Source organism: Oryza brachyantha, chromosome 5, assembly GCF_000231095.2.
Source record: "Oryza brachyantha chromosome 5, ObraRS2, whole genome shotgun sequence".
Taxonomy (NCBI): domain Eukaryota; kingdom Viridiplantae; phylum Streptophyta; class Magnoliopsida; order Poales; family Poaceae; genus Oryza; species Oryza brachyantha.
Window position 1 is genome coordinate 14,984,566 of NC_023167.2, and position 66,054 is coordinate 15,050,619.

General features: G+C 42.5%; 8 protein-coding genes across 11 annotated transcripts in view; 3 read left to right on the plus strand and 5 right to left on the minus strand.

Annotated features, from left to right (window-relative positions):
- Positions 1–2,892, minus strand: part of LOC102713549 (protein IQ-DOMAIN 1) — a 3,177-nt gene extending 285 nt beyond the window's left edge. The window contains exons 1-6 of the mRNA XM_040524530.1: positions 2,771–2,892; positions 2,568–2,673; positions 2,141–2,473; positions 1,800–2,012; positions 1,232–1,351; positions 1–745 (exon numbers count right to left, since the gene is read on the minus strand). The exon at positions 1–745 is cut by the window's left edge and continues 285 nt beyond it. Of these exons, the coding sequence (XP_040380464.1) occupies positions 1–745; positions 1,232–1,351; positions 1,800–2,012; positions 2,141–2,473; positions 2,568–2,651 (1,495 nt within the window). The 5' untranslated portion in view covers positions 2,652–2,673; positions 2,771–2,892. The remainder of the gene's footprint in view (positions 746–1,231; positions 1,352–1,799; positions 2,013–2,140; positions 2,474–2,567; positions 2,674–2,770) is intronic.
- Positions 2,893–3,424: 532 nt separating this feature from the next.
- LOC102713825 lies at positions 3,425–6,115 on the plus strand. The gene is made up of 3 exons (XM_015837137.1): positions 3,425–3,917; positions 4,010–5,461; positions 5,568–6,115. Exons 1-3 carry the CDS (start codon positions 3,425–3,427, stop codon positions 5,570–5,572), a joined length of 1,950 nt encoding a protein of 649 aa, XP_015692623.1. The 3' UTR covers positions 5,573–6,115.
- A 2,473-nt stretch (positions 6,116–8,588) lies between these two features.
- LOC102714099 lies at positions 8,589–14,076 on the plus strand. Its single transcript, XM_006655322.2, has 3 exons — positions 8,589–9,488; positions 9,563–11,650; positions 12,031–14,076. Exons 1-3 carry the CDS (start codon positions 8,954–8,956, stop codon positions 13,683–13,685), a joined length of 4,278 nt encoding a protein of 1,425 aa, XP_006655385.1. The 5' UTR covers positions 8,589–8,953; the 3' UTR covers positions 13,686–14,076.
- A 971-nt stretch (positions 14,077–15,047) lies between these two features.
- Positions 15,048–19,367, minus strand: LOC102714378 (nuclear transcription factor Y subunit B-3). 2 transcript variants are annotated; one of them, XM_015837138.2, is made up of 7 exons: positions 19,111–19,367; positions 18,828–18,957; positions 17,803–17,808; positions 17,106–17,198; positions 16,988–17,038; positions 15,497–15,554; positions 15,048–15,388 (listed from the first exon to the last, which is right to left on the minus strand). In XM_015837138.2, exons 1-6 carry the CDS (start codon positions 19,350–19,352, stop codon positions 15,528–15,530), a joined length of 549 nt encoding a protein of 182 aa, XP_015692624.2. In that variant the 5' UTR covers positions 19,353–19,367; the 3' UTR covers positions 15,048–15,388; positions 15,497–15,527. The 2 variants fall into 2 exon arrangements, with proteins under 2 accessions (XP_015692624.2, XP_040380004.1); XM_040524070.1 differs by having other exon boundaries at positions 15,139–15,366.
- A 3,093-nt stretch (positions 19,368–22,460) lies between these two features.
- Positions 22,461–30,181, minus strand: LOC102714648 (E3 ubiquitin-protein ligase UPL4). 2 transcript variants are annotated; one of them, XM_006655324.3, is made up of 17 exons: positions 29,377–30,181; positions 29,182–29,292; positions 28,980–29,096; positions 28,736–28,894; positions 28,499–28,657; positions 27,820–27,975; positions 27,614–27,735; positions 26,401–27,502; positions 25,804–25,870; positions 24,540–25,711; positions 24,225–24,455; positions 24,033–24,137; positions 23,669–23,749; positions 23,520–23,588; positions 23,303–23,431; positions 23,142–23,225; positions 22,461–22,863 (listed from the first exon to the last, which is right to left on the minus strand). In XM_006655324.3, the coding sequence occupies exons 1-17, from the start codon at positions 30,061–30,063 to the stop codon at positions 22,798–22,800; spliced, it is 4,617 nt and encodes a 1,538-aa protein (XP_006655387.2). In that variant the 5' UTR covers positions 30,064–30,181; the 3' UTR covers positions 22,461–22,797. The 2 variants fall into 2 exon arrangements, with proteins under 2 accessions (XP_006655387.2, XP_015693205.2); XM_015837719.2 differs by lacking the exons at positions 22,461–22,863; positions 23,142–23,225; positions 23,303–23,431; positions 23,520–23,588; positions 23,669–23,749 and having other exon boundaries at positions 24,047–24,137; positions 24,211–24,455; positions 29,377–29,799.
- Positions 30,182–32,408: 2,227 nt separating this feature from the next.
- Positions 32,409–40,973, plus strand: LOC102714923 (probable DNA helicase MCM8). Of its 2 annotated transcripts, none has more exons than XM_040524246.1 (18): positions 32,409–32,758; positions 33,802–33,933; positions 34,044–34,155; positions 34,240–34,462; positions 34,544–34,707; positions 35,394–35,657; positions 36,363–36,458; positions 36,550–36,702; positions 36,935–37,005; positions 37,092–37,210; positions 37,864–37,993; positions 38,159–38,213; positions 38,312–38,474; positions 38,579–38,753; positions 39,491–39,661; positions 39,974–40,087; positions 40,237–40,283; positions 40,756–40,973. In XM_040524246.1, the coding sequence occupies exons 1-18, from the start codon at positions 32,558–32,560 to the stop codon at positions 40,757–40,759; spliced, it is 2,394 nt and encodes a 797-aa protein (XP_040380180.1). In that variant the 5' UTR covers positions 32,409–32,557; the 3' UTR covers positions 40,760–40,973. The 2 variants fall into 2 exon arrangements, with proteins under 2 accessions (XP_040380180.1, XP_040380181.1); XM_040524247.1 differs by having other exon boundaries at positions 38,162–38,213.
- Positions 40,974–43,017: 2,044 nt separating this feature from the next.
- Positions 43,018–45,348, minus strand: LOC102716871 (40S ribosomal protein S23). Its single transcript, XM_006654459.3, has 4 exons — positions 45,314–45,348; positions 43,670–43,825; positions 43,459–43,585; positions 43,018–43,379 (listed from the first exon to the last, which is right to left on the minus strand). The coding sequence occupies exons 1-4, from the start codon at positions 45,316–45,318 to the stop codon at positions 43,239–43,241; spliced, it is 429 nt and encodes a 142-aa protein (XP_006654522.1). The 5' UTR covers positions 45,319–45,348; the 3' UTR covers positions 43,018–43,238.
- Positions 45,349–46,800: 1,452 nt separating this feature from the next.
- Positions 46,801–50,839, minus strand: LOC102717154 (probable apyrase 7). Its single transcript, XM_006654460.3, has 3 exons — positions 50,746–50,839; positions 47,896–49,871; positions 46,801–47,201 (listed from the first exon to the last, which is right to left on the minus strand). The coding sequence occupies exons 2-3, from the start codon at positions 49,715–49,717 to the stop codon at positions 46,921–46,923; spliced, it is 2,103 nt and encodes a 700-aa protein (XP_006654523.1). The 5' UTR covers positions 49,718–49,871; positions 50,746–50,839; the 3' UTR covers positions 46,801–46,920.
- Between the last annotated feature and the right edge of the window lie 15,215 nt (positions 50,840–66,054).

A 66,054-nucleotide genomic window follows, 5' to 3' on the forward strand; every position in this document is an offset into this window, starting at 1 on the left:
GCGATGAGACGCTCGCCTTGTCCACGGAAGACAGGGAGAGGCGCCTGTTGATCACCGACGGCGAGGGCGCATCAGGCGTTCTCTCGGCGGGGAGCTCGAGCGCCGGCGGCCGGGCCGCCTTGGCCCTCACCGACTTGGTCGTCTGCATGTAGCTGGGCGTCAGCGGCGCGTCGTCTCTCGCCGTCGCTGGGGCGGGGGCTGCTCCTCCTCCTAGGCTCAGCCTCGTCGGCAGCTCCCCCGACCGGAGGCTCGTCGAGCGCCGGAGCGAGAAGACGCCGCCGCCGCCGCCTTTATCGCCATGGACGGGGCTGTTGCTCCCCACAGGACGACGCTCCTGGCTGCTCCGTGGCCGCTCCGACTGCAGGCTCGCCGTGCGGCGCAGGCCGGTCGCCGTCGCCGACCTGCGTAACGGGCTGGCGGCCGGACTCGTCGGCACTGCCGGCGACGTCCTCCACGGCACCGAGGGCGACCGCGGCGTGGGTGTCGACGGCGACGGGCAGCTCGGCGGCCGCGCGAACCTGCCCCCCGGTGTCGTGGGTATCTGCACCGATATGGGCATCCGTCTCCCGCCGCCGCCTTTGATCGGCGGTGCACGCCCGCCGTTGTCCGGCGTGGTCTGGCTCTCCCACGGCCTCGCCGCCGCTATCCAGCGCTCCGCCCAGCTCCATCCCCAGCTGGGGTTGCCGGTGTCCATGAACATTGGAGGCGGTGCAGCTCGCGCAGACGAAGGTTTCCTGTTGCTCCACTGCTCGCAGAAACCATAGAGTTCAATCAGAAGCCCTGCAAGAAACAGACTACGCGCACGAGCGAGAGCGATTTCGACGGGGAAAGTATTCTGATCCGTTTATGTATGGCCACTCATCTTTTGTATGCTATTTAAATAGTTATAAAAAAATTTAAAAAAACTTATGAAGATAGATTAATATAAGATATATCGCTACACAAACATACAAATTCAAATATAATTTCTACAATACATACAAAAAATAATAAATTGAACTCTGAATAGTATACGTATAATCACAATCATATTTGTTATTTTCGCTATGGATTGTAGAAGTCATATTTGAACTTGCATGTTTGTATAGTGATATATTTTATATTAATCTATCTTCATAATTTTTTTAAAATTTTTTAACAACTATTTAGATAGCATACAATAAACGAGGGTTTAAAATCCACTCCCATTTCAAGGTAGCATAATATTATCATGGATCGATCACCACACCACCTGATGAGAAAATGCGTACGCCAACGCCCTCTGCCGCCTTGAAGCGGCCTCTTGCTTCATCGTCAGCACGGCGTCCACCTGCTCCCTGGACTGATGGCCATGGTCCCAACCCTCACCGATCTGCCAGGACAATCAGCAGCAGAGCATTGTCAGATATCTTTCCCGATTGACGAGTTACAACTGCTGCAAAACAATGTGTTTCCAGGAGAAAATCTATAACGTGTCGTTAACAAACGTTTAAGTCCAAGAAAAAAATATCATAGACGAATGCGAATTCTAACAAATATTATCGTATAAACATTAGGGTTCCGTCAATTTCTGCCGTTAAATACATTTTTTATACTATAGCACTTAACGTAAAATACTGACAGAACCTAACGTTGATGATATTTTTTAGACAAATTCACTTGTACGATGATATTTTGTAGAACTCACATGGTATTTTTTAAAATTAAGTATTTGCCAATGGTATCGGTTAGATTTTCTTTTTGGGAAAGCCGTAGGAATTTCTGACGATGCAGATGACGAGGACTGGAGTGACAGGAGCAAGCGATCGATGCATCAGCACCTTTGCTTTGTCAAGGCCCTGTTTGACGTGGGCCTGGATCTTCGCGGCCTTCTTGTCCTCCTCCGTCTTCACCCGCCTGGAGTGAATCTGAGTCTGAACCCTCGTCATCGTCTGCATGCAGTACAACGCTTCGTCGGTCTGGCGCCTGACGGCGACTCCCTCCATCAGAGACATCAACCGGTCCAGCCCTCTCGCCTGGTGTGATCTCCTTGCCTGCGATCGAGTAAGTGTTCCCAAATCTTTACGACCCATGAAACCGTTTAGATCGGCAGAAATGTTGATATGAGAAGCATCAAAGATTGATTTTTTTTTTTCGATTTAATTCTTCGAGGGTAGGTTACCAGGTAGACCCTGCAGGCCGCCTGAATCCTGACGGCGGCGAGCTCTTCGACGGAGAGCGCGGGAGTAGTTCTTGGAGGAGCGGCGGCGGCGGCAGCGTCCTCCGGGACGGCGACGGCCGAGGATTGATCGCTGCCAGGTTCCGTGAATTTCGCCTCCTTGATACCCTCATCCTGCTGCTGATCAGGGCGTGCTGGTGCTGGTGCTGGTGCAGGATGATGATGGTGTGGTCGCTGAGCCGCCGGAGAGGTCCCCGCCGCCGCCGCCGCCGCCGATGTGGACGGGTTCGACTTGCTGAGGTGCAGTATCCTCTTCAGGGCCGACGACCTCTTGCCCTTCTCACGGTTGAAACATCGCCGGCGATCAGCTCATGCACGATCGGCGATCGAAGATTCGATGGGCGACGCGAGCAGTTTGATTTCTCGTTACCTTCCCTTCGCTCTCGTCGCGGCCGTTCTCCGACGTGCTCAGGACTCTCTGCACGGCGTCGAGCCACTTCCCCTTCCTTCCCATCTCTCGCGCGACTCCGACCCACCTGTCGACGGCCAAAAAAAAAAAGAACGAACGGATCACCAAAACATCGCGACGAACAGTGTGTTCATGCAGTCATGTCATGTGGCTCGCCGTCTTACCGTCGCGCCGCCGCCGGCGGGATGGGAGGAACAGTTCCGGCGATACCCCCCCTCAGCGACGGCGACCTGCCACGTCCGCTATCTCGCCATGCTGCGGGCCCCACACGCCAGCCACCCCGAAATGGTGCTTGTGTCCCTACATTCCAGTATGTCCCCACCACGCAAAATCGCTACAACCTCACTCGCCGCGATAAGCGCATGGCGCACGTTTTTTAATTTCTCCGACATGCGTGGCCCACGTGTCAGTTGGCCCATCAATCCAATGCGGCCCAACCGGCCCGGCCTACTCGGCCATTTTTCTCCTCTCCTCCTCGACCGCGACGACTCGCAATCGTCGCCGATCACCCACGCGCGCGCGCACGGAAACCGAGGCCGCCAAAAACCCTAGCCTGCTAGCCATCGTCCACCGCCGGCTCGCCGCGCGGCGGATGATGGTCTCCTGCTCGCTCCTCCTCCTCCTCGATCCGCTGCCTGCTCCGGCGCCGGCTCGGGACTAGGGTTCTCACTCCACACCCTTGCTGCGACCAGATTGGGAGTGGTCCTGGTGTTTTCGCGCCGAACTTTGCCGCCTCATTTGGTGTTGCAGGTTACTCGCCACTTCGCCAGGGAGGGAGGTGGGGGTAGGCGTCATCGGGGGAGGGGGACCGGGCCGCGATGATGTCGACGCCGTTGGCCGTTGCGGCCGTGGGTTGTTGCGGGGTGAAGCGGGAAGGGGACCCTAAGCTGGTCGGTGTTTCGTTGGGGGAGTACTTGGCCGGTGGGGAGGCGATGTTGGTGGAGGGGGCGGCGGCGGAGGTGGCCAGGGTGGTGAAGGTGGAGAGGAAGGTCGTGGTGGCGTGTGAGGTGGTCATGGAGGATCCTGCTCCGGGAGGGGTTATCGGAGTGGCGAGTGATTCGCTGTACGCGACGGGAATTTTGGGTATGGTTGGTGCGGAAGGATACGGGGATGGGTGTAAGAGCATGCAAGAGCTGGATGGAGGAGGTGCAGGGGAGAGGATGTTGGGAGTGGAATTCGGTGGCTTTCAGAGTGAGGCAGGGTGGATGCCGGTGCCGGTAGGAGCTGCTGCTGCTGAGACTCCAGAGAAAGCGCTTGATCTTGCCACACAACACTATTCTGGAACAGATAGGGCATGCTACCGCTGCTCTGGTCAGTTAGGATCTGCTTCCGGTCGATTTTAACATTTCCTTTTCTTTACCTCGCATGGCATCATTGAATTTTTTTTACTTGCACTGTTGCAGAACCTGCTAAAGATGGTCAGCGTGCCAGATACTGCCTTCCGCCTCTTCATAAAGATGGTTTTCTAGCGTCTGGTGTTGTGTGGAGTAAACTAAAAGGTCATCTTTGGTGGCCTGGTGAAATTTTTGATACTTCAGATGCATCTGAGTTAGCACTGAAACACCACAAGAAGGGCAGTCAATTGGTAGCATATTTTGGTGTTGATACTTTTGCATGGTGTGATGAATCCCAGTTGAAGCCTTTTATTGCAAACTATTCTCAAATGGCAAATCAGAGCGACTGTGGCGCCTTCATCAATTCAGTTAACTTTGCACTTGAAGAAATCTCAAGGCGGATTTTGTTGGGGATGTGTTGCTATTGTCTTCCAGAAGAGCTCTCTGATAGCAGCATGTCTTGTATGGTCGAGAATTCTGGGCTCAGGGATGGAGTTACTTGCTCTAGAGTTACACAGGCAGAGATCTTGGAATGTTTCAGTCCGGATAGTTTTCTTGGTTATCTTAAGTCATTAGCTCTGCTCCCTGGCCAAGGAGGTGACCTGCTGGACTTAGTGATAGCATGCTCTCAACTTACGTCTTTCTTTCAATCTAAGGGATGCCATGAACTTGCATCATTTCAAAGTGGCAGTGTGTGGGTTGATGATGGCATGGACTCTTCTTCCACCAAGAATGTTTTGTTGCCAGAATCTGCCACCTATGAACAGGAACCTAGTGAAGATAAGCCCAAAAGATGTAGGAGAAGCACTTCTATAAAAAGGCCTAAGCATCCTTTAGAGTTGTCACAGGAAAATCCCACATCCAGTTTGAAAAATGCATGCGATTTTGATGATTTCATGGGATTGAACATCATTGAAAATGTTGAAGGGAAGAGAAGTGGAAAGAGGAGAAAGTATTTGCCTTCTCCTGAGGTACATACAGCTGATAATAGGCAGGACTCCTGGTCTGGACTGTATTTAAACGATGACTCAACTGATGCCCTCTGGGAAGCAAGTGCCAAAATGAGGCCAAGACGTAAGCAGAGATCATTGACAGAAACATGCGTTCCTTCATCAGATCTCTCTTCCCCTGTAGAACCTCTGCAACCTGGATTTATTGGTCCTAAGAAACATATACAACTGATAGAAAGATCAATTATCCATGTCGATGAACAGAGAATCGATGAGATCATGCCCACGGCACTTGTTTTAAGTTTTGACAGATCAGCTGCTCTTCCTTCAGAAGTGGATCTTATTAGGTTGTTTAGTCGCTATGGGCCTCTGAAAGAATCTGAGACTGAAGTACACCAGAACACGAGCACCGTTAAAGTTGCCTTCAAGAGACGTGTTGATGCTGCAAGCGCTTTCAGTGTTGTCAGCAAGTATGGCTATTTTGGACCTTCACTTCGTAGTTTTCGGCTCGTAAATATGCCATTTTTCCTAACCAAGTTAAGCCCTGAAAATCCTGGCACAGAGGTCCCTGGTAAGCATCTGTTAGTTACATTTGATAGTTCAATGAGAAAATTAAAACTTACACTTTATGTCAAAAAAGAAAAGGCTTACACCACCTTGCGATATGTGATTTGTAGCTTGAGAGTTGATGAAGCTGAAAATCTGTGAAGAAAACATCAACTGATTGATCCAGCAGGGCAAGCTAACAGAACTAAAGGTGAGGGCACGACTGAAGAATCATATGAGCAAGTTGGTTTGACTGAGCAAATCAGTTGGTTTTTCTTCAATTAAAACTTGTTGATATTCCGGTTGTCTACTAGATCAAGGTGTTGTCTCATCCGAATGATGCGTTGGTTTTGTATAGAAAACAGGAATCCGACACTAGTATCACAATGTTGTCTTCACTCTTCAGTAACTAGGGCACTTATATGATCATGCTTTTTTGGTAGAAACTTAAGGTAAACCAGCGAAAATAGACATCCTTTTGGCATTCGTGCAGTTGGCAGTTGACCAGCCACTGTATTAAGATGTTAAATCAAGTAGTGGAACCATGGTTGTTTGCACTATTCATGATCCCATTTGGAGCTTTTGGGCAAGCCGTTTGTTATAAGAGAATGCACTGTCTAATTCCTCACGATACCGTGGTTGCATCACTATGGCATGCGGCATAAACTCGTGATGTTCCATTTTGAACCTCTCATCTTGTCAGCGGTTAAATATCCAGATGTGACCCGTGATCCTGTCCTCTCCTGTCACCCGCTGTCTATCATGTATTATGTAGGCTTTCCGCCCTACCAGAGACGGCAGGGGTTAGAATTATGATTTTTAATTGCAAAATTAAATTTGTAAATTATTTATTAAATACAATCGAAAATTTAAAAAATTCATAGAAGCGCATTGCTGTGAACCTGTGAGGATCACTAACTTCGAAGTTTGGCTGTACACCTGCGTGTAGAGGCCTAGTTTTAATCATTTAAAAAAAAAAGAAAAACAGAAAAAATCGATCTAAGTAAGGCTCGCTGGGCCAACTAGGACTCCCATAGTTTTGCTCTCTAGAAGAAAAAGCGAAAACATATTTTTACAAATAAAAAATAATTTACAGATAAAATTTTTATACACGTTCCATAGCGACTCAAAAGCAAAAGTTATATAAAAATTAAAAAAATCACAAAATCAAACCTAAAATTAAGTTAAAAAATTTTAATTTTAATTTATAAACAATTGTAATTTCGAAGCGATGAGATTTGCATAAAGCAAGCACGCGCTCCATCTCTAACGGGATCTATTCGTGCAGCGCGTCGAGCTGACCTGCTCGCTCGCCATTGACGAGGCGTTGGTGTTCTGGCCACGGGCCACCCTCGTCGGAGACTAGGATAGTGGGTTCACTCGAACGATGTTGGGGCCGTACTGGATATAGCCATATAGGAGAATGTAAAGGAAGTTGTCCATTAATCTGGACCCTCATCGGATAACGGAGGGGTGGTTGACTTTTTCCGAGGAAAAAAAAGAGGTACGACATATTTACAAATAAAAAATTATGAATAAAATTTTTATGTGTGTTTTTAACCATCTAAAAAGGCTAAAAAAATAAATTATGATAAAAAACTCAAATCAACTGTATGTCTAAGGCTAAAATTTAACTTTTCACTTGTAAACGTAAATAGAAACGAAACGATAAGCTCGAGAATCTCTACCAAAAGTGAAGCGTTGTCCAAAAGTGAAGCGCACAACGCCGTGATACGTGAAACCATTGTCTCCATGCCTCTTTAACACTTCGTGTGGAGTTTGCTTAGGAAAACCGTGTTCTAAACCACTAAATAATTATACTCTATCTTTTCGTTTCTATTTATGCATATAAGCTAAAATTTGAATTTTTAACCTTAACTTTAGAATTAATTTTGGGGGTTTTTTACTGAATTTTATTTTTAAACTTGATATTTTAGATCGCTAACAAGACCTATTTAAAAGGGATGGGTAGTAGATTTCGAAGCTCCTTCAAAAAGTTATTTAATGTATTATTAAGTTATTTAATGCATTATTACACGATTCTTTGTTCTTGATTTTATTCGAAAGAGAAAGATTTAACGTATATGAAAAAATGACCTCCTTAATCTCGAGTATTATACTAGTTGAGAAAGTTTCCATATACATAAAAGCTTGTCCTAAACCATTTAAATCAACCGTTTAAATGTTATCGAATAAACCTTGTCCTAAGCCATTAAATAGTTAATATCTTTAGAATAAAAATCAAGAACAAATAACCGTGCAATAATGCATTAATAATTTTTCAACGAGCTTTGAAATCTACACTACCCATCCCTTTAGTTATCCAGTAATACTTCTAGTATACCCAAATGTTCAAAAGACAGTTCCGTGATATGTATGACACTGACTCTAAGTGTTATTTCAAAGGGACTTTTGTAAATTTATTATATATTTTTTTATTTTATAGGATGTCACTATATTTTTGTAATTTTAGAGTGGTAGTTTTGAAATAACGTTTTAAGCTGATGATAAATTTACAATCGTGCATATACGACCGTTACTAATTAGATAAATAAAATATGTAGCTAGTCAACTAAACAACATATATGATTATGAGAAACGGCTTCTCGAAATTTGAGTGAGAATCTAAACTCCTTACGAGAGACTATTAACCTTCCAAAACAGGCCCTCAGATCCATTGGATCCATACTTTTTATTTGAGGAACATTGAGGCATTGTTTAGATTGCAAAATTTTTTTACAAATACATCACATCAAATTTTTAATACATATTTAAAGTATTAAACATAGTCTAATTATGTAACAAATTGTATATTCCCCCTAGAAACCACAAGGTGAATTTTTTGAGTGTAATTAATCCGTCATTAGCATATATTGGTTACTGTAGCACTTATGGTTAATCATGTGCTAATTAGGCTTAAAAGATTTGTCTCACGATTTCTCTCATAACTGTGTAATTAGTTTTAATGTTCATGTATATTTAATGCTTTATTTAGATGTTCAGTGATGTTTTTGAAAAAAGAAATTGGGACTTAACAGAACCTGACTGCAATTTTTTTTTAGGAACATTGGCTCCATACTTCAATTACTCATCTTCGCTTGGTGGATGCCTGCGTCCACCGTGCTGGTGTGCAGTGCACCGGGTGACTGAACCCGCTCACGAGGGCGCACACACCCCTCCTCCTTCCCCTGTTCACTCCTGCATCCAATTTCCACGCTCTCCCATCTCTCTCTCTCTCTCTCTCCATCTCGGCCATCCCCGCATCGCGTCGAGCTCGCCGCGGGGGGGGCGCGCGCCACCTCCCTCCGCCCGCCCGCACGCTCGCCTGCCAGGTAAACCCCTCCCCGCGCACACGAGCTCGTCCCGCGGGGCTGATCCGCGGCCTAGGGTTTCGCGCCCTCGCTGCCAGATCGAGGGGGAGAATTCCGAGCTCAACGCGCGCTGAACTCCGTCCGCTTCGATCCCTGCAGATTCCTGGGGAGGGGAGGGGTGGGGTGCTCTTGGTACGGTACGAGCGATGAGCTCGAGCCACGTGGCTGTCGCGGCCCCGGATCCGGGGGGTGACGGGGGACTCGGCGAGCCGAAGCAGGAGGCGCGTCCCGTGGTGGTGGTTGCTGCTGCTGCTGCTGTTGCCGCCCCTGCCGCGGGCGACGCGGAGGTGGGCTTGGGTGGCAGCGGCTCGGCGCCCGCAGAGGAGGACGCTGATGTGACGATGACGGAGGCCGTGGAGGAGGTTGGGGTCGCTGCTGAGGCGGAGGCGGAAGCGGAGGCGGAGGCGGAAGCGGAAGCGGAAGCGGAGGCTGCTGTGGCGGGTGATGCGGCTAGTGATCCGATGTATGCAACGGAGTCAGCTGCTATGGTTGTGGATGAACCCGTTGATGGTGCACGAGCGCAAGATGGAGACAGTGGCAAGGAGAATTTGGAAACGGAGGCTAGGGTTTTGCAGAATGAGACTGCAACGAAGCCTGTTCCGGCAGGAGACGATGCCATTGCTTCTGAAGCAGCGGAAGCACCTTGTTCTGACGCTCCTGAACATGCTGGAGCTGGAGCCGGTAAGCAGACTGACTGCTTAATGCACTGTTTCTAGCTCATTTTGCATCGCTGAATAATACATACTCCATTTCAGAATCCAATAAAGTCGAAGAAAATCATTCCAATAGAGGAAAAGATAATGGCGTGGCACACACTGACGAGGAAATGCAGAATAATGTGATTGCTGATGTTGAGGGGAGCTCCAAGATCCAAGAAGATAATGGAGCTCCCACCCTAGAGCAGCATGATGATGGATCTGAAATGCCCTTGCCTTCTAGTGTGGCGAATTTTGCACTTTGTGCGAGATACAGCCTTCCTCCTCTGGATAAAGGCGACTTTCGAGTTTCTGACCTTGTTTGGGGTAAAGTAAAAAGCCATCCTTGGTGGCCTGGTGAGATCTTTGACCCTTCAGATGCGTCTGAGTTGGCTTTGAAGCACCAGAAGAAGGGCAGCCATTTGATAGCATATTTTGGTGACAATACTTTTGCATGGTGCGATGAATCCCAATTGAAGCCTTTCGTAGCAAACTATTCGCAAATGGAGAAACAGAGCAGTTCAGATGCCTTTGTTAGTTCAGTTAATTATGCCCTTGAAGAACTCTCGAGGCGGATATTGTCTGGAATGAGCTGTTCTTGTTTACCAGAAGAGCTATCTGACAATGGAATGTCTTATATGGTTGAGAATGCTGGGCTCAAGGATGGAGTTACTTGCTCTGCAGTTAACCGGTCTGAGATCTTATCATGTTTCAGTTCAGAAAATCTTCTTAATTATGTTAAGTCTTTGGCTCTGTTCCCTGGTCAAGGGGGTGACTTACTGGAATTAGTGATAGCTTGTTCTCAACTTACATCTTTTTATAGATCTAAGGGATGCCCTGAACTTGCATCATTCCAAACTGGCAACGCATGGGTTGAGAATGGCATGGACAGTTCTCCCATTAAGGATGTAGTGATTGATGAAGTTGTCACTAATGAAGAGCGTCCTGCTCATGATAAGCCCAAAAGAGGCAGGGGGCGACCTCGTAAACAGAAGCCTGAGGATAGTGTAGAGCTGACAGAGAAAAAGACAACATCCAATTTCTCTACTGATAATGCTTTTGATCATCCTGCAGAAAGGCAGATGGATATGGACTTTGATGATTTTGATGGCATACAGAGCAAGAAAAAAAGAAGCCTTGACTCGTTTGAAGATCCTGAGACCAAGACGACGACTCCAACTTTTGGTAGTTCTTTCAAAATTGGGGAATGCATTCGGCGAGCTGCAAGCCAGCTGACAGGATCCTCATCTATTGTAAAGTCCCAGAATGAACCAATGCCTCTTAAGAATATTACTGAAACAGAAAACGGAGATTTTGATGTCTCTAGTGACGATGCTATCAATGAACTTAGTGTGGAGAAGCGTGCCAAAAGGAGACGGATGCATAGGCACCACAACGCAGATCCCAAGGAATTATTGTCGCAGCTGTGCTCGGTAGCTGCGGAGCCAATGAATGGATATAGTTTCTCAGCAATGATAATTAATTACTTCAGTGACTACAGGAATTATGTTGTTTCTACTACTACTGAAGCAAATATCGTTGAGAAAACTACCGCAAAAAGGGGGAGAAAGCGAAAGGTTTTACCTTCTCCTGAGGTGGAGACAACTGATCACATGCAGGATTCCTACTGGTCTGGCTTGAGTTTGCATAATCATCCAATTAATGACCTCAGAAGGGCTAGTACTAGCACAAGGCCAAGGCGCAGGAGGAGATCATCACGGGAAACATATTTCCATGCACAGCAAAATCTACATCATGGACTTTTGAGTCCTAAGAAACAGATACAGGTGGTAGAAAGATCAATTATCCATGTTGATGAAAAGATTGTTGATGAGGTCAAGCCCACTGCACTTGTTTTGAGCTTTGGTAGGTCAACTGCACTTCCTTCTGAAAGTGATCTGATTAAGATGTTTGGTCGCTATGGGCCACTGAAAGAATCTGAGACTGAAGTTCACACCAGCTCAAATACTGTTAAAGTCGTCTTCAAGAAACGTGCTGATGCTGAAAGGGCTTTCAGTTTTGCTGGCAAGTTTAGCACATTTGGTCCTTCACTCCGCAGTTATCGTCTTGTGAATATGCCATTTTTTCTCAAGTCACAACCCAATAATCCAGAGGCAAACCCTGAGTACTATGGCCTGGAGATTCCAGGTAAACATTCCTTCTACTCCCTCCATCCCAAAATATAGCTACCTAGTATGGTTCTAGAGGAATTAAGGATTGGGGTGGAAGGTCTAAAATGCGCCTTATTAATGCATAGTATGGGTGGGGTACAGGTCTCGAGGGCTAGTGGGGTAATAGGAACCACTAGGGGTGGTATGTGGAGTAACGGGGGTAAAAGTCACATTTTGTATGTCCTAGCTAGCTGTATTTGGGACAACATTTAAATCTAAATGTAGCTATATCTGGGACAAGTTTTGAATCTAAAGGTAGCTATATTTTGTGATGGATGGAGTATTACCTTTTGTAAGTTTATATTTTAGAAAATATTTGCATGTTTAATATACCATGAGGCCATGCCTTTTTTGCAGGTCCAAGTGAGTCCAAAGTTCCACTGGATGCTGCACAAGCTGATCAAGTTGACAAAACTGATGACAAAATAGAAGATAAATCTACCACCGAAGTACTGGCTGGGGAGAAGGGAAATGGTATAAGTACATCTGGAGCATTAGATGAGAAAACAGAAAACGCTACTACTGAAGCAGTAGCTGCTGAGACAACTGGAGCTGAAATTACAGCTGAAGTTCACGTTGAGGAAACTACAATGACTGAGAAAATTGTAGAGGATAAAGAACTAGCTGAGGAGACAATGACTGAGAAAATTGTAGAGGATAAAGAACTAACTGAGGAGACAACGGAAGGTGAAAGTAAAGCTGAAGTACAAGTTGAGGAAACTACAGCACCTGAGAAGTCTGAGGATAAAGCAGTACTTGAGGAGACAACAAAAGGTGAAGCTACAGCCCAAGTACTCGAGGAAAGTATAACCACTGAGAAAACTGTAGAGGATAATACCATAGTTGAGGGGACAACAGAATGCGAAACTACAGCTGAAGTACACATGGAGGAAGCTGCAGCAATTGATAAATCTGTAGAGGAAGTACACGTTGAGGAAACTATAACAACAGAGAAAACTGTGGGGACCGAAGCACTAGCTGAGACAACAAAAGGTGAAATTACACCTGAAGTACATGTTGAGGAACCTACAACAACCAAGAAAACTGTAGAGGATACAACAGTCGAGGCACCACATGAGAAAACTAAAACTGCCAATGATCCTGTAGAAGATGCCACCGTTGAAGAGCCAGATAAGAAAAGTACAACCAATGATCCTGTAGAGGATGTGACCGTTGAAGAACCAGATAAGAAAACTGGAGCCGATGATCCTGCAGATGATGCCACCGTTGAAGAGCCAGATAAGAAAAGTACAACCAATGATCCTGTAGAGGATGTGACCGTTGAAGAACCAGATAAGAAAACTGGAGCCGATGATCCTGCAGATGATGCCACCGTTGAAGAGCCAGATAAGAAAAGTACAACCAATGATCCTGTAGAGGATGTGACCGTTGAAGAACCAGATAAGAAAACTGGAGCCGATGATCCTGCAGATGATGCCACCGTTGAAGAGCCAGATAAGGAAACTATGGCAGCTGGAATAACCGAAGAGGGTGCCACGGTCGAAGCACCAGATGAGAATACCATGACAACGGAGGGTGCCACAGTTGAAGCACCAGATGAGAATACCATGACAATGGAGGGTGACACGGTCGAAGCACCAGATGAGAATACCATAACAATGGAGGGTGCACCAGATGAGAATACCATGACAACGGAAGGTGCCACGGTCGAAGCACCAGACGAGAATATCATGACAACGGAGGATGCCGCAGTCGAATCGCTAGACGAGAATACCATGACAATGGAGGGTGCCATGGTCAAAGCGCAAGACGAGAATACCATGACAATGGAGGGTGCCACGGTCGAAGCGCCAAACGAGAATACCATGACAACTAAGGGTGCCACGGTCGAAGCACTAGACGAGAATACCATGACAACTGAAGAAGCTGTACAGAATCCCATGGTTGAAGAAGGTGGTACTAAAACTGCCGCTGCTGAGGAAACTGTAGATTGTGCTACTGCTGTTGAGGCTCCGGCTGGACAAGCAAGTGCAACTGAGCTGACCGGCTAAGCCTAAGCCCGATTCTTGTAGGTTTTTGATGATATTGCGGCTGACGGCTCAACTGATTCACCAATCTGGATTGTCGTGTGGAATCAACTCTAGCAACATAGTGATATTAGTTTCTAGTAACTACGGCGTATTTGCTGCCTTTCATATAAACCTTGCATGTAGTTGTCTTGGGAGCAGCAGTGTGTCACGGATAGGGTTTCTTCAGAAACGGTGGTGCAGCAGTCAGTGGACCAGCTGCTGGGTTAGCATCCCGAATTAAGCCATGTTCTTTCCTACTACTACATTTTAGGCCTTTTGGGCCAATCTACTGGGGACTCATGATTCTTGTATCGACCTTCATTTTGTAAACTGGCTGTGTTCTGTAGCTCATTTCTCCTTTATTCCATCATAGCTCGTATATTTTTCAGCCTATCCATGAAATTTACATACACTTCTTCCTAGCTGCTTGACTTCTTCGTTGACTTGTGCTCTAGTGAGTCTAGGGAGAGGTAGATGGGAGATAATAGTGTCCATTCCAGTATAAACAAGGTTCGCCTAATCTTGCAACAAGTTGTACTTTTACCATATCTTTTTCTTCTCTTGTACTTATTTAAGCCAAAAATTAAAACTTAAAGTTAATTTTGGATTTTTTTCGCCGAAATTTATTTTTCAATTATGACTTTTAGATCACTAAGAATATATATATATATATATATATATATAATTTTTATTCACAAATTATTTCTTATTTATAAATTTATCATTTTATTTTCCAATAAAAAACCGAAAAATCACCCCCTTTTGACGGCTCATCAGATCGTCGGGGTATGTATTAATTTTCTAGAATTCTGTAGCTTCTGACGGGTTTTTGGGCTTAGGCCATGCTCGGCTAGAGAGGTGGCTTACATATGATAAAAAACATAATAATAGATTAGTTTATAATTAATTAATTATTAATTATTATAAAATATAAAATAGTTTAATATGATTTTTTAAAACAATTTTCCTATAGAATTTTTTCGCAAAAAATACGCCGTTTAACGTGTGCATGAAAAATGGATAACGTGTGCATGAAAAATGGGTAAGTTAGCTAATGGACGGGGGCAAACTTGGCATTAGTCCCAATAGACATCTGGACTTTTGAGGCCTGTCTGGTTTCTCTAGCTGAGAATGTGGCATTTGTAAGCCAAGTTTTGTTGAGCAAAGCCGGGCCACTCAATTGGCGAGCAGTAAGGCATCTTGAGCTAGCAACTTAGAACCAGACGGCCCAGCTTTGCACATCTGCACAGCATAGCCCGATTCGACTCACTTCACATCGGTAACATCAAATACTATGCCAGCTGCACGGCTGCACCACACACGGGAGGGAATCAGACTATTTGCACTATTACAGAGAGCATCTATTCTCAATTGTTCAACACACTAGTTTAGGACGAAATACAACAGGAAATTTATGCCTCCCAATACAAATATATGGAACCGAATGACAGCCAAAGACCAATTGTTAAATTATCCTGAATATACATACAACAACAGAGCTAGAATACACCCGAAACTATCCTCACGGGAGTAATTTACATCTGCGAAGCAGCCTTGGCTCGACCCTTCGAAGCATCATTTCTGGTTGACGAACATGGAACCTAGAGGTGGTAACAAGTTCCTTTACTGCTCACCATGAGGTGTAGTATATATTAGCTAAAAACTGCAGCACCAAATAAAACCACCTGCGCATTAGCAATGTGCCAGCACATGAGCAACTCCATACGAGATATTAAAAATTCAGAGAGTATATGGTTCTTTGACGGATTAGATATTCAGCATGAGATGTATACCTAGCAATGATTGCATGAAAAGGTCCTATCTTCAGTTTGAGACATCCCCATTATGATACTGGGCAAGGCAAAACGGGAAAAGGAACATCAATGCACATGTTTTGTATATGTGTCCATACTCATTAGCATTTAAATGAATATAGGCAATGCTAGAAAGTCCTATGATGTGAAACGGAGAGAGTACTAGAAATATTGAAAAATGTACTCTACACTCAAACTAGTAACTTTGTGTGCATGTTTCAGTTTGTTAATAGATCTCACCCAAAAATGGGAAAAAGCTCTGGGTAGATATGGTTCATGCTCATGTCCTGGAGAAATGCACCTATCTTTATGGATTATCATTCATCTATTGTCCGTACAAAAAAAACATCCAGTGGTTGTTTGATCTGTGGGCTACTCAACAATGATCAACCTAAAAGGCACAGTCCAACAACATAGAGGATGGAGGGCCCCATCAAATCTACTGCACCATGGAGCTCCAACCTGTACAAAATTGTAGCACTCCTAACACTGGAGAAACAAAAGATGACAGTAAGCAAGTCTTCTCACACGCCTCTTTAGATCAACCAGTCACAGTAGATTGGTAGCAACAGCGGGGTGGAATATAGGCATAATAAAGTTTATCCCTACTGGTTGAGGTAGAAATTGAGTAGCATGTTTCCAAGAGTCATAGAACATGTAACTTAAGGTGTGTTCTTTTCTCCCCTTCGCAACTTCTACTCTCTTGTTTTCCGAGCGCTAACTTCTCGAACAGTTAAACGGTATATATTTTGCCAAACAATACAGTAAAGTTGCTTTTAAAAAAATCGACCAGCGGGAAATGAACGTCCCCATGGCTTTCCGTTATGAAGCCTCAAACCAAACTGGACGAGAAATATCACAACCCCCCTGGCCCCCACACAACCCCTATGAGAATCAGTCCTTAACCCATGCTTTGAGGCCCCTGCCCCATACACGAGGGCCCACCCCCCATAGATTGATTCTTAACGTGTTAGGGGCCAACGGGCAACAAGTGATCTTTTTTAACTGAGCCTAAAATTTGCTCCCATGGGGAGTCGAACCCATGACCTGGAGGCGCTACTTGAGCACTTGTAACCGCTAGGCTACAAGTCCTCACACAGTAAAGTTGCTTTAAAAAACCATATTAACCTATTTTTTAAGTTTTTTAGCTAATACTTAATTAATCATCGCTGATCCACTGCTCCATTTTCTGTGTAAAGGCTGGGAACTTCTCCCCCAAACACAGTCTTAATAGGTGTTTGTAAAGCTGAAGTCTAAACACAACAAAAAAAAACATCATAAAACAATGAAAAAAAATCAATACAACTGTGAATCAACTTGATAATGAAATTTCCCAAGTCTAAAGCACAATGTTGTCCCATATGCACCAAGACTGATACTTGATAGTATATTCAGCAAAATACTTTGACAAATATCAACAATGCGTATTTGCCTATTGTCAGTAGTTCCAAACAATTAAAGACACATCACCTGAGGCTGCATATAACCCATTCCTTGGTTGTATGCTCCTTGTTGGCCCATCTATAAAGAATAGTAGTGTAAGTTCCCCCTGCTCAACAGGAATAAGAAAACAAACACAGACACTAACCCCTTGCGCACTTGAACTGCTTCCTCCATGAGAACCAAGTACATCCTTTTTCACAGAGCCATCACCAGCCTTTGCAGTTAATTTACTATCACCCTATACGTTGATGATACTAAATGAGCTGAGTAATACTCGACACATCTTAGATTTTGTGAAGGCACGATAGTACAATTATGAATCATAATAGCATTTTTACTCCCAACGATAGGAAAAGAGTGTTCTGCTTGCTGGGGCGACTCAAGATTCAGCCTGTGAAGGCAAAACATGCATTTTTTTGGCCTGTTGGTAGAATAGATACAGGGAAAGGAAATACTGGAACTAGAAACTTAATAGAAAGATTATTCACTTAGTAGACTGTATGAAGTATCGTAGTACATACAATTGACAAGACCAAGATAGATCCACGATCTAAAACTGATGGGATTATGGATCCTATGAAGAGATGTCTATGTCTTCAAAATTTGAACATAGCTATAGCTCAACCGTATACAGGGGAACTAAACTTATGATGCAGACATGGTCATATAGCTCAATGTCATTTTCAAGGCTGATTCTATCATCAACTGAACCTCATATCTCAAACATATAAATATTAACGTCGATGAACAAGAAAAATCTAGATTTGTAGGAGGTACTCATCATAAACCGAGCAAACAGTAGCCTATGGAACATAATAAACAAGGAGTTAAATAGCACATACCTCCATCTGCAACCAGCACAGCCATCCGCAAACAAACACAAACAAGAGAAGCCATATTAGATCATCAAGAAAAACTTAAGAAACAAAAAGGATATGCATACACAGACTATGCATTTTGAAACTCCAAGCTGCACTAAAAATGTTGCAGAATACTTTGGTCTTTTTCTTTTAAGCTGAAATGCAAATGCCCTGTAACTTTCTTTTAATACAAAGATGCTCTTTTTACAGGATCTCTTGTTACATCAATATATTTATTGTCTTTGCATTGGCTCCGTACTCATCTAAAATGAGGTAGTGGTGGTGCAAGTGAATCAGTCACCCCCATCTACTCCCATTGTAAATTTTGCAAATTACCCCCTTGATTTTCTTATATGCACTCATTTAAAATGAGGCAGTGGTGGTGGCAGTGAATTTGCCACCCCATCTACTCCCGTTATAAATTTTGCAAATTGCCCCCTTGATTTTCTTAATATTAAGAAACAGCCAAATCTAAATGGATAGTGACATATAAAATCAAATTAAGTTGAATATTTCTATAGATAAAGGAAATGCACCACATTTTGTGGAAAAATATCCTTAGCAAAGCACGGGCTTCAGCTAGTCATATAAAATATAAGGTTGAAGACGGACATGGCAAGTGAATTAAATGCTTAGCTCAACCATGCATAAAATAACTAGACTTGATATAATGTTAGTGCAACAGATAAAACTGTTGTGTGTATTTAGTCCAAGCAATTGTTTCCAGATGATTGATGTCCCAATACAATTATTGGCAATTTCAGTTCCCAACCATTCCCTCCATTGAGGAACCATTTTTAGTTAGAAATTAGCTCATCCCAAAAGCACCATGGGCTATCTATCGTTCTAAAGTTGAAAAAATTACTGAAGTATACTTCCTAATTATGGCACACCTATAAAAGGCAAACTAGCAATGGCCCTACCTAACTCGCGAAGCAACAATTCACTTTAATTACCACGTAATCACCCCAATTCCGAATCCCCCAAACATCCACATCAGTACGCACCTCCCTGTACTTTTGCAGGTAGGCCTTGAGGGGTTCGATGTAGTCCTCAAAACCCAACGTGGCCATCGCCCACAGCAGGTCGTCGCCGTTGATGGTCTTGCGCTTCTCCCTCTGGCATTTATCGCTCGCCCTGCATCACATCACTGACAAGTCAACACCACCAAGACAAAAAAAAAGCTCAGAGCTCAAAACTCAAAAAAAAAAGGCCATCTCAGCCAGCCCAAACAGCAGCATACTAGGCAGCAGGGCAGCAGAACAGAGAGGGAGGAGACGGCGGACTCACTCGCTGGTGATGAAGGAGATGAACTCGGAGACGCACTCCTGCACGGTCTCCTTGGCGTCCTTGGCGATCTTCCCGTTGGCCGGGATGGCCTTCTTCATGATACGGCTGATGTTCGCGATGGGGAGGAACCTATCCTGCTCCCTGACCCCTCCCCCGCCTCCCCCTCCCCCGCCGCCCCCCCTCGGGCTCCCGCTCTCGTGGCTGCCCCCTCCTCCCCCGGGGCTCCCCGGCGCGTCCGCCATGCGCGCGCCCCCGCAGGCTCCTCCCCGCCTCCTCTCCTCCTCCTCCTCCCCCTGCACCACCACCCAAACCCAAACCCTAGATCCATCAGCACAGCCCGTCCCCCCACCACCACCCCCCAAAACCCTAGAAGCCGACGCGGGAAGCGAGTGCAGCTTACCTCACCTTATATAGGCTCGCGCGCGCGCGCGCGAAGACGCCCCTGGGGCGCGCGACGTGGAGGGAGGGGAGAGCGAGGTGGTGAAGCGAGAGAGAGGCGGAGGGGGAAGGGAGGAGAGAGAGAGAGAGAGCAAGCGAGGGGAAGCGAGCGGAGGTTGAGGGCGATCGGACGCTGGAGAAGAGAAGGCGGCTGAGGCGGGTGCGATTGAGGCCTTGGGGGGTCGGGCTATCGCGGCCGTTCGTCGGGGGGGTATATATAGGGAGACCCGACCCCCGCGCGTCTGGGTTGGGTCTTGGGTGCACCGTGGACCGGGTGCAGGGTGTGGTGGTGGTTTTTTTTTTGCCTTTTTTTTTTGCTTTTTAACCTTTTGTTGGGTTTTTTTCTCTTTTTACCTTTTGGCTTGGGGTGAGTTTTGTCGTTTGCTGCGAGCACATGAAACGTGGGGGGGGGGGGGGGGGGGGGTGGTTAGGAGAGGGTTTGTAAGATTTGTTATTTAAGGGGGAGTGTTTCCTCGTGAAGTAAATAATCTTTATATGGAAATAACGGGAAATCGAGGTAATTAATGAATAAAATCTCGAGAATAAAGGTGGGTCTACTCTATGGTTAAATTAGTGAGCTAATATGTTTTTAAAAAATAATGAGCTAATATGCATGTGCTCGTTAGTTTTATTACGCAATAATGATATGGTCCGTTCCATCAGCTGATGAAGTGTGATTACAAGGGCGTGTAGCTGTTCCTACCTTTCACAAGTATAAATGTATCATATATATGAGATTATATTTGTAAATTAGTGGACCGTGATTATAAGTCGGGAAATTTAGTCAGTAGATATACAGTACGCATCTAGCCATTTATTTATAGATCCCGGGTAACAAACGGATACGGAGTACTCCGTAGTATCTAAGCACACAGCTTTATGTCAAGATGTTCCAAGCAAACAAAGTAGGGCAGAATTACAACAAACTCAAATATTAAAGGGTTGTTTGGATTCCAGGACTTTTTTAAGACCCTTATCCTATCGAATGTTTGAACGTTAATTAGGAGTATTAAATATAAACTGATAACAAAACTAATTACATAAATAAAGGTTATTTCATTAGACAAATTTTTTAAGCATAATTAATCCATGATTAGCAAATGTTTACTGTAGCATTCATCACATTCGCTAATCATGAACTAATTAGGCTCAATAGATTCGTCTCGCAAAATAGTACAGAGTATGAGGTGAGTTTTAGTAATAGTTTATATTTAATACTTTTAATTAGTATCCAACATTCGATATGACAGTTATTTAAAAAAATAGATATAACCAGGCACTAAATGGTATTACCCAGGAAGCTTTTCAGAAATGATTACGTTCACTTGCAACGTTGCACGTGTTTGTCTTTTCACTTTGCATCCCGTATACATGAAGTCAACTTCAGATAGCACGATGTTGCAACCAATAAAAAAACTTATCATCCTCGCCTCCTCGGACATAGCGTCAAATTAAATACACTTTCCAGCTAGAAAAGATTAAGCTGTCTAAGGTGGTTGTTTGTTTTTTATGAAAAAAAGACATGACATATTCACAAACAAAAAATAATTAGTAAATAAACTTTTTATATACGTGATCTTAGCTGGAAACTAAAACTAAGTGAAAAAACTCTAAAATCAACTATAGGTTTAAAATTAAAGTTTTAAATTTTAACTTATAGGCATAAGCAGAAATGAAAAGACAAATGTATAATACTGCTTATATTTTTCAGATCTTTTAGATCTGATGGGGTGTTTAGTTAGAGAAATGAAAAATTTTAAGTGTCATATCAGACGTTTGACTGCATGTCGGAAGGGGTTTTTAGATACGAATGAAAAAATAAATTTCATGGCTCACCTAGGAACCGCGAGACGAACCTTTTGAGCCTAATTAATCCATCATTAGCGTATGTGGATACTGTAGTACTTATGGCTAATTATGGATTAATTAGGCTCAAAATATCCGTTTCATAATTTCTCGCATAACTGTGTAATTAGTTTTTCATTTTATCTATGTTTAATGCTCTACTTAGATATCCAACGATTCGATGTGATGTCTTTGAATAAAAATTCAAATTTTTAGTAACTAAACAGGGCCCGATTGTAGTCACCTGCAAGTGTTTTTTTTTTCTTCAAAGTTTAGGCTTATGGACAAAGCAACATGAGGGAGAGTAGTATAGCATATATCATCGTCATCATCAACTCCAGGGCCTATAGTCAGCTGGCATATATTCGACACAACCGTATCATTGCCTTCCGCTATTCACTGCCAGTACAGATAGACAGCCACAGGACTTCATCGAATCTGGAAGCGAGCCGTGTCGCCATTTTCTAGCGACTTCGGCCGTCCAGCGAATGAGCGAAGCAGAACTTGTTTGCGGAGACATACAGCTCAACGGTGCGCGCACACCTTCAGGCTGAAGCCAACCTGACCACGAACACATGCCGAATGTGCCCCACAAGGCATTACGAGCCCTATTTAAGGGAAATTTGACTGCCACATTATAATTTTGTTATATTAAAGATATGTTATCTTGACACACATATCATTAACTCATGTGTGTCCTATATGTCAGTGAGATACCAACGTCATATCTTCAACTTTACAAAATTATAATGAATAGGTTACAAATTTCCCAAAATTTAACCATGTGTCGCCAAACTAAACATATGTTTGCTCTCTCTAGCCTACGAAATTTAGCAATTCAAATTTTTAGTGCTACCAAAATTTGATAGGGCAAAGAGCAAAAGCAAGCATTGAGAGTTTGAGACCTGTTATTGGAAGAGAGCCTCACCGCAAAAACTGATCTTTTTGCTGTGAAAATCCCTGCATCACAAGCAGACAACAGACAGCCCTGAAACTGAAAGCTGATGACAAATTCTCCCAAACGCATTAGGCAATACAAAGGTTCAATAGGTGAACAGAGCGGTGGGTAGTATTGAAGATTTTTGGCAGCCATGTATATTTACAACAAAACGAGAAGGTTTGCATCAACAGGGGCGAGCTAAGCTGAGAGTCGCCATGTGCGCGACCACTTGAGCACACCTAGAGGCAACTACCACTGTACAGAGAATGATGGGCATGCGCCACCTCTGTTTCCTTTTTTTTAACCCTTTCCACCCTAACATTAGTTCCACCGAACCGTGTCACTGTTATGGTAAGTTAAGCAGTGAACCACCCACATTTACACCATTTTTCCTACGTGATACTTACAGAACACATGAATTTCTACGGCGTGCGGAATGTGGAGCTGATGGTATCAGTTTCAAGTCAAGATAGGTGGAAAGACCCCTGGCCTTCCGTGATTGCGTAGAGTAGTTTCTCCCTCATCTTGTCCTGCAGGTGGAGCATAGCAATTTGGTGTCAACGCAAGCAGTAACTGCAACTAAACCATCCAAATCATCGTACACAGAATAATATTATTTCCAAATATGTTACCGTTGTTTTCAGCTTGACTTAATTAGGTGAACTCATCAATTCACTCTAGTGATGTTTTAGCACATGATGGCTCATGATCACGTAAGCAAAGGGTAGTTACTTTACAAAATTTCAGGATATACTCGTGGAATATTAAAAAGCTACTCAGGACGATAGTGTGTTACAGTCTTACAGACCTTGGAAGAATAGGGGGGTAACTTTAGGTAATTAGCGCAAGTCATCACACTTGGCAGGTCGTCATCAGCCTCGTTGCTGTTATGCTGTTGATTGTATCACAGTATTAGGGAAGACAGTAAGAGCGAATTAATCCCAAACGCAGTATACGATGAAAACAGACCTTTCGGACAACCGTCAGTTTTGGATTTAGTGCAGCTAACCCACCCGGTGGGAGTCGAGGTGAACCTGTTATAAACTGTAAGAAAGCTCTTCGTTGATTGCATCCAAACTCCTGTACAATCTCCAACAACTGCAACGCGTTCGGCATGTAAAGAAAAAGCCTACTACCATTTCACAATTACAATATTTCACTGTCTATATATGTATACTCAACTTACATTAATGACAGGAGGGCTGCTGGAAGTGTAGCCATGATCGAACTTTATGTGATCCACAAGTTTTGTGAACTGTTCAGAAACAAGAACCAATAAGGGAGGTAGATAACTTTCAGAAATATCAACAAACTCCAACAAAATAAGGCACTTACATCCCAAGTGTCTTGTTCACCACAGAGTAATCGCTCCAGTTCATCCTCTGAGAAGACCTGGAGGGTGCTTAGTGGAAATACCTGCATTTCCCAGTGTCAGTCTCACAATAGAATGAATGTCCAAAGGACAAATGCCAGACACATTTTCTACTAGTTATAAATGGAAGCAGGGAGAACAGCACCTAAACACTGAATATATCTGAATCTAACAAATGAAAGCTTACGTAAACAAAACATATGGCCATGAAAATTTCTAGGATAGTAACACACCCTATCCACTCTGCACATTCCATAACTAGCACAGAACGACAAATCATAGTGCAAGTGAAAACTGCCATTAGCTACATAAGTACATGAAGCACACCTCATTGAATCCTGACTTAAATGCTTCCAGCTGTCTTGCGATTCCAGTTCTAACCGTTGCATCAACAACAAAAGAAACATACTGTTCTAAATTGTCAGCATTTACCTGCCAGTAACATGAGCAATTTAAGGAAGAGTATAATCAGTTAAGAAACTGAAAGCATTAAGTGTATACTCACTCATATGCGCTTACATTCTTCAAGCTACTTTCTGGAGAAAGAACATATTCTGGATATCCTGGAAGAGCAAACACAATAGCAAGATCCTCAATCTTGCAACCTCGATAAGACAAATCAGATGTACTCTTACAGTCCCCACTCGAACTTGATTCTAAATATTTTCTCCGAGCAGCAACCGCTTTAAACTCCATAAGGGTCATTGCTAGTTCAGGATCAAATGAGTGAATGTCATATAGATTAAGTTCCTAAGAAAGAAAAAGGTTATTTAGAGACTTGGAAAATTACGTAAAGCATATTAAAACTCCATACAGGGATTCACTCCAAAATACCTGCCCTAGTATAAGCTTATAAAATGCTTTAGAAAATGGAATGTCGAGAATTCTGCTGTCTTTAATTGCCTTTGCAACAACCTGACCAAGGAGGTGGAATTGTTTATCCACTTCTGAGAAGGAAGAACAATCCACATGGATAGACCATGGTTTAGGAAAAAGTCCATTAGGGGCAACCACAAATCCAGAACCACCATGAGCAATATCCGGGCCAGTTTCACAGGGAATGTCCCCTCTCCACATGCCTAAACCGGACTTCTGAAACTCATGACTTATCAGTGTATAGAATTCCATCGTAGGACCTAAACCAGTGCCTACTTCCTCTTTATATTCCACTTCGAGCAGTGCATTACCCCAGGCATGTGATTGCATCACTTTAGCAGCAGATGCCAGTATATTGTCACGGTCAACTTTGAACTTTTTCCGTGAGAAGGATGGCACCCTTTCTATTATTATACCACTACCACTTGTATCCATCATATTCCCATGTTGCGGGGTCAATGAACCAAATGCCGTCAACTGAAAATACTTCCATCTTGCCTCAAAAGAAAACAAGAAGGGACATGCAGACATCAGTTCAGTGCACCATAAAGGCAGGCAGCGAGACCTTAAAACCAAGGGATCATGCAACTGTTGCTCCAGTTTATCTGTCAATTTAGCACTGGCAAACTCCTGCTGTGGAACTAAAGAAACATCAGCTTTCAGATCATCAAGGTTAGTTATGCCTCCATGTACAAAAGTGTGGTTTCTCTCATCAGACACAAGGTGAAAAGAGTATCGGTTTAGTCCCTCCAGAATTTTTAGCATAAATAATATGTCATATGATGGACTTGATCTGTCAAGTTTGCAAGGAAGCTTGCCAAGCAACAGGCTACTGAAGAAAGGGAGTGCCTGCCACGTAAATCCAGCTTTACTGTCATTTGCTGATGTTGTAGCACAAGATGAATTCTTAAGAGAATAATCTACTTTTGGATTCACAGTTCTATAGGTTACATCATGCACAATGCGCCAAAACTGGTTGTCCAAAATTATGTCAGAGCCTGCATTTATCTGATCCTGCAGGATTGATTGATACAGAGTAATAGATTGGTCAAGATTTTTTCCTTTCAAGCTAAATAACAATTTTGGTTGTGCAGTATGATCACTTGCACTTGTCTCTTGTTGGACTGCACCTACACATCCATTGCAAATAAGAGATTAAAAATGCGTGTTTCACAATGTCCAGACCACATCAGTACACTTGCTCCACTACTCATGTCCTTACCAGAAGATGAAGGCCCTTTATCCGAGCCTGGCTCTACAGATAAATTTTGATTTCCACTTATATCTCCCTGAAGAAGAGAACCATTTTAGTGCCATCAAAATAATTTACAAGGCATATACAACATAGCAACTGCTTCCTTTCGTAGCAAAAACATGTTGATCTGGAATACATCAAACTATATTAATTTGACCAAAGATGTTTCTGAACTTTTTGGTTTCAATACATGAACAGGAAATTTGGTAAAAGAACTTGGACATAATTATATTCTTATAAATTCTTTAGAATTTAGGACATCAAATCTGGCGATCAAAATGGTATGTTGCTGATGATAAAAAGGCAAAAATGGAACTTCTTTTGACTGCAGGTACTAATATATGGATTTCTAGTTATTCTCAGATATTGTTTGCAAATTATGCAAAATGTGTAAGCAGGCTTGGGACTAGTCAATATAATTTACAGGTCAGAGGTAGACTACACAAGTCAAAAAAACATATGGCTTCCTTACACTCAGCATGATATTTATTACCCATGAGTACCCATGAGATACTAATTGTTCATATTATTTCGAGAATATTTACATAATACATAGAATAATACCTCGCGTGTTGGGGATGATTCAGGTGTGAAATCTCTTTTCTGTAGGTCATCTTCAGAATATTTCTTTTCAGAAGCAACAGCATTGGATGATGATTCAGCCTTCTGATTGCTTGTGTCTGTACAAATTTTGGGCCACAAGAACTCTTCAATAGTGTGCAATGAGGAAGAGATTTCCACATTAACAACATTATTATAGTTTGACAAGTTGATTTGATCTTCATCCTTCTTAAATCGTACTCGGATACATGGAGTAATTGTTGAGTGCCTAGTAGGGATATCTGAAATAGTGTTCCTTGGCTTGAAATTATGGCTCATTATCACTGGGAAGTTGTCAAGGGAGGTAAGAGCATTCTGTAGTTTCCTTACTAACAGTGTCAAGAGCATATCGCCCCAGTGCTGCTCCATTCTTGAAAAGGATATATGAGCAAATGATTGGAATCTTTTTAGCACGGCAAGAACATGTTCAGTATTGTAATCATTTGGATTCCCCTCCGTTTGGAGGAACTTGCCATTGGAGAGGTAATTAGACAAAGATTTGACCAATCCACTCTCAAGGAACTCAAAGGTAGTCATTGTTTCTCCCCCATGAAGCTCCATCATCACCTCACTTAAAATGTTAGTCAAGTGCTCTTCATTTTGGAGATTGTCTTGGTTTAATGACTTATCAGCAGAATCATTCAGAACTGCGCAGCAAGTTTTGAGTTTTTGCAAAATCTCCGTCAACCCCATCTCAGAGTTCACTGCTTCGGCAGTGAAGTAGCTTGTCTTCACATGCCTTGCAAAAGTAAATAGGTTGCCCTTTCCAATCATGCAGATCCTTGTTTCAGCAGCATCAGATCTGGGATAATCAAATGCATAGCAGAAACATGTCGGCTTATTTCTTATGACAGGCTGATTCTCTGATTGTTGAGTTTCATCAGAGAGATCAGTAGATTTTGAGCAATCATCTTGCACAAGAAGAGCCTCAACTGCATAGACTACACCTTCCTTGATGAAAGATCCAAGGTAAGCATCAGGAAGCTTTTGCATGAGAATTTCGATAAGCTTTAGTGATGAGAATAGCACATGATGATCCTTACGAGACAATAAACCAGCCAAGAAACTGCCACAGAGATCACAAAAATAAATCTATCCATTTGAAACCAGCAATTCTATAACAACAAAAATGCAATTGATCTTGCTTATGGCTATCATGTAAAGAACATAATCTTGCCTAGGTATGTTTGCATCCTTGAGCAAATCTTGAAGCATTTCAGGTTTACTGAAATAACAGATGTTATTTACAATTGAAGCACATCCATAGCAAATGTATGAATTTGCACCAGAGTTGACTGCCTGCACAAAACAACATACTCATTTCCATATTTCAGAGCACAATCATCGCTATGACCTGTTAATTGTTATTGTTGTCTAACAGACCTTGATCAAGACATGAAGAATCTCCATAGAGAACTGACATAAGAACCTTGGTTCATCTATAATTATTTTTTCTTTTGCATGTACCATCTGAGTGTCTTCAACATCTCTTGCTGCAGAAGGAATAAGTTGGTTTGCTAGTTTCAGAGCCTCATTGACCTGGGATCAGCACAATTAAATTTATCAAATCACGTGCACTCTACAAATGGCTCTTCAAACAGAATTGAATGAAGTAGATTAGGGTGGTGCATATGTGGCAAATGACTTGTTATGCGCCCTAGTGCAACTTATTACATTCCAAGTTCTAATGTAACAAGGTTGCATGCATGTTGTGGCGAGTGACTTGTTATGCATAGCAGGGATAGACATGCAACAGAGGTCAGACAGCAGCAACCTGAGGTAGAATAGTGCTAGGCACAAAGTGAATTATGTGGGTGATGTATAGGCCAACACAGAACTTAAGGGATTAAAAGACACTATTCAGCCCATTTTGTCATGCTGCAGTGAGTAGTAACACCCATAAAAACGCCCACAGCTTGAACATACAAGATATAATACATAGTAGTTAAGTCTAAAGATAGGGGTAAACAACTGATAATAAACAAAATGCAGTGAATTGCAACCAAGCTTAATTGATATGCTACCTTCTAGTCTTAAAATGTCTGGAAGTAAGAAAACTAACCTGGTTGTTTTGGTTTTCCAAAGGCAGGTAAGGCATGCCATGTGAGAGATCTGAAGTAACCAAAATTCTACTTATGGTGCTACCAGCATTCAGCTCAAAGAGAGACTTCACAGCCACCAGTGAATTACAGGCTAACTTAGCAAGAAGCCCAATCAAGTTCTACAATCAAAGCAAACAACAATCAATTTCCTCAACACATATTTGGGCATATGCATAAAAGTTCTACTGCAAGCATACACTGCATGTTGATGGGCTAAGAGAAGTTAGTCCACCAGTGTTGATCAGTGGCAGGACTTTCTCTATCACACCCTGGTGACACAACTGGTCGAGAAGCTCCACTGAACCATTAAATGAATCCACAACGCTTATCAAGCAACTTGCAACCTTCTCCACCACCTGCAATGTTATATCACTTAAAACATAAACACTGCTTACATACGTGACCCCAAACAAGCTCAGTTCGAAGAATGAACAGTGATACCATTTTGTCCTCATACTGCAGTAGATTACACAGCATTGGCATAGAATCCATCACAAACTGGGAGCAGTCTTTGGGGACCTTCTTACAGACATTTGCCACAGCTGAGACCGCAACCCTCTGAACAACACAAGCAGGAATCCAATTGGTGGATGTAGTATTTCATCAGCAACAGATGGACTGATGGAACCGTGGCAATCCTAACCTGAATACTTGCAGAGAAGAAGTCAATGAATGTGAGCACAGCAGCGATCATGCCAGCCCGCAAGCACGGCGTTGGTTGCCTCCGCGATATCTTCTCGAATGCTTGCAAGCACTGCGCGTGCAACAATACGATCACATAGAACACGTCTGGTTACTGTGATCGTTCGATCGGGTCGCCAGAGCCGCACTCTGTTACCTGCTCAGCAACATCAAGGTACTCGATGGCGAGAAGACGGGAGCAGAGCAAAGGGAGCAGGCCGTGGCGGACGACAGCGTCGGAAGCGCGTGGCATCGTGTCGCAGAGGTATGTGATGGCGCGCACGGAGAGCAGCATCACGTCGGGGCTAGCCACCACGCCACCCTCGGTGGCCCCCACCAGCCGCACCAGCGCCCGCGCCGCGGCCTCCGTAGGGAAGTAACCCCCAACGTCCTCCCCGCAGAAGGAGAGCGCCTCGCAGAGCTCCGTCAGCGCCGCCACCAGCGGCCCCTCCTCCGCGCCCTCCGCTGCCACCGCCGCCACCATCCGTTGGAACCTCCCTCCCCCGCCTCCGCACCTCCTCGGGCTCCCGTCCCCATCCGACTCGCACGACGACCCCCCGTCCCCATCCCCATCATCGTCACCTTCCCCTTCCCCATCCCCATCCCCATCACCATCCTCTTCCCCATCCCCATCGCCTGCGTGGCCAGACGACGACGTGTCCATATCCGAGCAGGCGCGCTCCCCCGCCGCCGCCGCAACCACAGCCTCCGCCCCCGCCCCTTCCCCCGCCACGGCAGCAGCCGAGGTCGACGGCTCCGCAGTGCAGGGCCGCTTATCGGCGGGGTGCTCCGCCTCCCCAGAAGCTCCGCCGTCGGAGTCGGGCCGCTTCCGGCAGCGATCCATCCTCCCTCCCTCCCGCGCCACTCGCTCCGGCCGCTCCTCGAGTCGTCCTGGCAGCGACCAATCACTCCGCCGATCGATCGGGGCGGAACTCGCCGGCCCCCGCGGATATATACACGGGAGCCGTGCGGGGGTGGGTTTAGTCTACTCTACCCTCCTCCTCCACCGCGATCGGTTTTGAAAACAAAACCGTGGCGTTTTTAACCGATTCGGGGCGATTTTGGTGGAAATTCCCCGTGTTTCCGACGTCCACGTCGCCGTGGCTCCACCGCCATACTGTGGTGCGGTGACCGGAGCGGAGCAAGGGGTGGTGGGTGGGGTGGAAATGGAACTGCGGCTTGGGTTGTTTTCGGCTTTTTGGGGAGTGTGGGGGCGGCGTCGCGCGGTCGACGTGTTGCGCGCTCGGGTTCGTGCTGGGTGCGTGTCGTATTTGGCTGCTTTCGTTTCACCTCGTTGAGCTAACCTAATCTTTTTCGTAGCACGTTTTTCAAATAACTCTATTTCTTAAATTTCGTGTAAAAGTTTTTTTATATAGAAATTATTCTAAAAAAATAAATAACTTTATTTTTTAATTTTTAATAAGTAATACTTAATTAATTATATGCTAATTACGATTATCGTTACCGTGCGACTAATCAGCTTTCATAACCTTCCTGTCGGAACGCAGCCTTTGTTTGGCTGTTTGGTTTTGCCCTTTACTTCCAACAACGAAAAGGTGACAAGGCTGATGTTAGGATCCTATAAGCCATCTCTTGGCTAATTATTTGCTAATTGCAACTTTGCAAGTTGTGTGAAGGGAGACAACGACAATCCTTTGTTAGGGAAAGGAGGGGTTGGGCTTCTTTTTTAAGGAGAAAGAAATATACTTATTTGTCAAGAGTACGCTCAAAGGTAGAGAATAGGATTAATTCTTTCCTCATCTACGTCAATAACACTAACTTATTTTATAAGCATAGTTACAGAGGTACATGTATAGTTTCTTTATTAATATAAGAAAATATCTTTTTTATTACTCCCCTTCCCTTTTATCTACCCTATGCAACTTAATTTACTAAATAAATGTTAAGAGTCAATTCTAAACCGTGACATGCATAACACTATTTTTCTCTCTCCTTCACTCCATTTCCAACAATTTCATTCTTATCCCTGTTTTGGATTCTAATATTGATTTTACCCCTTATTTTTAGGTCTTCCTTGAACCGGATCAACATGATGCCCCTGTTTTGGATGGACAGAACTGACGGTGTTAACTCAAGCTCTAAAGTACTAGTTTACCCTTGGTCGGAGATTTCGTTTTTATCCTTGTAATTTGTTGATATGGTTGTCTATTTTGTGATATTTTGGATTTGTTAATATGTGGATCAATTTTAGATGATATGGTTATCTATTCTAGGATATTATGGACTTGTAATATGTAGAATTACATGATAAAGTTTAATATGACATGCTATCTCAAACTATTGTTAAATTTGTACCCAATTTCTAATGAGGCTCTGCCAATTTTTTTTCAAAAAAATTAGGTGTTCTATTAAATTGAAGATGAATTAACAATAATATTGCTTTTGTTGTTGTAATTGATATGATTTAGAATAGAGGGCAACAACGCAAATGACTAAAAATTACAGGGATACAAATGAAATTTCCGATAAAGGATGAAATAGTACTTCAACCCTCGAGTTAACACCATATTTCCCTCCATCAAAAAAGGGGCATCATGTTGGTTAAAAAAACAGTGACAAATACGAAAACCCTAAAAGAGTGAGACAAAATCAATATTAGAATCCGAAACGGGGGTAAGAACCAAATTGTCCCTTTTATTTTTACCATGCTTTTTGAACTCAATCTAGAGCCTGTTCTTCTTTTGTATGGAGGATACTAACAGTGTTAAGTAGTCATTATAGTACCATTTTCCCCTTGTCCGAAATTTCATTTTTATCCATGTATTTTTAACATTGATTCTATTTATGTATATATAATGCTATAATTTAGAACGTAGGGCAAAACTGTAAATAATAAAAAATATATGGACAAAAATGAAAATTTCGACAACGGACTTAACACACACAGTCAGTACTCTCCATCCAAAATAAAGTCAGAATATGCATTGAGTTCAAGAAAAGAAAGGGTAAAAATAAAAACCCTACAAAGTGGGTAAAACCAATATTAGAGATCAAAACAGAGATATAAACACAATTGACCCAAGATAAAAACCATAAAAAAATAAAATCAGTATTAGATTAGAGATCAAAACGGGTAACCACTCTGCTCTTCTAAAATAAGGGGAACAGAATTTCGAAGCCTCGAACGCGGGTCGGCTGGAGCGACAGTGCTCCCACGTCAGTGAGCCTCACGCCGTTTATCGCTCCCCGCGCTAAATATTTCGCTCCCCGCGCCTCTCAGGTCCCAACCCACCTCTCCCGCCGCCCTTGAGGCCGCCGCCGCCGCCGCCGCAAACTCGCCGGAGAAAGAAGAGAGTCCCCCATTCCCCCCCGGGGACATGTACGGTGGCAGTCCTCGCAAGGGCAAGCAACACGGCGGCCTCTCCATGGACGCCGCCACCGCGGCGGGGCTCGCGGCGGTCTGGTCGGAGTACTTCCCGGAGGAGGGCGAGTTCTCGGCGGACAGCCGCAGCGCGCGCCTCGCCGCCGATCTGGTCTACCTCTTCTCCTCCCCGGACGCGAGCGACCTGCTCTCACGAGTAAGCGCGGCTCTCCCCCGTTTCATTCGTGCGGTGCGTTGTCTTTCGATCGCTTCTCACGGCGGTGTAGGGTTCCGCACTCAGGGGCGGTGCGGTTTCGCTATGATCATCTGTTCGTGTGTGATCGGATTTAGAAAGTTATTTCATATTGGACGGTGGCATATTTGGAGAATATTTACTGCAGAAATGCCTAGGATTTTTGCGGATTGACGGTCCAATTAATTGAAATGTTCTGGAAATTGCAACCAAAGTTAGCTCTGTAAGATCTTCACAAGTGTTTACTCATATGTCAGCGTTTAAGCTTGTAATGGAGCTTGTCATCACCGATTTTACTTGAAACTACAGCTCATTAGTGAGCTTGCAACTCGATGTGTAACGGCTGTTTAGTTTCTATTCTCTCAGTGCCTTAATTGGTAATGCATGGGTTTCTTAAGGATCAGTAAGCAATTCAATTATTGCAGAAATCTTGAAATACGAAATTGTAATTGGAATAATTTACCCTCTTTGGTTCATGTGGTTACTAGTTATTACTAACTCCGTCCCAGTAAGCATTTATAGATTGTTTAGCAAAGATTAATTTTGAGAAGAAAAATACTACAATGCTCCTTAGGCCCCGTTCGGTAAAAGGGAGGGGTGGGTTAGTTATTTGGCGCGAAAAATATAGTATCAGACATAATTATTAATTATTAAAAAATATAAAATAGATTAATATGATTTTTAAAACAACTTTGCTATAGAAAATTTTTGAAAAAATACACTGTTTAGCAGTTTGTTAAGCGTGCCCGCGAAAAACGAGGGATAAGATAACTTATGGGTGGCTGCCGAACGCGCCCTTAATAAATGAGGAATGGATAGTAGTGAGAGGGTAGGTGGGGATAAAATAGGAAGAATTTAAATGAGAAGTGATTGATGGGATAAGCAGTACTATGAATAGTGCCAGAAATATTTATATTTTAGTATAAGAATTAAATATTAGAAATACTTATAGTTTGGAACGGAGGGAGTACTAATTAATACTTACAACTTTATGGATTCATGCACAGGTTGAAGGTGATGGCGATATCCTCTTCCTTCCGCTTGATTTCCAGCAGCTCTCGAATTTGACCTGGATTACTGAAGCTCTCCAGGAAAATCCAAAAGAAGCCTTGCTTTGCATGGGAGCCGCAGTTCATCTGGTTGATGTTTCTGTTTATGTTTTCCTAGGATTAATCAGCTTGTTACTTCTGTAGTGCTTTCACATTTAATTCGCTATACCTGATATATCAGATCTTGATATTTTCTTCAGATTGTGTGCGCTATCAGGGACTTGCAGTTGGGCGACATCAACAAAATCAATATCAGGCTTTACAACCATGCCAAGACTATTGCTTTGAAGAATCTAAAAGCGGCATATATTAGTAAATGACACTCTATATTTGTCATTTTGTGCTAAAGTTTGTTCATACATAATGGAATCACTGATTTGTAGATTCACTTGGCAGAGAATCTTGTGACAGTGCGTGGTACAGTTTTAAAAGTAAGTACAGTGAAGCCTCTAGTACTGCAGCTGAATTTCCAATGCATGAAATGTGCTACAAAATTCCCCCGTGTATTCAGTGATGGGAAGTTTTCACCACCAGTATCCTGCAGTATTCAGGGATGCAAGAGTAGAACCTTCATCCCAATGAGATCTACTGCAAAGTTGATTGATTTTCAGAAAATAAGGCAAGTATAAATAAACTCAGCTACATTATTCTCCGCTTATGGCACTGAAGCTTTTTTTTTTCCATCTTGTTTCTAATTCAGGATACAGGAGCTTGCTAGTGGTGAAAGTCATGAAGAAGGCAGAGTGCCGCGAACTATAGAGTGTGAACTTACAGAGGATCTTGTAGATTGTTGCATTCCTGGAGAGGTTGTAACAGTTACTGGAATTGTTAAAGTCCTGAACAACTACATGGACGTTGGAGGAGGTACAACTCCAAAGAAATTAGTACACTATTTGGCCTTTTTTTTCTGAAGCTCCCTGGATTTGCTAGATCACATATCAGTTTTAAAGCATGAGTTAGCATTCGCTAAAATGGTTTATCTATAAATAGCTCAAATGGTTCACAATGCTTATAGATGCACACATGCTGTCAACATTTGGGTTTGTTTGTTTATTAATCTAAATTAGCTGTTAGTGTTCCAATTGGGCAACCTCAAGTGACATTAAGATTTTTTTTACTAGATGGAGTAGTTGAGAATTAGGATGTTAGCAAATCAAGAATAAATTCCAATTTTTGTTTCTTCCAGTTACAAACCATCAATCCTAAATTGGATGTATTGAGAACTATCACATCAATTTATGGACTATGGGCATAAACAGTTCATTAGAAGCACTACTGTATTGTCCCTGCAAAAAAAGAAGCATTATCGTAGTGCATGTTAATCTTAGGGGAACCTATGCAATGCTATACCTGGCAACGTGAAGGTATCTATGTGTTACTTCTCCTTCACTAGTTTCTATGTATAGCCTTGTCTCCTGCTTGGTCTTTTATGCAGATGCCATATAGGCACATAACTCCTATTAACCTGAGCATTTTCTGCCAATATGTTTGTCTCTTTTTGCAGCTTCTTGTTATCTTTGACACATCAATAATTTCATTTGTATCTTCAGGGAAGTCCAAAAGCAGAAATCAGGGTCTATACTACCTGTACTTGGAAGCAATTTCAGTAAGAAACTCGAGGGCCCATGCTGCTTCAGCAAATTCAGATGCAATTTCCACTACTATTCAGACCACTGGATCTTTCGGTTTTCAAACTTTTACTGAAAAGGATCTCGAATACATCTCCAAATTTAAAGAAGAACATGGTTCTGATGTTTTTCGTCAAATACTTCAATCATTTTGCCCCTCCATCTATGGACATGAACTTGTAAAAGGTACTAATATGGTCCTTGACTTGCACCTAAAGAGGCATTCTCACTTGCCGTTTAATGTGGTTAAAGATTTAAATGGAGTTCACTGTAGGATGTCCTAATATTGGAAATTATTGGTTTGGTAAAACCAATTCTTCACTTTATTTTCTGTAAATAAGAAATGAAATGACAACCGCTTTTTTGTCTTTGTTTTTTGTTCAATTCGCTCTGGACCTGTGCAGCACTGCAGCATTTTCTGTTTACTAGCTAAATACCCCTGTGATGCGTGGAATAGGTTGAATATGATGATTTACCCTATCAACTATAGCTTTGAAAATGGGTGAGCCACATTTTTGTGGTCCCACATGTCAGCTAATAGTGGGAGTAAGTGGTGGTATATTCACCAATTCTATGGCGCCACATGTCAGTTAGTGGTTGGTGGTATATTCACTTCCCACCACCACCACTAGTCAGTTAGTGGTTGGTGGTATATTCACTTCCCACCACCACCACTAGTCTTTTAAATAGTATAGAATGCATAACAAATCCTAAAGCAATTTAGTCTTGAGATTTACGAAGCTACTAGTACCTCCTGTTGCTCTAGGATATGTGTTCTCTGTTTTTACTAGAGCACGCAACGCTCATTTTTAGTACATTACTGTTTACAAACATGCCAGTATTTGCATTTTATTGCTGGACACAACTTAATTAATATTTCCAAATTTTCAGCTGGTATCACTCTTGCTCTTTTTGGTGGAGTTCAGAAGCATTCAGTTGATCAAAACAAGGTCCCAGTGAGGGGAGACATCCATGTTGTTGTTGTTGGTAGTCCTTCACTTAGCTTCTAGGCTTCTTGGTAGGAATTTTCTAGCTTTGTTCAGATTGCAATTGAAACTCTTGCTTAATGCAATTCTAGGCGACCCTGGACTAGGCAAGAGCCAACTACTACAGGCTGCAGCTGCTGTTTCCCCGCGGGGTATATATGTTTGTGGAAATACAACAACAAATGCTGGTCTAACTGTTGCCGTGGTTAAAGATTCTATGTCAAATGATTATGCATTTGAGGCTGGTAAGCATATGAGATTGTTTTTCATCCTTCACTTGAAATGAGGCAGGTTAAATATTGAACTGGCTGTTTCACCTGGTGGATTTTGTCTTTAAAAACTTGTGAGTTAACCAAAATAAGTATGATGCAAGTGGGTCTGGTCGGGCTGACCCATTGGCCACCCTAGTATTTTTGCTTGACTAATCAAGGGCATAATAGAGTTGACTATAAATCATGTTGACCTTTTGATATACAGGTGCCATGGTTCTTGCTGACCGTGGATTATGCTGTATCGACGAGTTTGATAAAATGTTAGCAGAGCATCAGGTATACAAGCAGGCTTCATGTGCTGAAGTGTTAAGCAGAAAGTTCTACCTGCCCTTATCATGTTTCTAATGAAGTTGGGCTCATAGGCTTTACTGGAAGCCATGGAACAGCAATGTGTATCTGTGGCAAAGGCTGGTCTTGTGGCAAGTTTATCGGCCCGTACTTCTGTTCTGGCGGCTGCTAATCCTGTTGGTGGTCATTACGAGTGGGTTAATGCTTTACATCCGTACTAAATAAATATTCCAATTCCTACATATTGTACTGCTTATCGTTCTTGATTTGTCATCTCCATTCGCATTTTCCTTTTCATTTTATACAGACTCAGGGATATATACAAGAATTGTCAATTTTCAGAAACAAGACCAGGAGGAATGGATATTTACCCATAAAGCTAGCAATAGTAGCAATATATGGATTAATCTGGTTATTTGGATAGTCAGTAAGAATTCTTTATATAGTTTGGGTTGTCTGGTCGGATTGGGTTCATATTCCTATAATAAGAGGCATTGTACATCTTGTCATGTAAGATAGTACATGGGTGGTAAACTCTTAGATGAAGAGACTGATTGCGACAATTTGAATGGAAGAACTTTGCCTAGAGGATAGGGTGCTAGCTGGGGTAGAGGGGAACTGGACTAGGGTGAAAATTCAGGAGATATGAGATTAATACATCTTCTTACTAATCTGAAAATGGATGTTTCATTCTCTTACATAGAGTTGAGTCCTGATGGTCCAATTTAATGAGTTAAAACTGATGAATTAAGCTAACAGAGATGGAAGTAAAGATGGAAGAACTACTAGCTAGTCATTAAATCACGTGTTACTGCCAACTTAACCATTAATATTTGTTTTCTGTAGCCGAGCAAAAACGGTGAATGAGAATTTAAAGATGAGCGCGGCCCTCCTCTCTCGGTTTGATTTGGTTTTCATTTTACTTGACAAACCAAATGAACTGATGGATAAGAGAGTATCAGACCACATAATTGCAGTAAGTCCCTGTTTAACCGTTTTTCTTATTCTCATCTCTCAAGTATATTATGGGTATGTGATATGTTCACATGATGCGGAATATCTGTGGGTTGTAAGAATGATTATGTATTGGAGGATACACTCTAGTTAAATAACTAAACAAAGTCACTATTTTTTCTACAAGCAGCTCCACTCAAATGATGGAGACTCTTTCACAGCCAACAAGAGGATCAGAACAGGTCTTTGCTCGGTTATTCAATACTGATTTATTTGTCCATTCTTTTCTGTTGCACAACTCAAAACTTACCCATTGTTGTTTATTTGCAACTTTTCCCAGTGCCTCAATTTATTGGGAGTACAGATTCTGGTGTTAGTGAAAATCCATTAGCTTCAAGGCTGCGATTGCACCCAGAGAAAGACAAGGATTTCCGCCCATTACCTGGACCATTGCTTCGCAAGTATATATCTTATGCAAGAACCCATGTTAACCCCCGAATCTCGTAAGTTCCTTTCACTCGTAATGTGCTATAAATACAATACAATGAGCTATCCCTCTCTTTTGTGCTCCAGTTCTTCCCCAATCTTACTGTCTTCCTTCTTTAAGCATGCCATCGCCAGCAGCTGAAAGTCTGCAAGAGTTCTATTTGGGGTTGAGAAAGCATAGTACTTCTGCTGATGGCACACCCATCACAGCCAGACAACTGGAAAGCCTTGTAAGGTTGGCAGAAGCTCGCGCACGAGTGGATCTACGGGAAGAAGTGACTGAAGAAGATGCTAAGGTGAAATATGCTTGAGTGCCGCAAAGTTGCTAGCGATCCCATCTTTTTGCTTCTGCTTATGCTTATAAGACAAAATTTGAATTTTGGGGTTTTTCATCATTGTTTATTTTTTAACCCTATTTTTTATATCGCTAAGAACACGTATATAAAAGTTTTATTCGTAAATTATTTTTCTTTTGCAAATATGCCGTTTGACAATCATCCCTTTAGACTCTAACCCCTGTTGCTGGGTAAACCTGACTTCTTTTTATATTATTAAATCAAACTTAAAAATGAGAATTTCTGCCATTTCACCCTGCGCTGCACATGTGCAAGTTATCTTCACATTTACATGTTTATTTTTTTTACTGCTCTAGTTCTAAATTTGAAAATCTCTCATTTGTACCGCCTGGCTAAGAACTCCTTTCCAGCAATAGGCAAATAGAAATCCAATAACAACATAATTGAACAAACTCAACTACATCAAGGCTGTGTTCTTTCAATATGACTATTCCTAGATATTTCCTTGGCTTTTGAACACATACTTCCTGAACCGTTAAATGGTGTATTTTTTACAAAAAGTTTATATACAAATTATCATTATCTCACATTTCTAAAGTGGATTTTTAACTTTGTTAGCAGTTAATTTCATTATTTATATTATTAAATAGCTCTCAAAAAATCAGAAAACCTTTTATTCTTCATCTTCACATCCACGGTGGAACGATATTTATATTGTTTGTTTTGTCACCTGACAGGATGTTATAGCTTTAATGAAGGAATCCTTACATGACAAATATGTTGATGAGAATGGCTGTGTGGACTATACTCGCAGTGGTGGAATGAGCCATGAAAAGCAAGCAAAGAAATTTCTGAGTGCCTTAAACAAAGAGTCCGAGCTGCAGCAAAAGGATTTGTTTTCAATTAAGGTAAGTATCATGGCAATTATGCCTCAATGTCTTGTTTGTTGAAGGATTCTTGTTTTATTAGGTGCTGTATTATACAAAATCACATTGGCCAAATCAGTTATAATTAAAAAATTGGAAAATTCTGATTCTGCTTTGAGAAATTTATGCATTTCCCGTCTTTTGGTATGTGGGTTGTCCAATGTAAAGAAGACACGTGATTTTTCTGATCTGTTTACAGTATTTAGTCTAAACAAAGTGTAGTAGGTGCTTTTTTTTCTATATCCTTGATCTTTATGTCATGTTCTATACTTTCTATCACTTTCCTATTGCCAGGAGATGTACTGCTTAGCTGATCGTATCAGCTTACAAGTTGCAAATGTAGATGCTATTGTGGATAATTTGAACACTGCTGGTTATATTCTGCGGAAGGGATCAAACGTTTATCAGGTATCGTCTTGCTCAATAAGCTCCAGCTCTTGTTGTCAGAACAACACTAGAGAGTCTCCTGTCATCATGCTGATTATTGTTTCGACTTGTAGAATCCACGATAATCTCCCACACTGAACATAACGCGTTCCTTTTTCTTCTGTTGACAGGTAAGGACCTCGTCATACCAGGGGAGTCAAGCTACATGGTCAAGATGGTGAGTTTTCTTGCATCCTAGATAATTAGTAGGTTTGTTGGCGATGGCTGTGCGCCTGTGCTGGTTCTTTTATTAGTTAATACAGTATACTGTGAAATCGTACACATCCTTGATTCCTTGTTTACACTGGGGTTGTTCCCAGTCACTCCGAATAAGCTCTATTTCGTTGAGGTACAGCTGATAATATAGAAATGAACAAAACAAGCATAATTAATTTTTGGGTACACTTTTATATCTGTATTCATATGTGGTTTAAAACGCAATGCTGGAATGTGGACTATGATGGAAAAAAATGCCCCCGTGAATTCAACTGACTATGATGGAAAAAAAATGCCTCCGTGAATTCAGCTCTAAAATAAAGTTATAAAATTCACATGTCAGTTGATGCAGATAATAGAATTACACGATTTATTGCTCGCCCATTTAATTACAACATGACTGACTGATAGCTTCCCGTTGGTTGCTGATCCAGCTGATACAGGAGGCAGTCTAATTCTATTCGGCTTCTCAAGGCTGCACGGTGATGTACTCATATACATATCATAAGATATTAAGATGTGTGGACTAATGTGTGCTTATAGCAGTGCTACAGAGGCTCCTGCTATAGACAAAACAACAATTTTGTATAGAACTTACTATTTGAAAATCAAATGTCCAGATCGTTATGTACTACCTCTATTTCATACTCTATTTATATTATAAGACCTTTTAATCTTATTTAGTTTCATCAATCGATTAATATATATATATATACATAAATCCAAATATTAGTCTTATTTAGATGAATTAACATTTCTATGAATCTAAATAAATTTATAAAGTTTTATATTGTAAAACAGAGGGAGCATATAGTAATATAACTGGGTAAACAATATTTGAGCTGCCTACATTAACGTGATTTCTGAAACGATCTGACACCCGCACAATTTGATCAATGTTCTGCTTAGCAGCAGGACGCGCTCGAAGCCAGTGGACACAATTGCTTCACGTATGTTGCAGGCAGGCTTCGTGAAACCATCGAACTCGCGAAAACCGCGGTACCGCACACCCGTGGATTCTGCACGGATACCGCGAAAACCGCGATAAATTTGAATCTAAAAATTTTGAATTTAAAATCTGCGGTTACCATGGTTTCGGGTCAAAACCATGACTAGTGACAATTAGGTGCAAATTAATTTTGGAAAAAAATATAAAAATACAAGAAAAATAGAAAACTAGTATGTAGCTATATTTATGACATTTAGGACATGTTATATGGGAAAAAAGAAAATTTTAACATATTTTTTTCTAAATTCTTGATAAATTTTGGCATCACAAGTATACTTACAATCAAATATTACGTATAAAACTAATACATATTTACAAACATGCGACTACATTAGTACATATATAATATAATGGCATGGATCTAATTAACCCTATATAATTTACCTTAGCTTGGGTATTGAAAATTAACAAAAAACCTACAACAAAATATTACTAACTATCTACATCACAAATAACTAACGCAATAAAAAATATGCCTCATATATCAAATATCAACTACATAGTCAACTAAGTGCTATAAACATTCAAATATGTGTCTTATGTATCAAATACATACTTAACTAGGTGCTATGAAGTATGAACAATACCTTTTTTTATTTATTTTTATTCATTCGTAAATTTAGTTTTTTCATCAATTTTTTCACCGAACATCATTACAAATAAATCTCTACATCATATATTTTTTCCACAAATTTCCTTAAAATTCTTAAATTTAGATCAAATTTACATACGGTTACCACAGAAGCCGTGCCCTGACCGAGAGCGCGGTTACCGTCATGGTTTTTGGAACCCTGGTATATATACTACTTGCAGGGCTGTGTATGTTTTGATCCAAGAGTGCAGTAGTGTCTCACGAGATCACAAACGTAGATTGCTCGCGGCTAAATATGAATTGAGACGGAAGTTTAGCATTTTTTAACCCGATCTTCCGTCTGATATGCGGGACAAACATCGTTATAAGTTGTCCAAGTTGCCAAGAAAGAGTTCAATGGCACGAGTCAGAAATCGAGGTATTTTCACGGGTCGCCCTCGTTCCGTAGTTGAGTTCTTTCGCATTTCTCGTATCGTTTTTCGTGGATTAGCATCTCGAGGTTCTTTGATGGGCATAAAGAAATTGTCTTGGTAGCAACCACCAAACCAATAGAACAAAGGTTAGCTCTGCAGCTAGTCCACAAGCAAGGGTTGTAGGTCCATTACCGTCCGGCTCCCGACCGAAACTAACGGAGTCATCCCAACTCTCGGATCGGAGATGCTAACGGGACAGGAATCGAAGTCCATATTTTTCTAAATTCTACTTCTGCTTCTCTCTCGGACTCGTAAACAAACGCTCTTTTCAAATTTTAACTACCAACGAATTTCCCACCAACCCTCGGCGGCAGATTTTTCGCTAATGTGAGATAACATAGGCAAGTTTCGCTCACCTGACTTGTCTGATTTCTCCGGGCCAAAACAAATTTATCTTTTCATCTTTCTATTTCATATTTTCCACAACTTTAAATGGTAACTCCTCCGTCCCCCCCCCCCCCCCCCCAGAAAAAAAAAAGGAAAATCTGTTATCTTTGTGGTATATTATAATAGTTTTACCTTTCTGTAGTAATCTGGGCATACGGAAAACAACTTATTACGATGTTCATCAAGGAACCGAAACATCACAATACACAATGCAAGAACAAAGGCACGGATAAAATTAGCAAACAAGGGAGGAGCGAGCACAATATTAATATGTCCAAATCAAGGAAACAAAACTCTTAATAGTACTGTTAACCAAAGCAACAGCTGAGAAGGAACAATTCTCGCTTATACAGCTTGAGTTATACCATGGGGATTTCCGACATAGCAAGGTGCTTTCCTACTCAAAACATCTAGAGCCTTGACAGTCTAATCCAACCTTTGCCTATCAAAAGTAATCTAAGACCTCGGCTTCTCCTTCTTCTCCTTGAAAAGTGCGAGCAGTGACACTCCAGACACCTTCACAACCTTGAATCTGACACCAGGAATATCTCCCACAGCATGCCCCTTCCGACCGAATCCAGCAATCAGCACCTCATCCTAGAGCATGATAACAATACTTTACCACAAAAAAAATGGCAGACATAATTTCAGTCAGTAATGATCATGAAAAACATACATTTTCCTCGATGAAGTTCAAGCAACCATCATTTGGCACAAAGGCAGCAATCTTCTTCCCATTCTTCACCAGCTGAACACGGGCACACTTACGGATGGCAGAGTTAGGCTGCTTGGCCTCAATACCACTGCAATGAAACAGTTGGACCTTAGTTCAAGTATAAAAGGCATGAGATTGATAAACTGAGCATGGGTTTGTTATCTAAGTGTACATCTTCTCCAAAACAATGCCTTTGGCATGAGATGATCCAGCAAAGGGTTTCTTCCACTCATTGCCCAAGTGGCTCTTCTTGTATGCCTTGTCAGCCCATCTTTGGTTCCTGCGGTGGGTCTTGAGCTTGCGCCCAGCTCCCATACCACGTGTCTTCCTGCAATGAAATGTCATACAACCAATTTAAGACAAACGCTGTTAACACTTAAGCAACAAAGAGAGCATTTGCTCAACCCATGGACACATCTGCATGACTGCTCAATATCAACAAAGAGTGCCATTATACAAACCAAAACATGCACCTTTATTTAGAAAGATAACAAGAATATTACATCATCATTCCAAAATTAAGGGCATATAGCATGACAAATGCTACATTTCCTACAGTTTGACAAGAAATAAGAGATGTGGAATTTAATAGTACAGGATGCTACAATCAATGTGACCTAATCAGAAACAAAAGCTGGGTTCCATATGTAGCCATCTAGCAGAAGAACAATAACATATGACCATCATCAAGAACATCACAATTACCACAGGGTTGACATAATCTCATAACAAATACACCCTGTCTTGAAAAAACAACTCAGAGCTATAGTTCATAACTGGGAAGTGGATTCTTTTTGGACAGAGGGAGTAGTTTGGAACAAGCAAACTGGCACAAACTGAGACCAGGTACTGACATAGCAACTATAACATTTTGGCACAAACTGAGACCAGGTACTGACATAGCAACTATAATATTTTATGCAGCCATCTAGCAGCAAAAAATAACATATGACCATCATAAAAAACATCATAACGACCAGTGTTATGCACAATGTCATACCAAATTCACCCTCCGTCCCAAAAATAAACCACTTCTAGCTATTGTTCATAACTAGAAGTGAGTTCTTTTTGGGAGGGAGGGAGTATTTGGAACAAACTAACTGGCACAAACTGGGCTGGGAGCAGGTTCTGACATAGCAACTAAAATCAACTAAAGTATTGTACTCTGCAATGAAAATCTTTGTAGATAAAAGAAGACCTTTCATATGTAGCCATGTAGCAGCAGAACATGTGACCATCATAAAAAATCATCACAATGACCACAGTGTTACGCACAATCTCATACCAAATACACTATCCGTCCAAAAAACCAACTTCTAACTATGGCTTATAACTAGAAGTCGATTCTTTTTGGGACAGAGGTAGTGGTTTGGAACAAACTAATTGGCACAAACTAAGACCAGATTCCTGACATAGCGCCTAAAATACTGTATGCTACCATGCATAGATTCCCAGATCAAAGAATCTAAACCAAGAGCGAGCAATTATACAGCAGCAACGAATTGATATCGCTTATGAATATGTTTAGCACTGACGGTGTACAATCTGATCAGAGCTGGACCGTCAATAAGCTCACATTACCCACATCTACCGCAATCTCGCCCTCTAAACGTGAGACAAAGGAGCCTACAACAACCTAATCAACCAAGCATTTTCGCATATCCAAACTTCTCATACAAACTAAGGCAGATAAACGGAGAGTTCAACAGAGAAGATGCTTCTAGCAAAGGCACATGTCAACACACAAAACACCGCGAGATTGGAGCGGGCGGAAGCCATTAGAACAGACGAAAGAGGATGGATCTTTTGCACGCACCCCATGGTGGCGGAGGGAGAGAGGACGGGAGATCTCCGGTCGGCGGCGGCGCGGCTAGGGAGGACGGCGACGACGGCGCGTGAGAAGGGCGAGGGCGGCGGCGGCGGCAAGGATAGAGAGGAGGGGAGGAGACGGTGGCTATTTATATTGAGGCTCCGCGTTTAGGGTTATTGTTGCTTGGCGCTGAGATTCGTGCTGGGGTGATGGGCTGTGATCTAACGGTCTTCGTGAGGTTGGTGTCTTGGTGAGATTAGGAGGGGTGGGGCCTCGGCCCACAACGTCATCGTATGAACTAGGGCCAAGGCCTTGTTATTTTTTTATTTATGGGCCCATTTGTCATAGGCGTATGATTTGTTTTTCAGTTATAACCATTCCAATAAGACTTTAAAATGGTTAGGGCTTCTTCGGATCATAGGAATTTTAGGCCCCTTTGATTCAAAAGAAATTCATAGAAATTTAAAGGATTTTATTCTTATAGAAATTTTTCCTACAAAACCCTTTGAATCAAAGGAATGAACTCTATAAAATCTTATGAAATTTCTATGAATTGCCTCTTCCCATACAAGTTTTGGAGAAAATTTAACCAGAGGTAGAACCTCATGAAAAAATCCTTCGAGTCTTTATCTCTCCTTAAATTTCTATGTTTTTCCTGTGATCCAATCAAACGACTATTCCTATGTTTTTTCTGTGTTTTGCAATTCTATGTTTTACACTTATATTCCTGTTAAAATCCTATGTTTTTCTTATTTCTCCGTTTTTTCCCTTTAGAGTAAACAGTTCAATTCCTCCAACTTTCCTCTGAAAATCCTTCGAACCAAAGATGCCCTTATTTTCTATTTTTCCTATGGAAAGGATTTGATCCCTACAAATTTCGGAAGGAATATGGCGTGACGTTTATAATCATGAAAATTTTCCAATGGGCTTTCTGAGGGAATATGGCGTGAAGTTTACATCATGGCACCTTATCATGTACTTCACTTCTACTATGTGAAGCTAAAGCGACCAACCAATGTGTTTAGCAAAAAACACTGAAATTTATATCAGCTAGCAGAATTCAACTGGTGCACATTGTACATCGACATGAATAAATGAATAAACGCAGAGCATTCGCATCACTAATTTATTCACGATTTCTGTTGGTATCAAATGTATTTCAATGAGGAAAACGATCAGATGGCTCATACAGCAAATTTCACAAAACACAAAGACCACAGACGTCTTTATTATGTTGTAGAACAAAAGAATAGGAAACATTTGAAGTTCACAGCCAAGCTTGGTCGAATTGATGGCAAATATTGGAAACAGTAACATTTGGGGCCAGGAGCTGATTTATATACCTCTACCCCAAGGTCAACCACTAAAACTTCTTGCAAGTTCACCCTGTGACATGTAATGTTGCACAAACATTGGAATGGAAGCACCGCGGCCAGCATAGCCCCAAGACATGCTTCCAATTTTGTGAACGCTAGACCTCATTTAAGTGTCAGTATACCGACAAAATTGACTTTTGATTAGAGAAGAAATCAAACGGTCTGGAGCTATTATTTACACAAAGTTTGTTATGGAATGGTATTCTCATACTAGTCATGTCATTCTGAAATGTAAGGCTACACCTTTGGAAGATGAAGATCAGCTAACGAAGAAGTGAGATCTTCTCTTGATTGGGATCTCCGACTTTGAAGTGTCGTTTGACCTGGTTTCCACATTCCACTAGAAAACTGCATCTGACCTAAGCTTCCAACTGAATAGCTGTGATAGACGCCTAACGACTGCCTGGAGGACTCCATAAGCTGGACACTGCTGCCTCCTAATCCATGGCTCATGCTGAACGGATGGGGCTCTGACCCAGCAACAGTAGGACTCAACGGTGTCTTTGTTCTTGCATCACCTGTGAAGAGAATGGGAACATGAAACAGATTTAAAAGTTTGTCTATAAATTCCGCTGTTTGATTTAGAGTATTGAGTGGATTATTTACATGGATTTTCTACTTGAATTTTAGTAAATAATTAAATATTTTGAGAAATGAACTTAACAAATAGCTTAAAAGAAGTAGTTCAAGCAATGCAATAGAAGAAACTTTTTTTTTGAGAAATGTATTTTTCGGAGTGTGGAATGAATAATTCATTTCAATAATCCGGTGAATAAGTTGAAAAGAACAGGATATTTTGACTTCAAATAATGAAGCAAAACATGAGTGAAACAATCGAACCAGAATTGCATAATCTTTTGACTTCACATAATGAAACAAACTATTTCCATACTATTGTGCCTCCACTGTTAATATAGCTAAGCAAAAAAAATATTTTCTATAACAGTATGTTACTAGATAATTTAAAAGTTCAGTGCAACATAATAAATTAATATAAAAAAGCGATGTGAAAAGAAAAAAAATCCATTCTAAAATTGTATGACATTTGATTATTTAATTAAGTAGATTATACAGAGTAAATAGTATAATGCTTTATTCGGCTTTCTGAAAAGCAGGGCAGCAAATAGCTATATATCTACCAAATAGATGATTTTTACATGACGGAAATACCATAAAATAACAGCAATTTGACAAAAAAAACTCAGTGCATACCTGAAGAAATATGGCTCCATAGATGAAATCTAAAAGGTGATCCCATGCCAAGCACAGGACTGCCTGCACTATTCTGCCTAAAAATTGGCAGATAAGATTTGCGGAATGATCTTGGGATTGAATTGCTGACACATAATATGGCACATATGACCAACACAATTGAAATCAGAAACAACACGATAATAATATTTGGATTTATCTCCCGGTGAAGTATTCCTTGAATATCAGTTCGTCTAGACAATGCCTGTCCAGCCTCTAACAAAGCAACCCCAAGAGTCCAAGTTATACTACCAGAGCCAATTATCACCTGGTTATCTTTGATCTGCAGCCCCTCTCTCAGAAGTGCTGTAATATAAGGAGCCCTGAAACAATACTGTTCTATAAAAGGTTGTGGCGGAACACTACTCTTTGCAATCATCCATGGTTTTTCACAAAAATCCTGGCCTCTTTTTAGAACATCAACGAGAGTGGCATCGGCAGTCAAATTGAAAAACTTAAAAACCACATAGAAACCAGACATAGCATAAAACTGCCCATGTGGTTGCGGGAAGGTACTAGGAAGAGCACAAGGTTTAGTGTTGCAGTCAACGGAGCTTGCGTTGGACCACTCAGAAAGATTCACAGTTAATTTTGCAAGGGCACTACATTCGTTCCACTGAGGTGTTCCAATCAGTTCAACCGCCACTCCCTGCTTTTCTTTGCCTGTTGTCTTCCCTCCAACAGTGGGACTTCCATCTAGTTTGAGCGGGTCGCAGTAAGAACAAATGTAATCTTCTTTGTATCCCGTTTGTAGACAAGGATGCTTAACCTGAACTTTACCATTGCCAGCTGCCCCTCCCAACTTCTTCACAAGATGTGCAACAGATTTGTCAAATGCATCATTTAACCCATAACCAGACAGAGAATAAGCACTAAGCTGATGACTGACAGAACCAATCCTTAGGCTCATACTTGTTTCATCCTGAATGGAATTATCAGTCTCGAATGTCACCTGTAATGATGATCCACCTAAATCAAGTGAGCCATATGTCATTTTTGAAGATGAGGTGCCAAGCATATTCAAGTGATGGTTAAGAGCTATCCATCCATAATAAGCTTCATCCATGCCACTGATGATCTTGACTCTGTCTCTATAACACAGAAACGATGAATTTTTCAGAATATCCCACGCCTTGTCCAGAAGCCACTCAGAGTCTGCACTTGGTAGCTTGCGGACACCCGCTGTGGCATATAGGAAAGCAGGTGTGTGTTTGTGTGCACGTCGAGGAATCAACTTCTCAGCCATACGAAGGAGGGGCTCTATTGTCATCTTTAATCCAGTCTCATTGTGAACAAGTTTGTTCAACCCAGGCTCAGTCTCCATTCTTTGATAAGCTCGCCCAGTTAATTTACCAGATTTTTTCTTAGGAGCATTTCCTAAGGGTTTCAAAGCAATAGGAAATGTACTCCCATCGTCATGGTTAACAGACCATTCGTAAACATGCACTCTTGTCCCTGTGCTTCCACAATCAAGAATAACATAATATTCGGGGCTTCCTTCCGAGAGGAAGACATGGAAATATCTCAAAGAAGCATATACTAAGAACACCAAAATGAACAAAGCAATAGCACAACCAGCAGCTCTCATGCATTTCTTTCGATTTGTTGGTGATGAGGGGGGTGTTTTCTCTTTTGAAAAGCTTGCAAGAGCGCCATCTCTTTGAAGTGTGCGGATAGGTTTTGCACGCCCTGAGTTCAACTCGCCACCAGTACTAGAGCCCCTTTCTAAAGCATCAATTCTTGAGAAGGTTGGCAAATCTTGAAGTGAGGAAGAAAGCCGCATAGCTGCTTCTTTGCAGTCAGGGTGGCAATTATTATAAGATCTCACTGGTAAGGGGAAATAAGCAGTGGGAATCTTGGCAAGCAGAAGTCATAAGTATGAAGCATAAATAACCACTGAGTAAATTAATCCAGTGACGGCTTTATACAGTATCTACCTGCAAGAAAATCCCACAATTAGCATATGCTAACATGTTAAACTATACCAATAAAGCTAAAATTTGAAAGATGCCCAGCATTAGCTAACAACATTCCCATTATCAGGTGGCACAAAATTTTCAGACACCTCCAATGCAACACTCTGATTGAATATATTAGATATATCCTAATACTAGGGCTGCATTCGTTTGGGGTGGAAGATGGGTTAGTTATCCGACGCGGAAAACGTAGTAATAGATTAGTACATGAATAATTAATTATTAATTATTTAAAAAATATAAAATAGATTAATATGGTTTTTTAAAATAACTTTTCTATAAAAAATTTTTACAAAAAACACACCGTTTAGCAGTTCGGGATGCGTGCGCGCGGAAAAAGAGAGGAGTTAGATATCTAACTCTCTAGCCGAATGCGGCCTAGGAACTATTACCATTACCAGTATATGAATAGCACCAACATCAGCAAATCAACTCACAGGCTAAACCAGATTCCCTAAATCCTAATCCTAACTCTGTGGCTCTAGTATTCATATGCATCATTCAACTGACACTACAAGCCTACAACAGATCACCACCGACGTAACTCCCAGCTACACACTACCGCCCATAGGATGCTCAAGGAGTCAAGGATCGCAGCAACGCGCCCAAAGACGCCGGCCTTTTCCTCGATTCCAGCACGCAGGATCACGGCCCACCAAAAAACCGCCGATCCCAACCACCGACGCCGAACGAACTACTCTCCCACCACTAAGATCTAACCACACACGCGACCGCAGAATCCGCGGCACCCCCCACCCCCAGCGGCGCGATTGGATCTGGGCGGGGGAACACCAGCGATCCGGAGGGGGCCTCAAGTCCCGTGCCGGTAACTCACCCGTCGCGGCGGGCCGGCCCTTGAGGTCCCTCAATCGCCGACTCCGGCGGGTAGGCGGAGCGCGGCGATTGCGTGCGGGCGGGCGGGCGGGCGTGGGCGGCGGTGAGGTGGAGGCGACTGCGCTGCCTGCCCCTGGCCGCAACGGCGCAGCGTCGGAAGTGGGCAAGGCGAGAGGGAGGTGGGGGGGATGGGAGTATGGGTGTGCGTGTGCGTGTGCGTGTGCGTGACTTGGACAGGCGGCGATGGGCGATGAGCTCAACCACCTCCGACTCCGAGGGAGGAAGACGAGGCCCTGGCGATGGCATCGGCTGCAGCCCATGCGAGGAGCTCGCATGAACGGGCCCGTGGTCCGAGCCAGGCCGGATTGGGCCGTAGGGAGTTTGGTTGGCCGAAATACCTTTGTTATTAAAATGGAAAAATAAGAGTAAATTATGCTCGTGATACATGAACTTGTGTGTTAGGTGCAAATAAATATAACAACTTGTAAATTATTCACTTTGATATAATAACTTGGTTAGTTGGTGTAAACTAGATCAAAATGATTCACACAAGCAAAATCTCTCTAAATTAGCGGACACTAGTGACATGGCAGCATACACATATGACTGTGATTTGAAGATCTTATTTTCAATTCAAATAAAAAGAGAAATTATATGTGCAAAAGTTTATTTTCTTGTCCGGGATAGAGAATTTATTTCATTTCTTGGGATAAATTTCTATATAACTCGTCTAATGTCTATTTATATGTTATAATTATTGTCTGTACAATTAACTCCTGAAAAAAATATTTTAAATTCCATTTTCATGTTCAGTCACTATATCAAATGAAAGTTTTTTTTATCAGGTGTTTCTAATTTCTATCTTGAAAAATAATTAATTATTTTTCAGTTGGTCTATATCTTGAAAATATCACGCGAATAATAGTAATGATGATGATAGTAATACATTGTTAGTATAAAATTTTTATGGGTAACAATAATTATATATCTTTATGTAATATTAGATCAATTTTGTTTATGTGGGTCATTTTGGCTCAAGTTTGCATGAACTAGCCAAGTTATTGTACCGCAAGAAGTAATTTATAAGTTATTGTATCTATTTGCACCCACCATACAAACTCAAGTACTGTGAACGCAATTTACTCTTAAAATAGAGTAAATTTCATGAACCCACTGAAACCACCCCATGTATTAGGGACTAAGTTTCAGAAAACTACACGCGGCAAATAAACACAGTTATTATGGTCATGCAGTTTTATAAAACCATATTTTTTGGTGAAATATGAGTTATAAAATTACATTTAAAATTATATCACATTTATAAGTTCGTTGACATATCGTATACTCCATCCGTCATAAAATATAAGTATTTTTAGAATTCAAATTTGATATAACGATATAAGCATCCGGCAATGATTTCAGAGAGAATCTGATACTTATAAATGAAATCTAGTCAATTCAAAATTTAACCACTGAAGTGATTAAAAAAATATTTTGACATCTACTTAGTATATGCTGAGCAATATAGAAATGTTTATATTTTAAAATGGATGTAGTATAAGTTACAACCACCTAACATTAATCATCTTATTTGGTTATAGTAACAAATTAATGGTTAATAGTGTGGTTTTTCGAATTCTTGTACCATAACATCCGAGGTTACGAACCATGTGCAAAACTCGTGTATTTTTGTGCACCTTAGACCATAATATATGTGGTTTTATAAGATTACTCGTTAAAATAAATATTCATTTTTTCTGTTTATCTTTTGATCGTTTGTTTTTTTGCAAAAATAAAAAATAATAATTACTCGAAATGGTGCTATTTTTCAAAGTGTGTTGCATTCTACAGATAAATGCCGTAAAACTTTCATTCATCATGGTGGTACTTATCAAACCAAATCGTTTTAATCGTGGCGGCTGCATTGGGCTTGTCGTGTGATTATGCTCCTGCTTTGCACTGCAAATCGTTCAATCAAAGCCGTAAACCTATAATTCTGTAGGCTCACAGGGCAAGTTGTATACTTGTACCGGGTCCAACCCTCGATGATTGGTTGACCTGGCACTCACACACCTGCGATCGCGCGCAGAAAGCGTGTGCTGACTTGGCACCGGAGAGAAGAAAGCAAGTCAATCCCAGTAACGAATGGAATGCCGTGTGCTTGCAGAGTGTGTTTGGTTAAGCTATGCTGGTTACTTGGTTAGTGTGTTAGTATTGGCTAATGGCTACGCAGACGAAGCTGATTTAATTACCACCGTGGCCGAGCGGATGCTGAATTTCAACTTTCAGGTTAATTAACTGGCGATGAGTTGTCAGGTCTGATTTCCTAATCAGCAGGTAAGACTGTTCGTCGTCAGTAATTGAGCTTTGCTTAATTTTTCTGTGTGATGGCCAGACCGGCAAAGTAAAGGTCAATTGCAGCGCAGTCAATAGGGAAGATTGCTCCGGCCTCGCCGGGTTGCACTTACAATTAATGCAGTCATAGTAAGGTTCAGAAAATCAATGTGGTAAAAACTTGCCAATTTCAATTCCAGTCTAGGGTCATTTTCGAAGGGTGTTTAGAAGAAAAAAACTAAATGTATATTTGTAAACGAAAAATAATTTACGAATAAAATTTTTATATATATATGTTTATAGTGATCTAAAAGTCAAATCTGAAAAATAAACTTTAGAGGAAAAAACCTCAAAATCAACTTTAAATTTAAGATTAAAAATTTAAATTTTGGGTTATAATCCAATCCTCTAAAGCCAGAAGAATATCAAACAGAGTACTCTGATGCAGTTCCACACAAAATGCTTAATGGACTTTAATTGACTTGGTAAGTACAGCAAACATACATGCATCCTTGTAATAATAGTACACAAAGTGAAGGAAAGACCAGGCCTAATACTTGCTGATCCTTCCAACAGCTTACACAACCGAACATCACAACTAAAAAGGACTTGAGAAATGGAGCCAAGAAGGACTAGAAGAAAACACAAGAAGCATTACCAAGGAGGTTCTTGCTTAAAAACCTTAGCAACCTCCTGAACCTGAAATGCTAAGACGACTTAAACTAACCACAAGAAACCAACCAGAAGATCACATCAAGAGCAAGGAGTATGGATGGATGCGGATTAGTGGTCACTCTAATATGGCAACTAATCCATCCGGGGCAGAGGTGAGAGGGAGCGAGAGAGAGAGGATGACACGAGATTAACTGACTAAGAGCTCCGTAATTACTTAGCCCGTGCCTCTGCCGCGAGCATAAAAGGAGCCCAGATTAGCAGCAGAGGAGCGAGCACGACGAGCGGATGCATGGGGAGATCGATGGTTTCAGCATCTTCTTCTTCACGAGTGTTCACTCGTCGTCGGTGTCGTCGGAGACGGGAACGCCGCCGGCGCCGGCGCCGGCACCGGACTTGTCGGAGCGGGCGAGGCCCGAGAAGATCCTGGAGACCGCGGCGGCGAGGTCCTTGACGATCTGCTCCTTGATCTGGCCCCTGCGCGGAGGCGGGAGCAGGGCGCGCGCCTCCCTGCCGCCGCCGCCGGCGCGCTCTGCCGCCACCGCGGCTGGGGGCATGGCAGGAGCCTGAGTCTGGCAGCCCACCCTGGTGGCCATCGGCGCTGGCGCCGGGGGAAACTGATCTGTGGGAGACGGCGAGGAGGAGGAGGAGGAGGAGGCGGCGCCGGCGGAGCTGGCAGCGAGTGGGGCGATTCGATCGTCTGACGAGGCGGCACTCGCGGCCATAAATAGAGCTGGAGAGGAGGCCCGCCCGCGGGCCGAGAGAGGTGGGACCCAAAGTACGCGTGGGCCCTCAAAAGCGCCCTTGTGGGGCCCACCGCCATTTGGCAGATCGCGATCTTCGGATCAGTCATTTGTCGCTGACAGGTGGGGTCGCCGGGCCCACCTCCACTTCCCTGGAGGAGTTGGGAACGAGATGTCAGTGGCACAGTGTGATGCACGGATACTCAAACTGGTCGGTCGGTGGGCCCTACCGCCGCTTTTTTTTGTTTAATTTCCACGTAGGCTGTTCCACGCAATCACGGGCTTGGCTCTAGCTTGGATGGCAAGCTTGTGCACGTAGAGAAGATGCAGCTAGTGGTTTGTGATGGAAACATCTGCATTAGAGCATCTTTAACAAAACTCTGAGCTCTCCCTCTTCAAATATATATTTAGTCTATTTTATTTATCAAGTTAAATTTATGATTTACTCTGACAACCTCTTCATTTAACACTCTATTTTAAGTATATGATAGTAGACACATATGTCATCCTCTGTACCATTTCTTCTTACTCCTCTCTCTATCCTCCTCTCTCCATGTCGTCCAGATCTCGACGGCGGCAGCTGTCTTGGCTGGTGGTGGTCTCGGTCGGTCTAGGTGGGGGTAGAAGGATGAGCTCATGTTTGGCAAGTGGAGTAGGTTGGCTAAGTTTGGCAAGTGAGAGAAGAAATTTAGCCATCCAGATGCTTAAAGAGTGAGATGGAGAGATCGCTGGGATACAATTTTTATTTAAATTGGCTAAATTTTGGCTTTGGAGTAGGACGAAGAAACTGGTGAAGATGCTCTTAGCTGCTAATCATTCCCAATTTCCATTATCAAAGCGGCAGCTAATCATTCGCAATTTCCATTATCAAAGCGTACTTAGAAAAGGGACGAGGGGCAGGCAATGTCTTCGGTACCAGTACTTTATTTTTTTTACAGTATTTAACCTCATTGACTATTAAATTTATATTTTATAATTTATTTTATTTAAATATTTTTAAATATACAAAACTACAAATCTGGTTCCAAGTACCGTTGATGATTACATAAGATATAATAAAAATATTAATAATTATATAGTCTTTTAATAAAACGAATAATTAAACATTAAGTAAAAAATTAATGATGTTAAATAGAGAAAAACTTGAGGCACTACTACTAGTTTACTTGATGCCGTGAACTCGGTGGTTCGGCGATCGGTATCACTAAGGTTTGCTGCTTCTGCTTGCTTTCCTTCCGCCACCAATGTTCGTGCGCCAAATCGCTAGCTAATGCCACGATGTGGATAAGCACGAGGGAGAGGGCACACACAGACACAGGGGGTCAGGTCAATAGCAAGTGGCACGTTAGGGAGGAGATTCGTTCACACGGGCAGCTATAATGGACGTAAGGGCTTGTTTAGTTTTCAAAATTTTTCTCCAAAACCATCGCAGCGAATTTTTGACACCTAAATAAAGTATTAAACGTAGATGAACTAAAAAACTAATTGCATAGTTATAAAAGAAATCTTGAGACGGATCTTTTGAACCTAATTAGCCCATGATTAGCCATAAGTGCTACAGTAACCAACATGTGCTAATGCCGGATTAATTAGGCTCAAAAAATTTGTCTCGCGGTTCCCAGGCTAGCCGTGAAATTTGTTTTTTCGTTCGTGTCCGAAAACCCCTTCCGACATACGGTCAAACATTTGACGTGACACTTCTTTTAAAAATTTTCTCAATCTAAACACGACCTAACGTACGTAACACCCTCCTGTTTGTCTGTCTCGACCTTTTTTTTTGTTCTGCTGTGTCCTCTGGCCTGTTTCCTTCTCGGTGAAGGATTCACTTGAGATCGAGATGGATGATCTTGGCCGTTGGAGCATCCCACCCTGCGATGATCGATCGCCCAACGCGACGCGATGCGATGGGGATCGTCTGGGGTTCTGGAAGCGTAGTACGTGGTTCGCGCGACATCACCACGGAGACATCGCGGATGCAACAGCTGCGTCACTCGCAGCTGTGCTGGGTAGTAGTAGCAGCTCGGGTGAAGCGGTTTGTTCGAGCACGCGAACGAATTTTGGGACTTGCGGCCCGCACGCATATGGGCCCAGCTAGCTCGGTCCACAGGAGTGGAAGACTTGGAAATTCTGGGAGCATTAACCATTCGGCTGACAAGTCTATTGGAAAGAGAGATTTTTATCTAAATTGTTAAATTTTAGTTTCAAGAGTCAAATGGCTAAGCTGTTAGAGATGCTCTGACGTTGCTAAATTTGGAAAGAAGTGTACATTGACTCTGTGTCTAATTCTGAATTATGAATTGAAGTTTACTTTGTATACCTTAACCATGAAACATGCTCTAGAGCACCCATCATTAGCTGGCTATCCCATTAAACTCCTATATATCTGAGCGAGACAGATGCCAAATACAGTGGCAAACGGTGCGCTTCCATGTACTAGCGGACACGCACTTGCTCGATCGTGCGCCAAAAAAAGCAAGGTGGCGACATGACGAATTGATGACTTGCCGTCGAATATATATTTTCTCCTTTGCTGTGTACGTTATTAAATGGACGCAGTTATGTATAGATGCCACTGCGTGTCTGCACACTATATCAAAGTTGCAATTCCACTTGGAAGATGCATTTTCGGAACCGCATCGCGAGATTTTTTGTCTCTCTATCTCGCAGATAGTTTCAAGAAGTGTATAATAGTAGTACATCATCGAAAAAAAATATCACGCATACAACACGTCAACTGACCGAAGTTTATACATTGCACGAGTCTTCTGAAATATATGTGTGATTTTATCATTATTGAGAATTTATTGGTACTTAAAAGTAACTATTGATATAGATGTATCAAAATTTTACGTTAAAGAATTGATACGCCGGGATATTTTGAATTTTCTTATAAACCATAAAATTTTTCATCAATTTTCCTTTTTTCATTATTTCTCAGCTTGAATTTAGGAATAAAAAGGTGATCAATTACTCTGGCTGTGCGACAGTTCAATACTCCATCCGTTTTAAGTTATAAGTCGTTTTGATTTTGATCAAAGTTAAACTATTCTGAGTTTGACTAAGTTTATAAAAAAATATAGTAATATTTACAATCCAAGACACATATTTTGAAAATATATTCAATTATAGATGTAATAAAACTAATTTTGTGTTATATATATTACTATACTTGTCTATAAGTTTAGTCAAACTTGAAATAGCAATTTTACGATCCTTAATATGGTACTGAGAGGTACCACTATTTTCTACATAAAATTTGGTACATCTTGATACCTTAGTATTAGATACCAGAAGCTATCAAATTTTACATATAAAACAGTGGTACCTCATGGTATCTCTTTAAGGATGAGAAAAATATTCAACTTAAAATAGTTTGACTTTGACCAAAGTCAAAACAACTCGTAACTCGAAATATAAAGAGTATATATTAGACGGATCGATCAATCACCTTTACATGTCTAAAAAAAAAAAAAAGGAGAAGTCCAGCAGAGCAGAGACAAACAGCTGAAAAAGACGGAGAAAATACGAGGGCACCACACATAAGCTAATTAATTACACATACCATAACCCAGAAAACACATCAAGTCAGCAACAGACATACATACGTATTACACATGTCATATATACATATACAGGAGTTAGCTTATATACTCATCCCATCCAAAAACATAGCTATATACTCATATATTTAACTATGAATCTGAACAGCGGAACGATCGAAGGGAGTATTATATATACTAGTTTTAGCTTGCTCCTCTTCTGAAGCTGTTGCGATTATCCGCAGCCTGCTGGGTTGAGTCATCGTCATCAGCGGCGGCGTTGCCCGCCGCCGCCATGAGGTTGCTGATGGTCCTCGCTATCCTGAGCTTCACCTGCCCCCTCTTCGGCGGCAGCCTGATCCTCTCCTTCGCCATGTTGACGCCGCTACTGAACAGGTACTCCATCCAACGACCCCCAACACTTGTGGCTTTCTTAATTGCCAAGTGATCTGCTGTGTGTTGGGGTTAAAGTGGATGAGGAGATATGGAGTATTTATAGGGAAACACACACACTCACACTCGCTCTTTAGGCCCTCGTCTTTTGTTTTTTTTAAAAAAGTCAAACGCTATATTTGTAAACGAAAAATAATTTATAAAAAAATTATATACGTATTGTTAACAATATAAACAAAGTCTAGGAAAACAAATTACGATAAATTTTTTTAAATAAGATTAAAATATTAATTTTGGCTAATAAATATAAACATAAGCGAAAGATGAGATTGAACGCGATAAGGAAATGAGTCTTCTGGTGTGAACGCGATCATGAAACTAATCAGTGACAAGGGGAATTTATGCTTAGCCTAATGTTAGCACGAGGGTGATGCGGATGCAGGAATCAGCGACTGACATCGTTGAAGCAAGCACGGTTAGACGCACACGTAAGAGTAGGGGTGGAAGTGGACCGGCCCGCGAAGCCGCTTATAGACCAATTAAACGGGTAACTCGGTGGACTACCCGTTTAATTGACCTATAAGCAGGTTGATGGGCCAGCCCACTTACACCCTGTCACGCCCTGAGTTTATCCTAAGCCTAAATTCGTAAAAGAAATCTATAAATAATAATTGGCTTAATTAACTCAGGAAAAATCTCTCTAAAGAATTAATTTAATTAAATCAAAGTTCCAAATCAATTAACGGGATTTAAACTTAAACCACATAGTATAAAATTTTGCCCAAAAATTAATCTAAAACTCGGCAAAAGTGGGGCTTTTCTTTTTCCTCCTTTTTCTTTCATTTTCCCTTCCTCCTTAAATTGGGCCGAAGTCCATTCCAACTTTCTCTTTTTCTTTTTCTTTTTCCTCTCTTCCTTCCCAGGCCGGCCCAGCCGAGCCAGCCCACCTCTCCCTCCAGGCCGGTTCAGCCGAGCCGACCTTCACACCACGCGCGCCTCCCTCCGCCTGGGCCGCTGGCCACTCGGCCCAGCTAGCCAGCCCAGCGCGCCCGCGCCGCGCGAGGTCCGCACCGCCTCCCCCACCAGCCGAGCCCGAGTCCACCTCGCCGCCGAGCCGGACTCCGCCCGCCGCCCGCAACGGCCACCGCCGAATCCGCCGCCGGGACCGACTCGGTCTCCACCGTCCATCCCGCCCTAGCCGACGTCTCTCCCCCTTTAAAACCCCCTCGCTCTCGCGTCGCCGCCGCCTTTCCCCGTCCGCCCAAACCGCCGCCGCGCCCTCCTCTTCCGCTGCCGTAGTCGATCTCGCCGCCCGCGCCTCGTCGCCTCCGCTCCGTTCGCCATCACCCGTCCCTCCTCCTCGCCGACTTGCCGCCGCCTTACCCGCCGCTGGTGAGCCGACGCCGCTCTCCCCCTTCCTCCTTTTCCTCTCTCGGGGCCGTCGCCGAGGTCGTCATCGCTGCTGCGCGCGTGCGCGCTCCGTCACGACGTCGTCGCCATGCCGTTCGCCGTCACCGCCATGCGCCACGCTCAGTCGCCGCCCATCTCACCGCCGATCGCCGCTGCCAAGCACCGCCCTCATCGCTCCTCCTTGCTGTTCTCCTCTGCCGGTGAGTGTCGTCCTCTCTCCTCCCCTGCCACCACGCCTGCATCGGTTGCTCGCCGTCACGCCGCTCGGCCGATGCCGCCGCCACCCGATTCCGCCGTCACGGCCGCCGCCTCTCGTCTCCTCCGCCGCCGCCACTTAGCCGCTCCGCTTGCCTCCGCCACCGCCGGTCACCGGCTGTCGCTGGGCGTCCGCCTCCGCTGGTCGCCAAACCTCACCGCCGCCGCTGGTCGCCGGCCGCCACCGCCCGGCCGCCCGCTCCCTGCCTCTGTTCGGCCAGAGTCCGCTCTCCCCTGTTTTGTGTCACTTACCGATGGGTCCATCCGCCGGCCACCACCTCTCACCAGGCCGTGGACCCCACTTGCCAGCACCTCTCTCCTTTCTTCTGTGGGCCCCGTCCGTCATACCGTCCATCTTCCACTCTCTCACCGAACCAGGAGGCCCACCTGTCAGCTTCCCCTCCTTTTTGTCCTTCTCTCTCCCCATGGGCCCCACGTGTCAGCCGTTGTTCCCTCTCTCTCGGCTGTGCCTCTGCCGAGTGGGTCCCAGCTGTCAGCACACCTTCTCTCTCCCTACTGACGTCATTGCCTCCGATTAATTGCGCAATAATTCATTAAGGTTTCTGTTTAGTTTAAAAACACAGTTAATCTTCTAAAATTCATAGCTAATTCATCTAGTCTCCGTTTAGGTCCATTCAGGTTTCATTAAATCCAGAAAAATACCAAGAATCCATTAAAAATATTTTCTTTCCCTGTTCAGTAGTTTTATAGTCTGTTTTTGCCTGTTTTGCCTTGTTTGTCGTAGGTTTTGACCCCGTCACAGCGCCGTTCGTTCCCGAAGTCATCGCCAAAGTTCCTCGTGGGTCTAAGCAAGGCAAGTGGCACCTTTCTTTGAACATATTGATCTCATGTTTATAAAATCCCTGCTTTACATTCAAACATGCATTGTTTTATGCAAATCTATTTATTGTATTTATCTATTGGACAATTATCTTTATACCCGTTGATCCACATTTATTATTATTGTCATCCCAGGGTTAATTTGACTAGACTTAGGGTTAGGCAATGCTTAGCCATGCTTAGTTCAACTAGCTCACCAATTATCATTTAATTACTGTTACACTTTGATAGACCTTTAATGGTTGTAATCATTATTAATCTCCCGATGTGGATTAATAATAACTAAAATATTGCTTATGGTGGGCTGTGGGTGCATGGTTATGAGAGTCGTGCCCATGGCAATTAAGGACCGGTTCTCAGGAAACCCTGGAAGTCTTACCCGTACTAACCACAAGCCAGAATGGGCAACGGTGAGACTCGTAATCTAGCTTGTCCCTATTCGACGTACCAAGGCAAGGGTGAGCGTGATGGAGTATGGACGGGCAATCGTGGTGTAACGAAAGCCTCTGCTGCTTCCGAATTCACCAAGGCACAAGAGGGGACTGCCTGACTTGTTGTAAAGGAGGGGGTGAAATCTGAAGTGTGATGCGATTGTCTATGGAGGGTTAGGTGAAAGGTCTTATCATGGTTTCCGTACTGAGGTATCGTGGTGATACGTTGGGGCATGGTAACATGCTTGGGAGCCATGTCTTGTGGGTAAAGTTGTATACCTCTGCAGAGTAAAACTATTCGAATAGCCGTGCCCGCGGTTATTGGGCGAACTGACAGATTCACTGGGATTACTTGAACCTTTAATAACCTGATTAATTTGGAACTGGTTTGACCCTGCTCAATGTGGTGTAACGTTGGCAGTGGTTTGGGTCTGTCGCAACGTGGTGTAACGTTGGACAGAGGGTTGACCCTGTCGCTACGTGGTGTAACGTTCGACAGTGGTTTGGGGCTGTTACAACGTGGTGTAACGTTGGACAGTGGATGATTATTTTAAATGTTATTTGACTTTTATTTCAGTCTATTTTATTTACCAGTTTTGCTTACTGCAGCTTTTGTGCAATTTAACCTTAGCCTATTCCTTGATACCCTATTGCATTCATTATTCTCTCTCTTGGGTGTTACTTGTTGAGTACGGTGGTTTGTATTCAGCCTTGCTTAATTTTTTCCCCACCAGAGAAAGTGCCAGAGCAAGTGCCAGAGTTCTAGTCAGAAGGTTGTTCTCAAGGTTGAAGTGAGGTTCAGTCCGCCGTCGAGAATGCCTGTGGTGTGGAGCCGTCATCGCCAGCTGAAGCTGAAGATTAGTTGAGTTTTAGTTTGTTTCTTTTTCCGCTGCATTTCGATAGATAATTATTTTTAATTGTTTTTAAGTCGTGAAACTGTGTATTAATTTGTCATAGTGTATATTTGGGCTGATTCCTGGACCGAGATTCAATACATGCTATTGTTCAGAAATTTGGTGTAAATTTCTGGGCGTGACACACCCTTACGTAAGAGTGGTCAAAATGAATTGGGATCCTCTAGTACTGCTCACTGACAAATGAGCCCCACAGGCTATAGAGCCCATATGTCAGTGAGCAGTACTGTCTATATAGTACTGCAGAAGATCCATGCTCGGTCAAAATAGCTAGTGATCCAAGCTCACGAAAGAGGTCGAAGGCCTCCGTTAAAGACACAAGAAATAATATTGGAGGATTTTTATGCAACTTTGCTACAAGCATACCAAAGAAACTTCTATGTTGTTCCAAGAGGCTAGTAGACAAAAATTTTCGGACCTAGTCAAAACTCGGGGTAATCAAATATCAACCCTTAAATCCTTTATGTCTAAAGGTCACATCACAGACATTTTTAAAAAGTATCATGCCAAATGGCATATTATAGATACCGACGTACCCTAACAATTTAAATGACATAATATACAAAGTGACAAAATCAATGACATATCATTAAATCAGGACAAGCGCAGTAGTATACAACATGGTCTCTCTTTATAATATTGCATAAAATTATTTATATATATATATATATATATATATATATATATATATAATCATCTAAAGCTAGCTAGTGTGGATTGGGAGCACAACGCAGCCGTTGACCCTCACGTTTGATTGGGAACGAAAACATGCCACCACAGTTTCCCCTTACCCTATCCTCTATCTTGTCGCCATTGGAGCAACCCATTGACAACTGCGTGGCAAGCCAGGATCGGTGGCGCGACCAAAACTTGGATGGAGTATCCATGACAACGACGTGAGCGAGCTCCCGCGTCAATTTTGACCACCAACTTTCGTCCATTCTTCTAGGTTGATGGGGGTGGCCATGGACGTCACAGATAGCCATGGAGGGAGCGAGCGACCTCCCTCTGGTTGTCCCTCCCTAGCTTATGTGCTGCAAAAGGTGGTGGCTAGCTGCGACATGGGCTCTCACTAGGCAGGAGCTCCTGTAGTGCGGTGGCGTCATGGCAATGATACGAGGTAGCCTCAGTGTGAGGAGGGGGAGTGATGGCTCGACAATGGGAAGCATCTAGCAATGGCAATGAATCATCTCTTCTTTGTTGACCAAGCATCCCCCTTATATTGAACTCTACCATGTTATGGCTGGATCCTTTGTTCTAGATGTGGGGGGCTTCGAGGAAGGGTAGAGATGGTGGCTTGCAGTAGGGGATGTCAACAGTGTGGCACCAAGGGCTGCCGAGTGAACTTACTAAGCTATGAGTGATGGCCTAGGCCTAATCGCCGAAGGGATGGTGTGGGGACCAGTGTAAACGATCATTGTTCAGGTTGGTTGTGTGAGGCTGCATGGGGAATAATGGTGAAAACCTTGCCAGCTCATTGGCCGGATTGATGACATTGATGACTTTAGGTGCCATTCCTCTCCCTGAAGGCGTCATTATGACATATGTTTCCTCTCCTGAAGCCGATCTTCATATAAAATGAAGCCGATCTTCATATAAAAACCATGCTCTAGCTTACGAGTGAGCGGTGACGGTGTTTCATGTTGTGTTCTCTACCGGCGTGTTGTTTTTAAGAACATTTCTTGTGTTGCAATTGCTGCTAGTGGCCTTTCACGTCAGTTTCGAAGCTTTGTAGACTTAGGAAGTTCAACAAGGCCTTCGCCTCTTTGATTTTTGTTTCTTTTGTTGCAGTAGGAGACTAGCACTATTCATTTGATTCTCCTTACTAGGGTCAAAGCTTCTTTGTTTGTTATGGTGTGATGAAGCTCGACAATGATGACATGTTGCAGTATGCCAGTATCCTTTTAGGTGTGTTAGCGCTAGCTATATAGGGGAAGTGACAGTTTGATGGCTTTGGTTGATGTCCACAATGGGAAGTGGGAGATGTTTGATCGTCTTGGTGGCAAGCTTGGTAACGATGGAGCATGCTTTGTAGAGTTGGAGTTGCATTGTTGTTTGAACGACAAACTCAATAACGATGACACGTGTTTGCAACGTCAAGGTTATGGTGCCTTTTGTGGCAATCTTGAGAACGATGATTGTGTTGGATTCCATCGTCTTTTTAGTTTGTTTGGTACCGTAAGTTTGGTATTTTAACATGTCGTTATTTGAGGTGTTTTACTAGGCTCCGGTGAGTCAAATGCTTTTATTTTCTTTTTTCAAACCCACCGAGGTTTTTACTACGCTTATTGAAATATAATTAGCAATTCTCATGCCGGTTAAGTTTTGAAAGAAAAAAATACTCCATATTTCTACATCTCCATTATACTTATACATATCGAACTTGGCAGATAGATCCTTTCCTTGCCTTCATTCAATCTAAGAAAACGAAAAAAAAAGACACTCTGTACTAGAGACAAACGACTGAACAAAAGATGGGAAGAAGACACAAGGATACCATATCTACTATAAAAGAGAGTTGTGGTGGTGGTGGTGATGAATTTGCTAATATATATATCAAACCATTTTATTAACTCTACTTTAACAATATGCTAATAATATTTTTAATAAAATCCCGTTGCAACGTATGGGTAATATGCTAGTATACCATATGCATCTACTTCGTCCGCAGAGGTACGAGACGGACAGACAGCCTGTTGCCATCTAATTGTAGCTTGCTTCCCTTCTGAAGCTGCTGCGATCTGCAGCCTTCTTCTGGCTTGCGTCGTCGCCTTCGTTGCCCGGCGCCGCCACGAGGCTGCTGATGCTCCTCACTATCCGGAGCTTGACCTGCCCTCTCTTCAGCGGCGGCCGCTTCTCCTTCGCCGTGTTAGCGCTGCTGCCCAGGTACTGGCAGTAGCTGTACTGATCCATCACCTGCACTGCTGCACACTGCAAACGCACTAGCTGCTACTACACTCTCTAGCTCTGTCAATCTCTGTGTGTGTGAGAGAGAGGAGGCCAAGTGCTCTGATGGGTGTGTAGCAAGGGGATGAGATAGAAGTATTTATAGGCAAATGTTCTATGGTCGCCTTGTGTGAACGCATGCGAGCATATATGAAGTGATAATGGGAACTTTGTGCCTCAAGTTAACACGAGGCCTGCGAGATGTGGATGTGAGAATCATCGACTGGGTTACGTTGAAGCAAAGCACGGGTAGACGGATGGGGTCAGATTAACTGGCTATCAGGACGAGTCCAGGGCTCCGAGCTCTTTTGGTTAGAACCAGGTGCCGGATCCTACGTGGGTGTGGGGGTTCAAGCTTCCCTACCCACTGGATTCCTATAGGCTGCTGGGTCCTATAGAAAAGAAGAGGGATGTAGGAAAGAAAAAAGAGAAAAATAATAAGATTAGGGGTTGAAGCAGTAAGAAGGCAATCAACCCTCTTCTTCACTGGGCTAGATCTGCCCTTAGTTAGACTTAGTTAGAACATGGAACTTTTGAAATACATGAATAGAAAAAATCCAAATGTCTTGCTCCTTAATTAAATCTCATGAACAAAATATAGGAAAATTATATAAATGATCGTTCGGATGGAGGGCGAGAAAAATAAGGAATCATAAGAGAGAGATAGATAAATAGGAATTATTTTCAAGAGGCCACACTTATGTTGAAAATTCTTTAGAATTCTTATGATATGAACCAATCTTAAGGAACTTGGAAGAGTCAACCCTTTTTATTTTAAAGAAATTCATTTTATAGGAATCCAACCATTCAAAAATTATTTATTTCAAAAGAAG

What these genes read in the sequence shown, in the direction of transcription:
- LOC102713825 (XM_015837137.1), top strand. Translation starts at nt 3,425, where the DNA reads ATGATGTCGACGCCGTTGGCCGTTGCGGCCGTGGGTTGTTGCGGGGTG. An exon ending in GGCATGCTACCGCTGCTCTG is followed by an intron (nt 3,918 to 4,009) that starts GTCAGTTAGGAT and finishes GCACTGTTGCAG; the next exon opens with AACCTGCTAAAGATGGTCAG.
- LOC102714923 (XM_040524246.1), top strand. Translation starts at nt 32,558, where the DNA reads ATGTACGGTGGCAGTCCTCGCAAGGGCAAGCAACACGGCGGCCTCTCC. An exon ending in CCTGTTGGTGGTCATTACGA is followed by an intron (nt 37,211 to 37,863) that starts GTGGGTTAATGC and finishes TGTTTTCTGTAG; the next exon opens with CCGAGCAAAAACGGTGAATG. An exon ending in TATCAGACCACATAATTGCA is followed by an intron (nt 37,994 to 38,158) that starts GTAAGTCCCTGT and finishes TTTTTCTACAAG; the next exon opens with CAGCTCCACTCAAATGATGG.
- LOC102714648 (XM_006655324.3), bottom strand. Translation starts at nt 30,063, where the DNA reads ATGGATCGCTGCCGGAAGCGGCCCGACTCCGACGGCGGAGCTTCTGGG. An exon ending in TAAAGGGCCTTCATCTTCTG is followed by an intron (nt 25,712 to 25,803) that starts GTAAGGACATGA and finishes ATGGATGTGTAG; the next exon opens with GTGCAGTCCAACAAGAGACA. An exon ending in GCAGCCCTCCTGTCATTAAT is followed by an intron (nt 23,432 to 23,519) that starts GTAAGTTGAGTA and finishes AACGCGTTGCAG; the next exon opens with TTGTTGGAGATTGTACAGGA.
- LOC102714099 (XM_006655322.2), top strand. Translation starts at nt 8,954, where the DNA reads ATGAGCTCGAGCCACGTGGCTGTCGCGGCCCCGGATCCGGGGGGTGAC. An exon ending in ACATGCTGGAGCTGGAGCCG is followed by an intron (nt 9,489 to 9,562) that starts GTAAGCAGACTG and finishes ACTCCATTTCAG; the next exon opens with AATCCAATAAAGTCGAAGAA. An exon ending in CTATGGCCTGGAGATTCCAG is followed by an intron (nt 11,651 to 12,030) that starts GTAAACATTCCT and finishes CCTTTTTTGCAG; the next exon opens with GTCCAAGTGAGTCCAAAGTT.
- LOC102717154 (XM_006654460.3), bottom strand. Translation starts at nt 49,717, where the DNA reads ATGCGGCTTTCTTCCTCACTTCAAGATTTGCCAACCTTCTCAAGAATT. An exon ending in ATGGAGCCATATTTCTTCAG is followed by an intron (nt 47,202 to 47,895) that starts GTATGCACTGAG and finishes TTCTCTTCACAG; the next exon opens with GTGATGCAAGAACAAAGACA.
- LOC102716871 (XM_006654459.3), bottom strand. An exon ending in GGCATTGTTTTGGAGAAGAT is followed by an intron (nt 43,586 to 43,669) that starts GTACACTTAGAT and finishes GTTTCATTGCAG; the next exon opens with TGGTATTGAGGCCAAGCAGC. An exon ending in TGAACTTCATCGAGGAAAAT is followed by an intron (nt 43,380 to 43,458) that starts GTATGTTTTTCA and finishes ATCATGCTCTAG; the next exon opens with GATGAGGTGCTGATTGCTGG.
- LOC102714378 (XM_015837138.2), bottom strand. Translation starts at nt 19,352, where the DNA reads ATGGCGGACGCGCCGGGGAGCCCCGGGGGAGGAGGGGGCAGCCACGAG. An exon ending in ATCTCCTTCATCACCAGCGA is followed by an intron (nt 18,958 to 19,110) that starts GTGAGTCCGCCG and finishes GATGTGATGCAG; the next exon opens with GGCGAGCGATAAATGCCAGA. An exon ending in GCAGTTCAAGTGCGCAAGGG is followed by an intron (nt 17,039 to 17,105) that starts GTTAGTGTCTGT and finishes TATTCTTTATAG; the next exon opens with ATGGGCCAACAAGGAGCATA.